Genomic DNA, 72,089 nt, shown 5'->3' on the forward strand with positions numbered 1-72,089 from the left:
TCAAGAAATCTAAGTGGGGTCTTGGAGACTAATTCAAGATCTTAGGCCGATATACCAGATAGTAGAAGCCGAGTTCCCTCTAGTTCCTAAACCCTATACAATCTTATGTAATATACCTGTTCAAGCACGATGCTTCACGATGATTGACTTAAAAAAATCGTTTTTCTCAATACCATTGCACAAAGACTTGCAGGATCTGACGTCATTCACCTTTAGGCAAACACGTCTGAAAAGTATTGTTTACCACAAGGGTATTGCGAGTCCCCATCGATTTTCAATAGAGTCCTTCAGATGGACTTTAGCAATATTGCTTTAGAAAGTTTTGTGTTGAAATACGTAGATGACATTTTAGTTTGCAGCACCTCAGATGAAGAGTGCAGAAGCGATTCTGTTCAGCTAATAATTATACTGGCTGACAAAGGATATAAAGTTGACAAAGAAAAGTTACAATATTGTCAACAAGAAGTGCTATACATAGGCCAATTGATTTCACACGAAGGAAAGAACATTACTCCTGAGAATGCTGAGGCTATTCTGAAAACTGCAAAGCCACACACGATAAAACACATGCAGAGATTTTTGGGATTATGTAATTACGTCAGAGCATTGGTCTTTGACTACAGCTCGTATATAAGATCTTTATTGCAGCCACTGCGTTCGCCATAGAGAAGGCTGCAAGCATAGTGATGGGATGTTCCATGACATTATTTGTTGAGCATGCATTATTTGCTATTTTAGAGAAATCAAAGGGCACATTGACACCTCAAGGGACTTCTGCCTATGAGGTAGTCATATCGAATCCAGAGATTAAAATAGTCTGATGTAAAATAGTGAATCCTGCCATGTTTATAGCTGAGCCAATGATAGAAGGAGAGCCTGAACACGATTGCACAAACTATGAAGAGTTCTATGATGAAATCCCTAAAATAAAGGAGAACGCATTAGCAGGGGGAGAGATTGTTTTCAATGACGGTTCTTCAAGGATCGATCAAAATAATGCACAGGGATATTGTGGAGTCATGCCTCGGGTGGTGCCGCGGCGTGCACTCAACCCGCACAAGCCCGAAGACGCTGGACACCCTGGCGGCATGCCCGCCCTTCCCGGTGTAGCAAGGAAGGGGGAAACCGCCGCAGACAGCCGCGTTGCTGGCGGCCGCGGCGACGCTGCAGAAAGAGCCGCTATAGACAGCCGCGGTGAAGCCGCGAGAGAAGCCTCTGCGGACAGCCGCAGCGGGCCCGCGGAACACTCACCTGGGTTCCACTCCGGTCCGGGGAACGGGGAACCGTGCTCGCGGTGGTGCCGGGACGCAGGAGAGCAGCGCCCGGATCGCCGCCTCTGTGCTCCTTCTGATGGAGCCAGGACTTCATGTGGCTGGAGAAGGACGCCCATCGTCCGGATGCGTCCTTACACCACGCGGCCACGGCTGCATGGCCAACGTGAACCCTCACCACCTCAAGGGAAACGGGAAGGGCGACAGCCCGGGGCGGCAACCTTTAAGGGAGGCGGGACAATGTCCCAGGAACCAATGAGAAGGGGGTTAGCCCAGGCTCCCAGTGATTGGAGGGGGTTTGAAACCTCCTGTTATGATAAAAGGGCGCCAAACCAAACTAATGGGTTGCTCTCATTCCACAGGACACGGAGAAAGGAGAGAGGGGAGAACGAGAGTGGTGGGCCTATCCGGACACCTCAAGATAAGACCAGACCAGGACTAACGTCGTTATATTTTGGAAGACCAAGACACCGGTGAAGTTAACCGGAAGGACTTGATAGTAATTCCCTTAAACATAACGCTATCCTTCAACCAGTGATTAAATTATTGTTTCAGCATCCACCTGTCTCCGAGCTTATCTCCACAGATATACAGGTGCCGCTGTGATAAAACACACGGCTAATGGGGAATTCCAGGTGCTTAAAAGTACTCGATTGCCATCTCATTATTCAGCACAGGCTGCAGAATTATTGGCGTTGATACTCGCACTCGAGGATCACGCAGACCAGGAAGTAACAGTGTACAGTGACACCACCTATGTGACGTCAACGGTGCATGCAGGGTTAGCACGTTGGAAAAGGTGGGGCTACCTCCGAGCGGACGGCACGCCAGTACAGCATGGCGCCTTATTGGACAGGCTTATTAAAGCATTACAAATCCCAGTAAGCATCGCAGTCATCAAGTGCGCAGCTCACACTAAAAGGGCAGATTTTATCTCACGTGGAAATCAAGCAGCAGACGATGAGGCCAAGCGCATAGCAAATACAGATAAAGAAAAGATGAATGTTGAAACTCCTAATGTAAATGAAAAAATTGTTGTTATGATGACTGTGTCTGAAAGTTATAATAACCTGTCAAAAATGTAGTTGGTAGAGGTCCAAGGGGAAGCACCTCAAGAGGAAAAGAATTTGTGGAGACGAAGAGGGTGTTCTTTAAACCCATCTGAAGCATTGTGGCGACAAGAAAGCACTGGTAAACTGGTGATGCCTGCAGCCTTATTAAGGGTGGCGCTGGAACAGCTATACCACCCCGCATACACAACGAGGGAGAATCTCAGTGCAACTATTGCTGAGGATTGGTTTGTACCAAATCTATTAGAGCATGTTGCATTCTATGTAGTGAATTGTATAGTGTGCCAAAAATTCACGGTTGGCATACACTGCGCACAGTTAGGGGATTTTTTCTGAGACCTAATGGCCCTTTTCAGCGTTTACATATCGACTATGTCGACATGATACAAGTATGTAATGGATATAGATACCTGATCGTAGTAGTGTGTCCCTTCTCAAGGTGGATTGAAGCAGGTCCCTGTACACACCCAGATTCCACCTGTACAGCAAAATTCTTAGTACGTGACGTATTTCCTAGATGGGGAGTATGTGAGGTAATGAGGTCAGACAATGGCCCACATTTTGTGAATCAAACATTTGAACAGATCAGCTTGTTGCTTGGTATAAAGCACGGTGCCGGTAGGCTTACCGGCACCATTGTTTCCGGACCGGCACGCTCATAATGAGTTTGAAAATCTAAAGGCTGAAACACTGAAGTTTGAAAATTAAATCTCGAATATTAAAGTTTGAAAATATTTTTGTATTGCATTTCTGTACCATGAAAATGCAACTTTGAAAATATTGTTTTCTTGTTAGGTGATTTGTTAGAGCAAAGAACAACTTTCTATAATGATAGTGCACTTATTACATTGTTTTTCATCATGCTTAGTATAGTAGATCCGACAGATTGCTGTTTTGTCTCCAATCAATTGTACAGAATACTGTAGTGCATTAATATATTTCTTTATTTACTTTATTAATAAGATACATATGCAAATGCAAACAAATTCTACATAGCACTTAATACAAAAGATTCAACCGATACATTCGTAATTAAAAACATAACTTTCTCTGATATCTTACATACATATTAAAAAAACAATACTTATAGATACAGATGCCTCATAACTTATTTCCTATTAAAGCAGCAGAACCCGAGGTGGGCGGCATTACCGGTCGGGAATGCCACCGGGGTGATAGTTACAAGCCCAAGCGAGGGCTTTAACACAGCCCTGGGGGCATTACCAGATTGGTAATACCCCCCTCCGAGGGCTCTATTTCTATTATTACCCTGCCATGTTGTACGGGGTACTCGAGTAGAGAAACCGCGTCACAACCATTTCTCGACTCAAGCAAAATAAAATGGCTGCCATGAATTGGAGAGAAGGGACTCCCCTTTTCTATGGTGGCCATCAAAAATATATAAAAAAAAGAAAACAAAGAAAATGGCTGCCATGGAATGGGGCAAAGGGACTACATCTAGTCCCCTCTCCCTTTCCATGGCGGTTGGTGAAGAAAGGAAAGGAACTCCGCGGGACTTAGCACTCTGATCAGAGCACAGCAGCTGAGTCTTTGTCAGTCGGGTAACGACCCGGCAAGGGCCAATGAGATCGTTTGTAACAATCTGTCCCTCTCTGGGTACTAATTACCAACAATGACATACTCTTTTTTTTAAATTGTCTTACAATAGATTAATTACATTCTAGGGATCCATGTGTATGAATCAACTATATGGGTTTAATCAAGTGTATAAAGTGCTATGGAGTAATGGTTTGTATTTCCATATGTACACAGTAAATAAGGACATGTTGATTCATACACAATAGTCTTCTGTATAATTGGCTTTAGAAATAAGCAGAACACAGGTTCCCCCTTATTTTGTAAAGTGGGGCTATTCAAAAAGCACTAGAATGTGTGCATCAAGATTGTACAATGCAATGGGTGGAAGGTACACTTGTCATATTTCAAAGCACATCCCAAATTCAGAAAGTCTATACAGTTTGAAATGCACAGAAAACAAAGGCATTCCCTGCACCTGTTTGGAAAAGGAGCAGTGCAAAGCCTGAGGCGGTCCTTTCTGATCCGCGGCGAGAACCACTGCTGTCCCACTTGCATATCTGTTCCTCTTTCTTCAACATGTCACCAAGACATGACCGATGGGGCACATTACTGTGAAACTGGGTTCAAGCACCTGTGTGCATGAATTATACATTAGTGTCAAGAGTGTGCAGTTCACACAGTCTCCTTAGAAGATGCCTAAAGGTCAGGTAGGTTCTATCGGCATTCCACCTCTTACAAGCCTACCTGAGCTAAGGTCAGAAGCAGCAATGACCTACCGTTAGATTTGAATGGTTGAGTTGCGGATTGTCACAATCATCAGGGCTACTAAGCGTACCTACCTATAGTGTGCAAACCTTGACCAACCCTAGACCACCCCCCTGCCAACCTCCTGTTTGCCTGCTGCATGCTACACAATCACAAATATATGAATGCAAAGAGAAAGGTTGAGGTATATGCACATTGCTGTGGATCACATGGCTTCCCCTTCCAAATCGGTTCACCCAACATGTGTCCACCCAGTAACCCAGAGAACCTTTCTGCAGAGCAAAATCCTGCCACTCCCCACCCAACATAGCCACAAACTGAGGAACGAAAGGAGGCCCCTAAAAGTAAGTTATAGAAATGTGATCTATAGAAGAATCAGTGACTGTGAAGGATTGCCATCTGGTGAGGATGAGATGGCCCCATGCTTTTTTTGATTTTGAATAAATAAAATGCTGTGGGTAATCAATTTCTGAAAGGGTGGTTTGCTGATCAGACACAACTTTCACAAAAAGTTCCATGCTTAAAGTATAGTGCGCATATGTGCCATGATGCATCCGTCGCGCTACACATGCAACACCTACCCTTCAGTGGCACGGGTATTTAACATCTGATTTGATTTAATAGATTTATACCGCACACTTGATGGACTAAACCACATCTAGGCATAGGTTGTGTGAATTACAGACTTTAATCAAAGTTAATGAGACACAAGACCAGATAACCCCTATTAAATGAAAAAGGATCGTTTTCAGGACTTTCCTTAAAGCCAGATAAGAGGTAAACTTGCTCAGAGATAGCAGTAGAGAATTCCATCTGCACATCTGATCTAAAATATCGCAATTGTGGTCCTATCAGTCTGGTAGCAGGGTAAACTCTAAGAATACGCCATTCCTGGTTTTGGTATGTCGACTGAGAAGATCCCACAATTATTAAAGCCACACACTATTTGATATGATACAAATATCCACCTTGTGAGCTAGGTCAGATATTGAAAGATATGTTTATTGATGGCTAGCCTGCCGGTTGTTATGGATCCCCTCAATTTCGGGGACCACCCTTCATGTAGTGCTCACCCGTGCCACCTGGACCACCAGGGTCATTGAATGGCGCAGCCATGCATTTTCAGGTTATCCCAAATGCATGTATGCACAGGGAGGGTCAACGGGACAAACCACACCCAAGAAAGGGAGCTCAGCTGAAATCTCACGAGACTTGGGGAAACTATACAAAGCTCTGTCCACTGGAAGCACATGCCACATGTTCCGGGATGCTTACCTGGAGGTTTCCTATGCTTCTTGAGCTCCTGGATGCCTACGATGAGAAAGAACAAGAAGAAGGAGGAATACATCAAAGGACAGCAGAACCTTTCTTAGAGAGGAATTTACCTGTTTATCTGAACCACGCCTCTACCCGCTTCGGTGACTCTAGAGTCGTTCCATGCAGCGGTCCCTTCGGTGACTCCACATCCTCTTCCGCATTCCTGCTGTAGAAAAAACATACAAGAAGAGACAAGGGGTTAATTTGTGTCTTGAATACCAAGCTAGACTTTTGCCTACTGGTCGTCTCCTCTGCTGATTTGACCCAGACTTTGCTTTGGCCTGTAAAGAAAGTATACAGAAAACAAGGTTAGAACTGTTGTGACTTCCAACCTCTCAAGTTTCAAAACAACACGGGATGAAGCTCAACTGCCGGGCAACATGCCTAATCCAATGGACTGTAGAGTGAAGGTCAATTACTACCGGGGCTCAAGTCGAGGGTACACGCTGGTGGACGGAGTCCCCCAACTTTTTTCACAAGTCCCCCACTTTTTTCAGAGGGCACCTTAATATGCAAATTTCTGGTGACACCACTTTCAATTGGTATGTTAATGAGTCTCCCCCACTTTTCATTTTTGGACTTGACCCCTGATACGCTTTGTTGGCAGGGACACCATGAAGTCATTGCCGTTCATGACTTTGGTGGTGTGGTTCATATCTTGTGGGCCGTGAGGATAGCACATGGGCAACACGTTTTATCTTGGAAGCAAGACAATGCAGAGCAACACAAGTTATAATCCCAGTCCCATGCTTAGAGGCTGGTCTCTGGTATTAAGCACGTTATAAAAGATTCATTCATTAATTCATCCTTGGTCATCCTTACGAGAACACAGGTCTGAAGGGAAATGTAAGGGGGGAAACATTAGAAAGGGAAGAAGGGGGTTGGCGCCAATGTAGAAGTCATTCATTGCAACCGTCTCTGTCTTGTATTTATCGAATCGTTAGAAGACTTGACACAAGGCACCACACTATCCTGAGTGCCAATCATATCCCTGAGGCCGTTCATCAAAACCAACCCTCGACCTTCACCGGACAGCCGCGTGACCCTCTCATTTTCAGTCTACCGGGGTTCTGGTGATGGTGGAGGGGTTCAATCGTCCCACTATAAACTGAGGTCTACTCCATGGAAGCCAGTATCTAGGTAAAACCTTACACCTGTCTCCTGGCCTTTGAAAATGCAGGCTTGGGAAGGGGTAGGGTTAGAGTGTGGGGTATTGCTAGGTCTAGAAAAGATCCGGGGCTACACTAAGGTCAGGACCGTTTGGGTGTGGCCCTGAGCTTCTATCCGGGGCTACAACTAAAAGACCCGGGGCTATAGCCTCCTCAGCGCGCACCATCGCCCAGCGACGCCTCTGTTCAGAGTAGCCAGAGTGGACAAGGGGGAACTTGGAACCGTTTTGCCATCTTATATTTTCTGTGGGGCTCTCTTTCTTTCCTGTCCCTTCTACGTCCTGCAGAACAAAGCACTCTGGGTAAGATACAAGAAGACAAAGGTCATAGCAGCAGGGATCAGAACTCCTTACAGCAGGCTTGCTTCTAACCAGTCCCCTGTGACCTTTCACCTTTATAAAGAAAGGGTCTCCTACCCTTTCCTTGATTCTTTCCTAGACACCAATGGCGGGGACTCAGGGGTGAAAACCCCCAATTCTTAAGAAATCTGGCCAGCATGGGAGTAGGTAGAGGAGGGGGCCGCATCGCCTTCCTGGTGGGTTGGGGGGGAATGTACTCCTCCCTGCCCCCAAATAATGTAATTATTCTGCATTTTGAAGGCTGCACAAAATCTGCTGAAATAAATCAGTCTTTTTTGGGTGCGGCCTTCAAAACACAGAAATATCACACAGAGCACATTATTTGTGAGATGTACCCCAAATTTCTCCTATATGTCAAATATTGGCAGGACATTTAATCTCATATTTAATCCCACTATGGATAGGCAACCTCAGGTACAAACTAAGACAAACTAAAGGGGTGATGGCTGGAAGGTTTAGAATTAATCTAACCTCTGGCATTGCTCTGGGCAACCCTCCAGACCATCGCTCTTCACCTGCCAAGCCATTACAGAAGGGGAAAGACCATATGCAAATCAGGCTTGGTTCTACCCCAAAAGGGGCAGTCCAGCCTGGACTGCTTGGTCACATCCCTTCTGCACAAGCCCACCGGCATCCATGGCCATGTTTGGGCCTCATTTGGTGTCATCAGTCAGGAGTAGCTTGGGTCTCTAGGCCGAGCAGGCATGGGACCCACGTCTGGGCAAACCCGTCCTACTCGGATTGATTAAAGCAAAACAAAAGAGGAGGTGGCTGGAAGGTTCAGAGGCCGAAACATGTCTGGGGTTGCTTGTCTTTCTGTGAAGAGGGAACCTGGCCTAGCAGTTCGGGCTGGGCTGCTCCTAATGGTGGCAGTACCTGGCTGATTTGCCTATGGCTGGACCCTTTTTGCTATGGCGCAGACTGGCTAAAAAATGGTGGTGTGCAAGGTTGCCCAACATAGTGGCACTGGTGCATGTTTATTCACAACCTTCCACACATCACTTTTTTGGTTACAAACTAAGCAGACCTGTTCCGCTAACACAAACATTGACCGTTAAGGACTCTGCAAAGTGCTTGTGAACCGAAGCAAAGCTAAGGAGCAGGATAATCCGGAGTGGAGTGGTTTCTGTCATTGCCAAAAGGCTGGATAAGCTCTCGTGAAGTGCTTGTGAATCCTGAAAAAGACAGAGGCAGGAGAAGCATCTGTAAAGTGCTGGCACATTCTACAAAGCAAGAGGCAGGAGAAGCATCTGTAAAGTGCTGGCTCTTTCTGCAAAGCCAGGAGACAGGAGAAGCATCTGTAAAGTGCTGGCACATTCTGCAAAGCAAGAGGCAGGAGAAGCATCTGTAAAGTGCTGGCTATTTCTGCAAAGTCAAGAGGCGGGAGAGGCATCTGTAAAGTGCTGGCTCTTTCTGCAAAGCCAAGAGACAGGAGAAGCATCTGTAAAGTGCTGGCTCTTTCTGCAAAGCCAAGAGACAGGAGAAGCATTTGTAAAGTGCTGGCTCTTTCTGCAAAGCCAGGAGACAGGAGAAGCATCTGTAAAGTGCTGACTCTTTCTGCAAAGCCAGGAGACAGGAGAAGCATCTGTAAAGTGCTGGCTCTTTCTGCAAAGCCAGGAGACAGGAGAAGCATCTGTAAAGTGCTGGCTCTTTCTGCAAAGCCAAGAGGCAGGAGGAGTCTCTATACAGTGATTGAGAAGCCTCTGTGGGCTGCTGCTTATAAGTTGTACAAAGCTCAGAAAATGACAAAGCTATTGTGGAGTGTACACCAATTTGGTCGAATCCCACTTTACTGCAATTTGCAAACCTCTTTTTTTTTTACCGTAAAAGGATTGATGATGGGTTGGAGTTAGGCATATATGTTATGTTATTTTATGTGGCATTTCTAAAGCTCCCAATGCCACTGGTTTGGCCTCCAAGCGCTGTGGGCTGAACATCCATTGAGGACTGATGTCCAAGGTATGAGAATTGAAAGGAGGATTTTTAGGATGCGTGTGTTTCTTTTAGCCAGCATGAAGGTAGGGAGGGGTGGCTAAGCCCGTCTAGCGACCCATGGAGATCTGGTTAGTGGATGGGTGCTGTGATGGACTGTCAGAGGAGTAGGCGAGTCAAGGAGACTGATTATGTACCCAGCTGGACCAAATATTTTGTCGTGGGACTCAGTTGCATTCTACTGGCAGAGGTGTTGTGCGTTATGAAGCAGAGTAGGGATATGATATGATATGGCATTTGTGACGCGCCTACACACAAGTGTTTCAAGTGAATTGCTGCAGATGTACGCGGGTGAGGGAACGTGCCCCAGGCGGGATACGGCTATGTTCCATTCAGATGGAGCACCATACCTACCAGAGAGTCCCAGCGAGCTTCGAAATGCAAGCCTACAACACTATCCCTTGGAATTCTGTTAGACTTTTTGAAGAGCTCCAAAATGTTCCAAGCGTCCTCTGTTCTGCCCGCCCTTATCAGTCTTGTGGCAGCAATGGCCAAACTGTTGCCTGTCCATTCTATGCATGAAGGGAATGAGTGTATAGGTGAAGAGGCGTGGGGGGATCTCCCCCCACATTTTGCAGTAAAAGTAAAATCAGAAAAATTATTTGCCAAAATGGGATACCGCCAGGTTAAATCGGCAAATATCATGAATCCACACAGATCACTTAAGAGACTGGGCCTCATTACGAGGTTGGAGGTAGCCTTGCATGCAAGGCTACCTCCAAACTGGCTTCCGGGTCCGGCACCCACGAATGGCCAATTACCGGGCTATTCTGGCCCAGCCGGACCCGGTTATTGCCCTTTTGCGGGCGCTGGGCCCGGTACATCCCCATTCCCATTTGAGCCCCATGGGGCTTATTGGGAATGGGGAAGGTGGTAGCACTGGTACCGTTAATAATGGTACCGATGCTACAGTCCTGTTCTGCTTGCGGGTGCGGGTATGGCCACCAGGTCAGACCTGGTGGCTGCAAGGGCACCCGCGAGCAGAACTCATAGTATGGCAGTACGGTAGCAACGTTGCTGGTAGCGCTACCGGCACCATTGTTGCCTTATTCAGAATATGAAATGTTTTTTGTTCATACCACTGTGAGTCTTAGTAGAAGGTAGTGATTCCAGAAGGTACCTCCCCTAGCCCTCCTTTAGTGCCTTTTTTTCCTACTACCGCCTATGTCCGCGCCACGTGCCTTCCCGGATGCCTTTGTTTACCCTTGCTATTTTGATATAGGCTCAGGAATCCTAAAAACTGTAGTCATCCAAACTGCTTAAAGGTAAAATGGCTGGGATTCCAGAGCTTGGAGGCTGCCAGGGAAATGGCTGCATCTGTGAATCATTTGTATTGAAAAGCAACAGGTAATTAGATAAACCCTCGCTTCCTCGCCCCATCCCTCATCCTGCTTCCTGTTTACAAGAATACAGGACCGGAAATACGTGTTATTCAAGTTGTTTGACAGACAGAAGGGCTCGGATGCATCTCGCCCCATGCTTGGTTGCACATGTGTGTGGAATGTGGCACAATTACTGACAATCATGCCCAGGAGCTCTTTGATAGTGGCTCTAACTGTCAGAGATGTTGGTCCAATCACAGAGTCTCAGGGACTCAAGTGTTATGAAGGTCACCCACATGTCTTCCAAATACAACACGAAACTATTGGATGTGTGTCTTTAGTGTAACTATGCAGCTTTGTAAACCCACTGTTAGAGCCTTTTGTGGGTTCCACATATGTTAACATGTCATATACACTGTGCATTTCTGCATATATTCTGTTGCTGGTTACAATTATTCATAGCGTCCAAGGGTGTAAAGCACATTGGACTCATTGGGGATCATTGTGAGTTCCCTGGTCTGGAAAAAATGCTGGAAAAGATTCGGGTAATTCCGGCACATGCATTCTTTCTGGGCCGGTGAAACACAAGTTTGCCGGTGGGGGCAGTGATCTATCAGCAGGCCTGACCGGCCAGTAGTCCGGACCCCTTCCAACAAATAAATGCCGGAATCACTGGCACCAGTACTACCGGTAGAACTCCATGGAATGGGAATTTACCAGCGTCTCTGTTGCCCATAATATCCCGGTAATATCAGGATATCGGATGGCAGAAACGGTAAGGCAGTTTTGCCGGTATCCCGCTAGAATTACTGGTGGGATACCAGCAGAACTGTAATGAGGGCCAAATTGTCTTCAAGAATGGCCTTGCCGTCTTACAGAGTTTACAGACTTTACAGAGCATCATGAGGCTCTGTAACCATTACAGATGCTTTGTGACGAAGTTTGCCAAATTCAAGTGGCCTTTGGTGGAGCTAACCAAAGAATATCCCGCCATCTAGAAGAATCGCTGTTACCAGACCCTTAGGACGGAGCCATTCCTCAGATTATGGTGGCCGGTGGACAGGCATATCCCAACAAGCCTTCGACTCCCTGATTAAGACTTTGACTGAGGCCCCATGCTGGTATATGCAGACACGTAGAAGCCATATACCCTTCCTGTGGACACCAGTATGGATGGCATCGGGGCAAAGGCGACATAGCTGGTCATCTATGTCAGTCGAGGACGGCCTCATTCTGAGAGGAATGCCCCAGTCTGCAGCCTGGAATTCCTCACACTGAAGTGGGCAGTAACTGAGACATGTCAAGAGTATCTGTATGGGCCGCAGTTTTCCATAATGATGAAAAATAACCCACTGACCTATGTCCTGAAATCAAAGAAACTGGATGTCACTGGCTACCGTTGGCTAGCAGCTCTCTCCTCACACGAGTTACAGCTCTGATATTGGCAAGGCAGCACCAACACTGATGCTGATGCCTTGCCCCCATCCAACACGTTTGAAATCATCTGGGTGGGAAGAGGTTCCTGATGCTGGAGTCAGGGCAATCTGCCATGATGCTGACAACACGTTCCATAGCCTTTACTGTTTGGGAACCACAACTGAAAAACATCTGTAGCTCCCAGCTCCCTCCACATCACAGCTCCCTTTTACATCATCGCTCCCTTTCACATCGCAGCTTCCTCTACATCACAGCTCCCTTCTACAACATGGCTCCCCTCTACATCATCGCTCCCTTTCACATCACGGCTTCCTCTATATCACAGCTCCCTTCTACAATATGGCTCCCCTCTACATCATCGCTCCCTTTCACATCACAGCTTCCTCTACATCACAGCTCCCTTCTACATCACGGCTCCCCTCTACATCATCGCTCCCTTTTACATCACAGCTTCCTCTACATCACAGCTCCCTTCTACAACATGGCTCCCCTATACATCATCGCTCCCTTTCACATCACAGCTTCCTCTACATCACAGCTCCCTTCTACAACATGGCTCCCCTTTACATCACGGTTCCTTCTACATCACGGTTCTTTCTACATCACGGTTCCTTCTACATCACGGTTCTTTCTACATCACGGTTCCTTTCTATATCTCGGTTCCTTTCTACATCAGAGCTCCCTTCTACATCAGAGCTCCCTTCTACATCAAGGCCCTTTCTACATTACGGCTCTCTCTACATCACAGCTTCCTTCTACATCCCAGCTCCATTCTACATCACGTATTCCTCTATATCATGGCTTGCCTCTACATCATGGTTCCTTTCTACATCAGGGCTCCCTCTACATCAGGGCTCCCTCTGCACCAGGGCTCCCTTCTGCATCACGGCTCTCTTCTACATCACGGCTCTCTTCTACATCACGGTTCTCTTCTACATCATGGCTCCCTTCTACATCATGGCTTCCTTCCACATCATGGATCCCTTCTGCATCACGGCTGTCTTCTACATCACGGCTCTCTACTACATCACCGCTCCCTTCTACATCACGGCTCCCTTCTACATCACAGCTCCCTTCTACATTACGGCTCTCTTCTACATCACGGCTCCCTCTGTACATATTCCTCAGTGACCCTCTGACCCAGGTTAATCTGGGCTCTTTCTCCTCCTCCACCTCAATCTTCACCTGTGGTGTCCCCCAGGGCTCCAACCTCTCTCCCTGGCTCTTTAACACCAATTTTGCTCCACTGGCACACCTCATTTCCACCTTCTACCCTAACCTCCAGTGTTAAGCAGATGACACACAAACCTTCTTCAAACTTCCCTTTGACCCTCACCTTACTTCTTCCACCATCCTTGACTGCCTATCTGCCATCCTGCCTGCTGCACTTCCAATGATCTCTGCCTCAATGCCAGCAAGACTGAGATCCTTCTCATTGGGTCTCCTGCTCCCTCTTTCTACCCTTCACTTTGGCCACCCTATATCGGCTCTCCCCCTTCTCCTGTGGGTGCATTGAAACACAATCTACTTGATGTATAAGCACCTCACAAATGCACAATAAAATGAAAAATAAAAATATATCATGGCACCTTTCTACATCAAAGCTCCTGTCTGCATCAGGGCTCCCTTCTGCAACACGGCTCCCCTCTGCATCACGGCTGCCTCTACATCATGGCATGGTTCTACTTCATGGCTCGGTTCCACATCATGGCTCAGTTCCCTTCTACATCACTGCTTTCTCTACATCACAGCTCCCTTCTACAGCATGACTCCTTTCTACGGCACAGCTCCCTTCTACAGCATGACTCCTTTCAACGGCACAGCTCCCTTCTACAGCATGACTCCTTTCTACGGCACAGCTCCCTTCTACAGCATGACTCCTTTCTATGGCACAGCTCCCTTCTATAGCATGACTCCTTTCTACATCACAGCTTCCTTCTACAGCATGACTCCTTTCTACGGCACAGCTCCCTTCTACAGCCTGACTCCTTTCTACGGCACAGCTCCCTTCTACAGCATGACTCCTTTCTACGGCACAGCTCCCTTCTACAGCATGACTCCTTTCTATGGCACAGCTCCCTTCTACAGCATGACTCCTTTCTACATCACAGCTCCCTTCTACAGCATGACTCCTTTCTACGGCACAGCTCCCTTCTACAGCATGACTCCTTTCTACGGCACAGCTCTCTTCCACATCAGGGATCCCTCTACATCATGGCACCTTGTACATCTCGGCTCCCTCTAGATCACAGATGTTGCTACATTACATCTCCCTCTACACTACGACTCCTTTTACATCATGGCACCTTTCAACATCATGGCTCCCTTCTACATCATGGTTCCCTCTACATCACAGCTCCCTCTACATCGCAGCTCCCTCAACATCACAGCTCCCACAACATCACGGCTCCATTCTACATCATACTTTATCTACATCACAACTCTCACAGCTCCCTTCTATATCATGGCACTGCAACAATGAAACAAATGAAGTGGGAGAATGGAAGACCAGGCTCCCGTCCTTCACCTCTCGCGCTTGGCCTAAAGGGTCACGACCCAGACACCCGCCACGAGAAGAGTTTGTCCATTTACCAGACAACCAGATAGCCTGGTACAGGAACATACGGATGTGTCCATCTGCCTGCCCAGCAGCCCGCACTGGCCATGCCGACACCTGCGGCACGGACCAACTAGACTAAAATCTACACGTCGTTAGAGATGCCATGACGACCTAGACAACGGGAAGCACATCTGTGCAAATATACACACTGGACATTCCCGCACCAATCTACACGAAGAATATACTCAGTGCTATGACGTAGGCGACAGGCATACTCACGGACGTGCATCTTTATTATTTTTACATAGGCTTTCAGAACGCAGAAACGCAAGACGCGTCATGAACTCATCTACAAAGCTTGCTCACGCTTCTCTTGAAACCAGTTACCACCATGAGAAGTATAATGAAGACACGATACTGGTCATAACCTAAAGCACCTGTGCACCAAACGGACCACTTATGCACCAGGCCCAAGTAGGCCTCAAACAAGAGCTCCCGTGGACATTAACAAAGCAAGAGTCAGGTTGCTGATCCTGCAGAATGAGCCCGGCGAAACAACCAGCCAAGGTCGCAATGTTGCAAACCCACATTCCAAGAACAAATCATCAAGGGCACGATGTTGCAACCTCGCACGCCGCACACCAACTTTAAAGTCACACCTGCAAATTAAACCAGACATACAGTGGAAAAACAATATTAATTGTGCAGAATTCTGCCTCAAACACGCTCCCTCCCCACGTGACCAAGCCGAACCTGACGAGATGCCAAACCCAGGAGAGAAGAGGCGTCTGGATCCCTCGCTACGAGACACAGGCAGATACACTTGAAAGGCTCAATGGACATTTGCGACCGTGGGAGCGGTCAGCCTTCCAGCTATGAATAAATCCTCACATTGTCTGCACGTACCCATAGTGAAACATTGTTGCAAATTGCAGGTACACCGAGAGCTGGGAACAGCGGTGGTCCCAGGCTGGGAAGCTCACGGGCGCACCAATCAGAACATGGGGCTCTTATCACTGACGCCAGTAATATTAACCAATCCTCAGGAATCTTCATGTAACAATTCTCATGTATCTAATTGTAGGGACAACCCAGATATATCACCTGACTACCCTTTGTCCACTAACATTGTTCTCTATATGTGTGCTATACTAACCCTATCACTCGAGCAACCAATTAAGAGTGGCGATAGGTTTTTTAACTTTCTGAAGTGACGCAAGTAGCGCGTCATAATACAGTAAAAAGGGCCTGCGAGCCCCACGATTGTGTGTGTGTCAGGACGGACGCGTACGCTCCTTGACCCATCCCTGCCGTTTTGTCTAATAAACAGCAGAGTCACCTTGCTTCTTGCGTGTGTCTCATACTCTATCTCATCTGGGATATACAGGAGGAGTTGGGGCCTCCCTGCCTGGAGGTCTGCGGACGGCCCGGCCGACCCCGGCAGAATTTCCCCCCGACAAGTTGGAGGCACTGCTGAGATCTGTTTAAGATCGACTTTTTATTTTTCTACTTTTTCCAGGCACTCCCATTGCGAGGAGGCCCGGCGGCGCGGCCCCCTCTGCCGTGCCCCCTTCTGAGGACTACAGGACCATCGCGGAGCTGCGAGAAGACCGGACAGCGCAATCCGGATATTGGCCCTCGGGAGCCGGTTGAGAAGTATCCCGCCCGCGGTTGGTGAGTGTCCAGACGTGGTCCAGACGAGGGGAGGTGGCGAGCCGCTTGGAGGGGTGCACGCAGTCGAGCGGCCCTGCATCGAGAGAACTTGGTGAGCATGACACGCACAACAAGCAATGCGAAATTGTGAGGGAGGGGGGAGGAAGTAAATAAGGGAGGAGGGAGGTGTTGTACAGGTGCGCGGCGAAGGTTTAACAACTTAGTGTTGCCAATGGAATGAATGGTAGCGAAACGAGTGCGAGAGCAGTCGGCTACGTCACGCGAAAGAGGGGGGCGGAGCACGAAAACATCACGTGCGGCCCCTCGTAGACACTGATTGGCCTAAGTAGCGACTACGTGTAAGGGTGGGTGTGTGTGGTTTCCTACGATTTGGCATTTATTGATCAATGAGTAGACGAGGATCCCTATTGTTCGAGCAAGAAACTCGATAGGTAGATGACGTTTCCCTGTAGGCGGTAGCTAGTTGCCTAGTTGCCCAATACGGAAGATAATTGGCTGGTTAAGCCCTCCTGTTGAGGGGCGTATCACACGCGAGGCGACGCAGTGTGCGCAGTCCGATTATATTATTGATTTGATTACCTTGTTCCAGGAGTGACAGGAAGACAGCTGTGGGGTTAGCGGGGGTAGATTGCAAGTGTATTTTGAACTTAAAGAACATATGAAGAACGTATCAGTAGCTCGAAGAGATCGGTGACGTCACCAGTAGGGCTTTAATAGGATATTGCGAGCACAAGGAACTTTGGTTTTGAGAGTGGTGGGGAAGAGAAATATGATAAGGGAGCGGACACGGAGATAAACGGTAAACGAGTGGATTGGGGGAAAGGAGAAGGGGAGAGGGGCGTGGCTGCGCACGGAGAACGCCGGCCACGGCAAGTGTAAAAGGGGGAGGAGAACGGGGAAACAGGACGACTGTATAAGAGCGTCGTAAGGGGTACGCAGCCGCAGGGGGCTGCGTGTGCTTCAGCCGCAGGGGGCCGTAAGGGTGTCGTATAAAGAAAGAAAGACAGAAGGGAATATACAAATGTAAAACCCCATATATATATATTTTTTTTTTTTTTAAATTTTTATTGCATAATTTGTCAAAGGATTGTAGTAAGTCCCCAAACTTACGGGGCCAGGTAAACAATATAAGGTTGTATATTGTAAACGGCTAGTGAGATACACTGCTACCAGATAGGGGAAGGGTAGCAAGGGGGGCGCTAGTATGTCATACGGGACAGGGTCGGGAGGGTGGGGGAACACCCTCACTACCCCACTACAACACATATGCACCACACTGCCACCCCATAGGGAGAAACTAATTAAGTACAGCATAGAATGGACCCAGGGGACGGATAACAAAATGTTAACACCATGGCCGCCTAATGGTAGCTTCGATCCATATGCCCAACATTCACTGCTAAACCATCTGCACAATACATACAAGGGGAAGAAGTTGGCAAGCCATGTGGAGGTGTTTAACTTATGGAGGATGTTCCAGGGGTCCCGACCAGGACCAAATGGAATGTTCACTATGGCGGAAACACCGGAAGAAAAGGAGATTAAGAAAGAAGGAGAGGATGGGAAAAAGGGGAGTGAAAGCACAAAGAATACGGGGAACGGAGGAGAGGGAGGAGAAAAGATTGATAAATCAGACGACATAAAAAAGGAACCAAGCAACGAGATACCAATAACACCGGGAGTGAAAACAGAGGGAAGAGGGTTGTACCCTTTAAGAGAATTAGGAGAAATAGAAGGAGGACAGTTAAGGGCGGCTGAAGGATACTCGAACCCGGCATACAGCCCTCCACCATATGTGGCTCATAGGAAGATGCCAGTGGGGGAGGGGAGGATTGGAGAAGAGCAGACTGTAGAGATAGGAAATGATGAGTGGGTAGCTGCACAGATATTATTAAAATTACGAGGTTCACTAACTGGAGAAGAGAGGGAGGTAGTAAAGAGAACAGACGAGGATAGTGCCAGAGAGAGTGAAATGAGGGGGGAGAAGCTATTACGGCAAAAGGAAGAGATTTTGGAGGAAAGATTAGCAAAGCTAAGGGATGAGCAGAATGAATTGATCAAACAGCTCGAGAGGGAGGAAAGAGAGAGAGTGAGGAAAAGGAAAGAAGGTAAGAACGAATTGGAAAAATTAAGGGAACGAAATGAGGAGCAAAGGAGAGAAGCTGAAAGGGTAAAAGCAGCAGCAGACAGGGTATCAAGAGTAGTGCTGAGAGAGAAGAAGAAGGAAGAAGAAGAAAAAGAAAAGGAAATGGCAATATGGAAGAGGAGGTTACTATCAGAGACAGCTAAGAAATATGAAGAGGGGAAAGTAATAGAGAGTATAGTAGAAAGAGAAAGGGTGAAATGGGAAAGGAAGAAAGAGGATGAAAGAATATTGGAACAGATGAGCAACGAAGTGATGGAGGAATTGAAAAGGAAAAGGGAGGAAAATAGTAGGGAGATGGAGGAGAGAAGTGAAGGGGGAAGAGAAGAGAGGAGTAGGGAGAGTGAAAAATGGGGGGATGTATATAGAAGTAGAGAAGTAGCAACAACATCAGCACTAGGGGGAGCAGTTGGTAACGAAGAAAAAGGAGAAATAGACCTAATAGACTTACAAACAGTAACAATAAAAGGGAAAAAGACAGAGTGGGGGATGCCATTTATGAATGATTTTTGCAGTGAGGAGGAAGAAGGAGTGGAAAGGGAAGGAAGAAAAAGTGAAAGGGAAAGCTTAGATAAGCTATACCTCACTCGATCGAACATGGACTCGCCATGGATCAGTAGGAGAAAGGAGGAGCTGGAGAGAAGTGAGGAGGAAGTGCAAGGACTAGTGGAAAGACAAACCCATGAAACCACACCATCCCCATCTCCATCACGCCCTCGCCCATCGCACCCTACATGCTCAACCACCTCACGCTCGCTGCGCAGAATAAAGCTTGCGCCCTTCATGGACGAACTGACACCCTATGCATGTCGGCTTAGAGACCTCCCTAGCCGCAGGCAGGACAGACAAATAAACATGCCCACATTAAATACAGGAAATGACGGAAGGAGGGGAAAGGATGGAGAAGAAGGAGCTAGGAGCAGGGGTAATAAGGACGAAATTGAAGAGGTAAAAGAAACGGTAGAAGAGGAGGGGTGTGAGGACTCGATATTATGGAACGTAAAGGGTGACACAAGACACAACTTAATGCCACTGTTGGAGAGAGGAGGGGTTAGACCACAGTACGTCCCTTGGAAGCATATGGATAAAGAAAATATAAAATGTAGGCTCCCATCACTAAGTGGAGGTGCGGGTAAGTGGATATATGAAATGGAAAAACACACCGCAGGACAGAAACTAGCAGTAGGAGATGTAAAGGGCCTGTTAATATCAATATTAGGGGATAGAGCGGATGACATTTGGAAGAGAGCGGGATTCCATGGGGTAACAATAACAAACACATCGCATGATGGGGCACCATTTGCAAACTGCAGACATGCGCTATGGCAGGCACTGAGAGTACAGTACCCAGACACATCAGACATAGGAGCAATTACTTCCCATAAGATGCGTGAGAATGAGGATCCTGTTGATTATATCCAGGATATCCAAGAGAAGTGGCGCATGGAAACTAGAGAACAATGGGATAAAACACCAGCAATATTTTATCATATACTAGTACAAGGGCTCCCAGAAGGAGTTCAGAAACAACTAAAGAAAGTAGTGGTAATGGAAGCAAAACCATGGCCAGAAATACAACTGACTATAGTACATCACTGCAGGACATGGCAAGGAAAAATGAAACAAAAGGAAGAGGACAGGAAAACAGAAGAGGCTAAACTAGTACAGAAAAAACTTACTAAATACACAATGGAAGGGGCACTAATAACTACGCCCACACCAATGGCCCAAAGCCCCACACAAGTAGTGGCTGCACAAGATCTCGCTCAAATAGCACCTCCACAGACTATAACACAACAAGTGCCGCCACTGCAATTACACGCACCAAACATGGGAGGAGGGTACCCAATGCAAGGAGCTGGGTATTATAGTTATAACAGGGGGAGAGGAGGATTTATGAGAGGGAGAGGATACGGATATAATACCCAACAGCAGGTGGGAGGACTTAGAAATTCCTACCCCACAGGGCAACCAGTATACCAGGACAACACAGGGAGCTTCCCATGGCAAAGCAGGGAACCACCCGTGTGTTGGAGTTGTGGATTATTAGGACACATGTCACGCACGTGTAGGGTCAGGCCAGGAACACCAGCATGGAATGAACAGGTACAACCTAGGACCTCACAAGAACAGCAGGGCATGCAACAACAGCAGACGTTACAACAAGGAAGTGAACCACAACAACAAATAACACAACAACAGCCACAAACATATTCACTGCCACAACAACAAATAACACAACAACAGCCACTGCCACAACAACAAGTAGCGATAACACAACAACCCCAAACGCAACAAACGCAATTGGGTAGGGTGACGGTCTTGGGACACAACCCTTACACAGGGAATGGCCAATCATTGTACCCCCAATAGGACAGCCCACAGACGGCCTTGGTGTGTCCCATCCTGTCAGTAACACCTAATAGTGCGGAGGAGCCACGCATAGAGGTAACGATAGGTGACAAAAAATTATCATTCCTTGTTGACACTGGGGCAACCCGGTCTTGCATAAGGGAAGGTAAATTTAAGATGTCAGGCGAAGCCATGAACACCCAAGGATTTTCTGGGGCTGAAGGGTTGGTTCCCTTTACTGATAACGTTCCCTTATCTATTGGAGATTATGATCTGTCAGTTCCACTTTTATATTATAGTGCCTCACCAGTAAATATACTGGGGAAGGACATAATGAACAGGTTGAATATGACGATCTCCTTTACAGAGGATGGCATAATTTGCTCTACTCCAGGGATTAACATGCTCGCAGCACGACAGATTATGCAAGCATACTGTGGACAGACAGCGATTAGGGCGGAGCCAGTAGATGGCGAGCTATTCCAGTATGGAACAGACATGGCATTTGCATGGATGCCAGGGATAGAAGGAAAAATATGGAGGAGGCCAGCAGCCTATCTGTTCCGACCAGAAACACCTGTTAATGAACCAGAAGGAAAGGTGTTTGTAATGGACATTGAGAGCATTATTGCAACAGCTGATTATATTGCTGTGCACGCCCAAGATAAAGAAGGGAGAGCATGGAGGGCAGTGATAGCACTAGCAGAAGGATGTAGGCTGACCCAGGTGTCAGATGAGGAGCTGTTCTCAGAAGAAAAAGAGGAAGGTGAAATGGTGTTCATGATGAGTGTAGAAATATGGCTAAGAGTGGCTCACAAACAAGTAGCACAGAAAATTGCAATGGCACTTGAGGCACCCGCATGCACCCCAGTCCCCTTCTTTAAGGAGGATATGTCAAAGGTGCCCAAATCATTGTGGACTATTAGCCCTTATGACGTGGGATGCATAAAAAGCATAGGGGGTGTAAGGATAAAATTGAAAAAAGGTGCCATACTACCAAGAGTGAAACAGTACCCACTGTCAAAAGAGGCAGATGAGGGCATATATGAAACCATAACGGCCCTTATAAACAATGGCATATTGGTCCTCTCAGAATCACCATGTAACACGGCTGTGTACCCAGGGCGCAAGGGGGGTCTTGGTGCTTCATACAGGACCTCAGGCCCTTGAACAACATAGTAGAAGCAGGGTATCCAGTAACAGCAAACCCGGCCACAATATTGTGTGGCATTCCAGCAGAAGCATCACGATTTACAGTGATCGACCTTAAAAATGCTTTTTTCTCAATACCATTACACCCAGACTCACAAGATTTGACAAGCTTCACTTACCGAAATACAAAGTGGAAACATACCAGATTGCCACAGGGGTATTGTGAATCACCCTCAATTTTCAATAGAGTAATACAGATGGATTTGGGTAACGTTGAAGTGGAAAGCACAGTGTTACAATATGTGGATGACATAATAATTTGCAGTACAAACGAAAGTAAATGCAGAGAGGACTCCTTAAAGATGTTGACGATATTGGCTGAAAAAGGGTACAAGGTAGACATGGAAAAGATACAATACTGTCAGGAACAGGTACTTTACATTAGCCAACTGATATCCCAACATGGAAGAAAGATTGCACCACAAAGAGCACAGGCCATTTCAAGCACTCCAATGCCACAGACTGTGAGAGAACTGCAGCAATTTCTGTGGCTGTGCAACTACTGTAGAGCATGGGTATTTGATTACAGTTCATACATAGGACCCCTGCTTGAGGGTTTGAGGGAAGCTAATAAAGGGGAGAAAAAGTTGGGGTGGACTATAGAAATGAGGGAGGCCTTTGATGAATTGAAAGATGCGATATCAACTGCTCCAGTACTGGCATCCCCAGACTATGAGCGACGATTTTTTATATTTTCACATTGCGACTCAGCAGTGATGAAAGCAGTATTGGCCCAAAAAACGAGCATGGGCTATAAACCAGTAGCATTTTACAGCGGTCACTTAGACCCTGTGATGTTAGGTCACTTCCCTTGCGAACAAGGTCTCGCTGCAGCTGCTTTTGCAGTGGAAAAAGCATCAGCAATAACCATGGGGTGTCCAACTACACTGTTTGTGGAACATGCACTATTTGCAATATTGAATAAACCTAAGTCCACACTAACAACGCAGAGGGCATCAGGTTATGAGATCATTTTGTCTAGAGCTGAACTAGCAATCGTTAGATGTAGCACGGTTAACCCTGCAAGGTTCCTAGCAGAAGTAATTGAGGAGGGAGATTACGCCCATGACTGTACCCAAATAACTGAAATGTACTCATGTACTAGAAAAGTTGAAGAAAACGCACTAGAGGGAGGTGAGCTTTTGTTTATTGATGGGTCATCAACTATTGATCAAGGAGATGGGATACGGAGGACTGGGGCAGCAGTGGTAAAAATGATGGAGGCGCCGGTGTGTGTGGCTATGAAATGTGTACAATTACCACAGCATTATTCTGCTCAAGCCGCGGAATTGGTTGCACTAATATTGGCATTGAAGGAAAGTTTTGTCAAACGAGTAACCATATATTCCGACAGTGCATATGTTACATCCACTGTCCACTCAGGGCTATCAAAATGGAGAAGAAGAGGGTTTAGGAGAGCTGATGGCACTCCAGTGCAACATGCCCTCTTATTGGCTGAACTAATTGAAGTAATAAACGACCCCCAAGAACTAGCCCTAGTAAAATGCACCGCACACACCAATGGTGAAGACCACGTCTCAAAAGGGAATGCAGCAGCAGACGCACATGCGAAATATGCTGCATACTTTGGTGAGATATGGAACCCCACAGAATCACAGAGAGGGAGAGGGAGGGCAATGGCTAGGGAGATGTTGATAAGAGAAGGGTACACCCATCTCCCAGCCACGCAGATTATGGAGCTACAAGCGGCTGCACCAATGGCCGAAAAAGAAATATGGGTAAAAAGAGGATGTACAATGTCACCAACCGACGCACTATGGCGCCAGGGTGGCACTGGAAAAGTTGTAATACCATTGGCACTTTTAAACACCGCCCTGAGCCAATTACATCACCCAGCCCATACAGGCAAGGAAATAATTGCAGCACGAATTAGAGAAGATTGGTTCTGCCCCGAGTTAAATTCTCATGTGTCGAATTTTATCAGCAATTGTCTCACATGTCAACCGTTTACGGCCGGTCATACCCTAAAAGTGATAAGAGGTACCATACCCCGGCCAGAGGGACCTTTTCGGCACCTTCACATTGACTATGTTGATATGATCAACATATGTCAAGGTAATAGGTATGTGATTGTAGTAGTATGCCCATTCTCTAGGTGGATTGAAGCAGGGCCCTGTTCACACCCAGATGCATTTAGAGCAGCCAAATTCATAGTAAGGGAGGTCTTCCCCAGGTGGGGAGTGTGCGAGGTGTTAAGGTCAGACAATGGCCCGCATTTCGCAAACGAAATGTTCCAGCATATCACATCCTTGCTGAGCATAAAACACAAATTCGCATGTGCATACCACCCACAGGCTAACGGTGTATGTGAACGCCTGAATGGCCTATTGAAGGAGGCAATTGCAAAAATACAACAAACAACAAAGAAAAGCTGGTTGTATTGCCTTCCATTAGCCCTATTTGAATTGAGGAATAGGCCAGGGTCCGACCACCACCTCACCCCTCACGAGGTGGTTACTGGACGTCAAATGCGCCTTCCCCTAACGCCAACGTCAAGGGCATTCACTGATCACGAAAGTTCAGCGAGTGTGTTAGGTGATGAAATGTATCAATATGTGTCTTCTTTGATTACTAGTGTTGTGTTTGTGTCTCAACAGCTCGAGCGCACACTGGGCGGGTCTACCAGCAATCAAGAAGAAGGCGCCAATACAGAATTGGAAAAGGAGAACTTGTGCAAACTTGCCAAAGGTGACCACGTGATACTTCGCAATTTCAATAGGAAGTGGAACGATAAGAGGTTTACTGGCCCCCATCTGGTAGAGGACGTATCAACAAGAGCAGTAAAACTAAAGGACAAGCGTGCCTGGAACCACCTACATGATGTAAAGATCTACAAACTGCAGACCCATCCCAGCGCCAACGACAGGTCCATTGGAAGAACAGCAACAACATCCCCAACAGCGGAAGGAAGTTCTACCACAGACAACGACCCAATTGTTCCCTTACCGTGTCACTACCCAGCTTCCCCGGAGATAATAACTGACGAAGAAAGGGGTGATCCCCATACTGCCCACCCCATGGTCACACGCTCAAAGAGTAAAAATACTCCCGCCAACTGAGCCCAAACCCCCCGCCCATTGACCCCCAAGTATAGTTATAACTGAACTGAAGGACATTGCCTGCACAAATACACATGTAAACACGTGAATGTTCTCTTTTTCTCTTCTCTCGCACATACAGGAACTGCGTATTATTGTATTGTTAAGAAAATAGCTAACTAACAAGTTCACTGCCCAGGCGTAGATGGTACTCCCAGACGATAACTACCCAGAAGAATTGTCACACCAATTTGTATACGAAATAAAAAGGCCAACGTACCTAAAAAGGAGAAGGGTACGTGTCTACTACACAGCATTCCTCTTGGCCATAGAATATTCCATGCCCCACCTCCGCCCATACTTGCCGGTCCTAAGAGATAGATCACTTAGAGTAGCGTGGGAACAGCTCTTCGCCTGGGCACTGAATGACTATTTGATAGGGAGAGCTTAAAGGAAACCAACAACTAACATTTAATAACAAGCATTTTGAGAATTTTTAGGCGGGCAACTTTAACGTCGCAAGAATACGCTGCCAGGACTGCAGCAAGGTAAGAGCAAAATGCCGGTGAGATTAGCATATGTAATAAAAATAATAGGGATTTTGATGATCACCGGGTTCTTGGCTGCCTCTGTATGGCAGTACAGCTATGCTATTAATTTTATTGCTGCACCCAAACCTAATATACCCCCGTCCCCTGCTGCAACAGGTGTTACGTCAGGTGATAGTAGTAACATTGCACCCAAGCAAAATAGAGTTAAACGCAGCACATACTCAGACAATAAAGGTATTGATAATTATATACAAGATTCAGCACACGTCACAAACAACATATGGTACCAACACATGACCCGCATTGGTAAGCAGACAACTGAGGACAGCTGCTACGTTTGCTCATTAATACCATACGCCATGAGTGCTTCACGAACATTTGTTGCCACAGAAATAGATGAAAAGACAGCACAGTGCATAATATACTTGGCACTGTTCCAAACGAAAGGAAGATTTCAAGGGACAGTGGTGCATATGACATGGAAAACACGAGACTCATACCCATATGAAAACAACTTCCTCAAGACCTATTTGAGTTACCACAAGAGCAGTTTACATGCTGAAGCATTCAGATACATAACAAGTGGTCCTGCAAAAGGAGAAACAAAGAAAGTAACACTGCAGTATCTACCATGTGATTGGTACGCCACTGAAGTTCCGGGTAAACAAGGATGTTGGGAGAGGCCGCTGGTGACGATAACAGGGAAGGTGTATCTGGACAAGAAGCTGGGAGATAGGAGTGATTGGCAGCAACATGGTAACAAAAGAAACTATCTCAACTATCGAGGCACACAATCACCGATGTTGGACGACGTGGATCAAGTATGTACCAATGCTCACGTGGGTAGAAACGGATGAAGACCCAATAACAATACTACCGCTGACTGCGCCCAAGGTATGCTACCAGCATAAAGGAGAGGTGGACGTAGGATATAACACCAATTGTGCAAGTGTGATGGAGTTACCTGAGGGGGGAGCAGGAACAGCAGTAATAATGGACCATTATTGGGCCTGTGGAGAAAAGGCATACCATACACTGCCTCCCCTGTGGAATGGTGTGTGCACAATGGTGCACGTCAATGTACCATCACTAGTGGTACCCAAGAAGCATGTCAATGTGGCGAACTTTCCCAAAATGGATGAAGGGGACAAGAGAAAAAGGAGATCTGCACCACTTCAGGAGGAGCAAGGGAACAGGACCAACAGCAATGATACTGTCCTAAATAGAAGGAAAAGACAAGGAGAACCACTGACAGGAAATTACCTGTGGGGAAGGTCGGAAACGGCACTAACTTCAATACCGCCAGAACACAGACTATTCAGCAGAGCAGCAATGTTCTTCTCCTCAATAATACACCCGGGACTGCAGGCTTACGCAAACGCAAAATGGCTCCAAATAACTAGATGGGAACTAATGATGACCATCAATTCTACAGTAAATGGGTTTAACGCAATAAAAGAGGAGCTGCGAGCTATAAGGATGGTAGCACTCCAGAACAGATATGTATTGGACCTTCTCACAGCAATGGAAGGAGGAGTTTGTGCAAAGATAGGACAATCATGCTGCACGTTCATACCTGCCAACGATGCTGACAATGGTACACTGACAGAAGCAGTTTCACAATTGGCCCAGATGCACTCCAAAATGATGGATGAAAGTAACGGTGTAAACAAGTATAAGAGCTGGTTTTCACTATTATGGTCATGGATGCCATCCTGGCTGTCAGATGGACTGAAAATCATAGTGGGTTGTACTATTTTGGCTGGAGCTACGCTGATCATAATTAGATTTTGGAAGGCCCGGAAGGCACGTACCACTGACGAGTTGCTCGAAATGGTGGGAATGCACCCCTTGATGCCAGCAGATGACGGCCAACATACAGGTGTGATAATACAGGAGAGGGAGAAGTTGCGCACCCAAATCATCACCAACCATCTAGACCCACCATCAGTGAAGATCGAGAACCCAAGAAACCCCAGGAGCTACATAGGGAAATGGGTATACTGTACTCCTGGAGGAACCTGTGAATATATGTATTGGTCATTTGAAGATCATGTAAACCATTATGGACATTTAGGAGGAATAACTAAGATATGGCGAGTAAGAGGAGATAACGAGAAGGATATGTTTGTGGTCGACAAGTCGACCAGAGGGGGGACTGAAGTGGGAGAATGGAAGACCAGGCTCCTGTCCTTCACCTCTCGCGCTTGGCCTAAAGGGTCACGACCCAGACACCCGCCACGAGAAGAGTTTGTCCATTTACCAGACGACCAGATACCCTGGTACAGGAACATACGGATGTGTCCATCTGCCTGCCCAGCAGCCCGCACTGGCCATGCCGACACCTGCGGCACGGACCAACTAGACTAAAATCTACACGTCGTTAGAGATGCCATGACGACCTAGACAACGGGAAGCACATCTGTGCAAATATACACACTGGACATTCCCGCACCAATCTACACGAAGAATATACTCAGTGCTATGACGTAGGCGACAGGCATACTCACAGACGTGCATCTTTATTATTTTTACATAGGCTTTCAGAATGCAGAAACGCAAGACGCGTCATGAACTCATCTACAAAGCTTGCTCACGCTTCTCTTGAAACCAGTTACCACCATGAGAAGTATAATGAAGACACGATACTGGTCATGGAACTATATGCTACTATAACCTAAAGCACCTGTGCACCAAACGGACCACTTATGCACCAGGCCCAAGTAGGCCTCAAACAAGAGCTCCCGTGGACATTAACAAAGCAAGAGTCAGGTTGCTGATCCTGCAGAATGAGCCCGGCGAAACAACCAGCCAAGGTCGCAATGTTGCAAACCCACATTCCAAGAACAAATCATCAAGGGCACGATGTTGCAACCTCGCACGCCGCACACCAACTTTAAAGTCACACCTGCAAATTAAACCAGACATACAGTGGAAAAACAATATTAATTGTGCAGAATTCTGCCTCAAACACGGTCCCTCCCCACGTGACCAAGCCGAACCTGACGAGATGCCAAACCCAGGAGAGAAGAGGCGTCTGGATCCCTCGCTACGAGACACAGGCAGATACACTTGAAAGGCTCAATGGACATTTGCGACCGTGGGAGCGGTCAGCCTTCCAGCTATGAATAAATCCTCACATTGGGCCTCATTACGACCCTGGCGGAGAACCATGGTACAATTTGCACCATGGTCCATGGCGCAAAGCTGCCAACTCCGCCATGGGGGTTGGCGGACTTACCGCCCCATTCCGACCTTGGCGAGGCGGTAAGTCCCCAATCCCCATTTACCCTTCCCCATTCCCATTTTTGCCCCATAGGGTATAATGGGAGTGGGGAAGGCGTTAATTACGCCACCGTAAATTACGGTGGCGTAATTAACGACAAGTCCCGTAGCGCCATGGATTTTTCCGCCTGCAAAAAGCAGGCGTAAAAATCACCATGGCGCTACGGGAACTCGTAGTCAGGCGGAAAGGTACGCCATGGGTTACGCCGGCGTAAACCCCTTTCCGCCAGGGTCGTAATGAGGGCCATTGTCTGCACGTACCCATAGTGAAACATTGTTGCAAATTGCAGGTACACCGAGAGCTGGGAACAGCGGTGGTCCCAGACTGGGAAGCTCACGGGCGCACCAATCAGAACATGGGGCTCTTATCACTGACGCCAGTAATATTAACCAATCCTCAGGAGTCTTCATGTAACAATTCTCATGTATCTAATTGTAGGGACAACCCAGATATATCACCTGACTACCCTTTGTCCACTAACATTGTTCTCTATATGTGTGCTATACTAACCCTACCACTCGAGCAACCAATTAAGAGTGGCGATAGGTTTTTTGTTAACTTTCTGAAGTGACGCAAGTAGCGCGTCATAATACAGTAAAAAGGGCCTGCGAGCCCCACGATTGTGTGTGTGTCAGGACGGACGCGTACGCTCATTGACCCATCCCTGCCGTTTTGTCTAATAAACAGCAGAGTCACCTTGCTTCTTGCGTGTGTCTCATACTCTATCTCATCTGGGATATACGGGAGGAGTTGGGGCCTCCCTGCCTGGAGGTCTGCGGACGGCCCGGCCGACCCCAGCAGAATTTCCCCCCGACACAAACCACACATAGCCTTGCACAGCAGTACATGACAACTACAGACGGAAATTTCTCACCTACATTCAGTGAACGGTGTAAACCGAACTGAAGCTGCCAACAGCACATCACAGCTCTCTTGCATGTTTTTCCTGCTCAGTCCTACGATCTTACCTTACCTTCTTGCTTTTCAGATCTGCCAGAGCATCAGAGGGCCTCACAGGTGGTGATAGTGTGCGGTATAAATATCCTTTAACGTAACATCTCCCTCTACATCACAACTCAATTCTACATCACAGATCCCTCCACATCACGGCTCCTTCTACATCACAGCTCCCTTCTGCATCACAGCTTCCTTTCTACATCATGGCTCCCTATATGTCACAGCACCTTCTACATCACGGCTCCCTCTACATTACGGCCCCTTCTATATCACGGCTCCTTCTACATCACAGCTCCATTCTACATCGTGCCTCCCTTCTACAACATGGCTCCCTTCTACATCATGGCTGCTTCTACCTGAAGGCACGGTTCAACATCATAGCTCTATTCCTTTCTACATCACGACTCCTTCTACATCACGGCTCCTTTTTACATCACAGCTCCCTTCGACATCACGGCTCCTTTTTACATCACAGCTCCCTTCGACATCACGGCTCCTTTTTACATCACAGCTCCCTTCGACATCACGGCTCCTTTTTACATCACAGCTCCCTTCGATATCACGGCTCCCTTCTGAAAAACGGCTCCCTTCTACAACACAGCTACCTTCCACATCACGGCTCCCTTCTGTATCACTGCTGCTACCTCATGGTTCCCTTCTATATCACGGCTCCCTTCTAGATCACATCTTCCTCTTCATCAGGGCTCCTTCTACATCCTTCTACATCTCGGCTGCCTTTTACATCACGGGCCCCTTCTACATCACATCTCTCTTCTACATCACATCTTCCTCTTCATCAGGGCTCCTTCTACATCCTTCTACATCATGGCTGCCTTCTACATCACGGCTCCCTTCTACATCACGGCTCCCTTCTACATCACGGCTCCCTTCTACATCACGGCTCCCTTCTACATCACGGCTCCGCTACATCATGGCTCCCTCTACATCACAGCTCCTTCTACATCACAGCTCCCTCTACATCAGGGCTCCCTTCTACATCACGGCTCCCTTCTACATCACATCTTTCTCTTCATCATGGCTCCCTTCTACATCACAGCTCCTTCTACATCAGGGCTCCCTTCTACATCATGGCTCCTTTCAACTTCACAGCTCTCACAGCATCATGGTTGCTTCTACATCACATATATTTCTAAATCACAGCTCCCGTCTGCATGACAGTTCCCTTCTGCAAAACGGCTCCCTTCTACATCACAGCTCCCTTCTACATCATGGCTGCTTCTACATCATGGCACATTTCTACATCACGGCTCCCTTCTACATCACGGCTCCTTTCTACAACACGGCTACCTTCCCCATCAGGGCTCCCTTCTGTATCACGGCTGCTTCTACATGACAGCTGTTTCTAAACCACATCTCCCTTCTACATCACAACTCCCTTCTACATCATGGCTGCTTCTACATCAGATCTCCCTCTACATCACAACTCCCTTCTACATCATGGCTGCTTCTACATCAGATCTCCCTCTACATCACGGCTCCCTTCTACATCATGGCTGCTTCTACATCAGATCTCCCTCTACATCACGGCTCCTTTCTACAACACGGCTACCTTCTCCATCAGGGCTCCCTTCTGTATCACGGCTGCTTCTACATGACAGCTGTTTCTAAACCACATCTCCCTTCTACATCACAACTCCCTTCTACATCATGGCTGCTTCTACATCAGATCTCCCTCTACATCACAGCTCCCTTCTACATCATGGCTGCTTCTACATCATGGCACATTTCTACATCACAGCTCCTTCTACATCATGGCTCCCTCTACATCACAGCTCCTTCTACATCACAGCTCCCTCTACATCAGGGCTCCCTTCTACATCACGGCTCCCTTCTACATCACATCTTCCTCTTCATCATGGCTCCCTTCTACATCATGGCTCCCTCTACATCACAGCTCCTTCTACATCAGGGCTCCCTTCTACACCATGGCTCCTTTCAACTTCACAGCTCTCACAGCATCATGGTTGCTTCTACATCACATATATTTCTAAATCACAGCTCCCGTCTGCATGACAGTTCCCTTCTGCAAAACGGCTCCCTTCTACATCACAGCTCCCTCTACATCAGGGCTCCCTTCTACATCACGGCTCCCTTCTACATCACAGCTCCCTCTACATCAGGGCTCCCTTCTACATCACAGCTCCCTTCTACATCATGGCTGCTTCTACATCATGGCACATTTCTACATCACGGCTCCCTTCTACATCACGGCTACCTTCTCCATCAGGGCTCCCTTCTGTATCACGGCTGCTTCTACATGACAGCTGTTTCTAAACCACATCTCCCTTCTACATCACAACTCCCTTCTACATCATGGCTGCTTCTACATCAGATCTCCCTCTACATCAGGGCTCCTTTTACATCATGGCACCTTTCTACATTATGGCTGCCTTTTATATCATGGAACGGGTTTAAAGGGTCCGCCTCCATTAGCGGAGCCCGTTAACCCGTTCCGCGATGGTCGTAATGAGGCCACGGGTTTGAAGGCAGCCATGGCGCTAATAGCACCATGGCTACCTCCAAACCCGTAATGAGGCTCCTGCGTATGAAACTTGCATTTCTCAGCCAAGACGGTAATTCTAGTCTGTGGACATAAAAACTGTCACTTTGCCAATTTATCCAAAGGTTGATTTTGAATGCTTGCTTCAATAATTTGGTGCCAGAGCAAAATTATAAAACTTAACTGCTTTGGAAACAAGCAGCAAACAGCTTCACGATGCCTGTAACCTGAGACAGTGGGCCTCATTACACGGTAGGCGGTAGCCATGGTGCTATTAGCACCAGGGCTACTCCTTACCGCCTTCTGGGTCCGGGTTGGCGGTATGGGGATTTACCGGGTCATTCCGACCTTTGGGGACCCGGTAAGTCCCCATGCCAAATACCATTCCCATTTGAGCCCCCATAGGGCTCAATGGGAATAGGGAAAGAGCTAATAAGGGTTCGCAATTTGTGGTACCGTTATTTGCTCTGAAGTCCTTCAGTGGGTCCCCACCTTAACGTGTGGTCTGACCACACGTTAAGGACGGGACCCGCTGAGGGACCTCGTAGTAGGGCGGTAGGGGATTACCTTCACCGGTGCCCTTACTGGTGCCGGTAATCCCTTACCGCCATCCGTGTAATGATGCCCAGTAAATTACTCATGGGGCTTAAAATTGGCACTTGCCAATTTTTGTGAATTCTAACTTTAGACTGTTGCAATATTTTGGGGTTGAAATATACCATATTTACCCATTTTCTTTCAACAAACATTTTTCTTTTTGTTAGATTAGACTTTCAATCTTCCGTGTACTGGCTACGCACTGAATTTATGGGGGTACTCAGTTTTGACACAGTAGGCCTCATTACAATAGTGGTGGTAAGGCAACAATGGCGCCGGTAGTGCTACCGGCGCCATTGTTATCATGCTGCCACATTACGAGTTCTGCTCGCAGGTGCCGCTCTGCACGCCTGGTCAGGCCAGGCGTGCAGAGCAGCACCCGCGAGCAGAACTGGATGGTAGCAATGGTACCGTTATGAAGGGTACCGCTGCTACCATCCTCCCCATTCCCATTGAGCCCTATGGGGGCTCAAATGGGAATGGGGACGTACTGGCTCTGGGTCCCGCGCAAGGGGAATTACCGGGCCCGCCAAGGTCGGAATGGGCCGGTAATTCCCCTTTCTTCGGACCCGAGTTTGGGGGTAGCCATGCCAGTATAAACAGCATGGCTCCCTCCAACCTCGTAATGAGGCCCATTGTCCTTTGCAGGGGTATTTAAAATGTTTTTCCTGCAATAATTTTGACTCATGGCTATAGACCACTTTTAGGTTATTTTTAGTAATTGCCCATAGAAGCCATGCATTTTTACAGAGATTTTAACCCCTTCCACATATCCAGAGGTTGAGGTCTGTTCCGTGGCTGGCTATTCCAAAGCACCAACACTGTGAGTTCTTTTTATTGGGCCACATTGGCTACATACACATTGGTGATTGATTGTTGGTCGTTTAACACTTTAGAAGAATAGAATTCTAGGTAACGACTCAGCTACTGCTAATATTAAGAAGTGTATATTGTTTAACAATTCTATGTTTAATGCTCACATACTATCTTTACAAGAAAATAAATATATATAAATATAAACAATAGATTGGGAGCATTATTAACATGTTTCTATTTATGAGTGTAAAAGACACTGGCCGTCATTCCAAGTTGGGCGGTAAGGTAATCCCTTCCTGCCCTACTACAAGGCCCCTTAGCGGGTCCCACCAGGAACGGCAGGTCTGATCAGCCGTTCTGGACGGGACACGTTAAGGGCAAATTGCGAGCCCATTATTAGCGCCCTCCCCATTCCCATTGAGCCCTATGGGGCCTCAAATGGGAATGGGGAATGGCATTTTCAATGGGGATTTACCGGTCCCGCAAAGGTCGGACTACACCGGTAAGTCCCCTTTGAACTATACCGGTGCCGGACCCGTTATTGGTGGCAGTCATGGCGCAAATAGCGCCATGACACCACCAGCCTCGGAATGAGGGCCACTATAATGCAAGTGCAAACACTTGTTGATTTACTGCTAAAACTGTGTAGGGAGGATATTGATAACATCTAATGTTTATCATACACGGAAGGTTAAAAAGTATTGATACATAGGGCCTCAGTATAACCCTGGCGCTCCCGTAATGAAGGGAGCCGGTACGGGACTGGCCCCCTTCATTACGGGAGCGCCGATTACTAGGTTCCCTATGCGGGACCTGGGTCAGACGTCTGGTGAAACCAGACGTCTTTTCCGGGTCCCGCGAGGGGAAAAGGGAGGTAATAACGGGCCACTTATAATGTGCCCATTATTACCTGGGGGCTCAAATGGGAATGGGGAATGGTTCCTTCAAGGAGGAATTACCGGGTCCTCCTATGTCGGAATGACCTGGTAAGTCCCCATTGCAGGAACCCGGTATTGGAGCCTGGTATGGAGGCTAATAGCACCATGGCTACCTTCAAGCTTGTAATGAGGCCCATAAACTCTCTTAGAGCCTTGCTTTTGTTACAATACTGTTCTCTGCCACAAACCCTGCTACAGCCCCAGGTGGGCATTTAGACAGCTTTTAGTGTGGAGGCTAATCTATGGCGTGCAGAGTTTGATGTAAATCATGACAAAACCACCAAGTTTTGGCTTTAAAGCAAAGGATTTACTTACTGCATTATGCCGGAGGTAAATCCCCACTTTAAGATCGAAATTGAACTTGAATTTAGTGGAACGGCAAAACCGGTGGTAATTTTGTTACTGCCCAAAAAAAGCTATAAAAGAATGACTGACACTTCCAAACTCATAATGAGGCCCTATATTTTTATAGGATCTTGATTGGGCAATCTTTTATTTTGGACTGTACTTGAGTTGTTTGGGCTGCTGCTGTCAGCTCACACCCCTGCCGAAGAGTATAGCTTGCCCTTGGCCTGTGCCACCATAAAAGGCGAAGAGGGGATACCTGTTGGCATGTGTCTGTTTCACCTTTATGCTGGGGATAGCTACTGACTCGATAGTAGTGTGTGGCTGAGTAGGTGGCCAGCTCTACTCCTGCAGAAAAGTAGTCAGAGACAGGGATAGAGAAGAGTCTGTCCCTAACCTTTCTCAATACTTTCCTACTTCTAAAATACCCTTTTTGGAAGTTTAGAATTATTTATTGCTTCTTTATAGAGTACATTTTAAAAACCAAAGTTCACATGTGTGTCAACTTATTCTTAAAGTGGTGTTGATCCGCTGTTTATAAAACAACAACAAATGCTTTAACACAAGCTCTCCACTGGTCATGAGGGTCTTAGGGGTTCAGGATTCTAACCTGAACCTCTAAAATTATGGTTGACCGGTTTCGGCAGGTTTGGCCTAAGTCTAACCGCCTTCTTCATGACAATATCCCAGCTTTCAGACTGGGAACACAAATGTATTCTTTTACAGGGACTCCATCAATTTCTTTGGGGCTGCTCTCTTATTCTTTGTGAATCCCTTGATGTCACGGGGTTATGGTCTCTGCAGTTAATCCAATTTTCATAGTTTGGATCAGTGGTGTTCTGTATCTCTCTTCAAGGGTTTCCCAGCTTGTTCTGTTTTTCTGTTTGACTCTGGACCGTGTGACTTGTGAACCCTACTGAGTCACTCCCATTATGCTGCGCTGTACCAATCGTGCATTCGTTTGCATTCTAAACAAATGTGTCAAATGAGAGCATGGGAATTGAAGGAGATTACATTTCTTTGTATAGGTTTGGCCAAACATGAGTGGGGGAATGATTTGTAATACAATATGTGGGAGTGTTTTAGCTGTTGCAAAATGTATAAAATGTGCAAACTTGAATGGTATGAGGAGACTCTGGTTAGATTGACTCTGTGGCGTCATTGAGCTCCTCCCGGCCGTTTGTACAATAAACTTGCTTTATGGACAAAGGTGCACTCGCTTCCTAAGAGGTGGGCCTACTTGGCGTTGAGATGATCAGAGGTCCATCCGCACACATCCCTCTCTCTCTCTGGGCCTCATTACGCGGTAGGAGGTAGCCATGGTGCTATTAGCACCATGGCTACCCCCTTACCGTATACCGGGTCCGGGTTCTCAGAATGGGTACTTACTGGGTCATTCCAACCTTGGAGGACCCGGTAAGTCCCCATTCTGAGAACCATTCCCCAGTCCCATTTGAGCCCCCATAGGGCTCAATGGGAATGCGGAAGTAGCTAATAACGGTACCGCAATTTGCGGTACCGTTATTAGCTCTGAAGTCTCTTAGCGGGTCCCGTCCTTAACACCTGGTCAGACCAGGCGTTAAGGAAGGGACCCGCTAAGGGACCTCGGAATATGGATGTAAGGGATTACCGGCACCGGCACCCTTACCGGTGCCGGTAATCCCTTACCTCCTACCTCGTAATGAGGCCCTCTGTCTCCTCCTGCCCTAGGTCTTTCTCTCTCTCTCTCTCTGTCTCCCAAAGGGGTGTACTCTTCTAAAGCTGCCATGGGTTTTCACTCATTCAATCCAGTTTCCACACAGACATCTCACCAAAAATGAGTGCTGTCATTTTGTTAGGGATGCACATTTTCTGGAACCTTGCAGCTATATAACGTCACTCAGGCTGTCTGTCACTCACTTCTCTCATCTTTAGGTTTCACTAAACATTTAATCAGAGCATTATCACACTCCAAAGTCAGGAACCCCTGAATAACCCTTCTTTTATGTGGATTACAGGCTCTCCCACTGCTGTTCTGGATTCTCATCCCCCCCGCCATTTAACCTACCGTCCAACCTATCACTTTACAGCCGAATGAGAATTTAATTGCAAAATATAAATTTTAATGATTATCCAAAAGATCTGGCACCACAACGATCAATAAATCCCTTGACTATCTTTCATGGTAGAGTTGCTCCGGCTGTTTTAATGAAGGGACTGTTATACAGCTCCTGATATAACGTACTCTAGGATCCACAGTTATTGCTCGGTTTTAATACCATCAGAATATCTGCATCTTTCTCAAGCTCTTGAAAATGTTTCTGGTCAATCATCATCAGGTCCCTCTTGGCAAGTTAGTGGGCCTCATTACGACCCTGGCGGTACGGGGTTAACGGCGCCGTAAAAGGTGCCGGCGCCGTTTACCCCGTACCACCTCATTACGAGGTCCCCTCGCGGGACCCAGGAAGTAACGCCTGGTCAAACCAGGCATGCTTACCAGGTCCCGCGAGGGGAAGAGGGAGCAAACAACGGGCCAACTCGTAATGGCCCGTTGTTTGCTCCCTCTCCCATTCCCATTCAGCCCTATGGGGGCTGAAATGGGAATGGGGAAGGACCGGGTCCGGGTCCTTGGAAGGAGGAATTACCGGGCCTTCCGAACTCAGAATGGCCCGGTAATTCCTCATTCTGAGGACCCAGACCCGGACGCGATTTCGGCGGCAGGCATGCCGCCAATAGTGGCATGGCTACCGCCGAGGTTGTAATGAGGGCCAGTGAGTCTTAAGAAGCACACCTATAAACATGTCAGTGATCTTGCAGTATGGGACTATCCCTGCAGATGCTTCATGATGGGGGTGGAGTATAACTGGTCCTCCTTGAACTCGTCACTGCATCAGATACTGTGGAGCAACTTGGTTGGTTTGCATGAAGCATTGGTGCCATCCTCTGCTCAAACGCCAACCACTGCTGTTTTAAGAAGCACCTAAAGGCCTTGTTGTGTCTTTCGTCTCTCGAGCGGATATAATGGATTCAAGGTGTGTAGGAGTATTTGGGATAGTATATTTCTTTTATTGCATAGGAACCTTCTTTTATCATGCTTTTACATTTATTGGTGTTTATGCTTCAAGTCCCCAATAGCTTTTAAATGTGTATCGAATGTATTGATGCTTTTGTAGGAATTCTGTTAATGCCTGCATTTTCATGCCCGGTTTCTGATTATGCCGGTGCTCACACACACTTTAGCTCTTGCCTATCCAATCTTAATTTCAATCCCTGTTCTTACCTTAGTTTTTAATGACTATTTTTACTGATGAGACATGGGAATTGCTCAAACAGGAAATCACTTCGCTATAAGGCAATGTTACCTGTACAGAAGTCTACTGTTTTGAAACATCTCCCCAATTTACAACAGCTCAATTGCCAAATATGGACCCAGGATACATTTGTCCTCACATTAGTTTCTTCAATTGATCACAGTGTATCATTATAGGCAAAATGCTTCCTCTCCCTGTGCCTTAATTCTATTATATGTCTAAATTTGAACTACCGAAAAGCTGACCAATCACAAAAAATGAGCCCTAGATCAAAAACTGGATATTTACATTTTACAAACATTTCTTGTGAGTCAATTTAGGATTTGTTCAGGATGTTCTTGGTAATCACATTATCCCACTACATGTCAATGGATGGTGAAGAATGCACCATGATTTCCCCAACTCTCCTTTATTGAGAAGTTTGACTTACATCACTAAAAGCATTTATATAACAGTGATTCATACTAACAAAAGCCATTTTTCAATTAACTGCTTTTTTCAAGTTCTGAATTTTTTAATTGAACTTGATTTTTAAACAAGCAATCGGATATCTAGCATGCGCCCTTGTGTTGGTATTTATTTATGGTGATCATATTTTACTAAATTAGTCTTCCAATATACAGACAAGTTAATAATTGCTTTTACAGCTGATAAAAGTGTTGGCTTTTTGCTGGATTCCGAGATGTGAAGGGGTCTGAGGCTTTCGCTCAGTCGTGTTAATCGTGGTCTCTGTTGCTTTGTGGCTGCATCCAGGGTTTGATAAAGAACTATCACTTCACAGTCTAAGGAACCAGACTCTCACAAGCCTCACATATATTGCAATGCAATACCATGCCATCCAGTAGCGCTAAAGCCACAACTGGAAGCCAGATTTAAAAAAGAAATAATCGCATGTGCTGCCAGGATGTGCTGTGTCTATGTTTCATAGTTTCACAAGAGCCTCGGTTTTGCAAGATGTGCACTGATTCCAGGACTGTGACAAGCATGTTTTTATGAAATCCAGACCTTGACATTGCAAATCACAACCCAATGTACATCTTGACACACTTGCATGATATCAGTGTGTTTAATTTCCAGAGTTATCATATATGCAATTGGGGCTTATGTCCATGTTCGTTGGCCCACTAACATTTTTATTGACTCATGATTGCTGACACAGTAACTGTCAGATGGGCCATGATCGCTGGCACAGTATCTGTCTAGTGGCTCATTATTTCTGGCACACTAATTGTTTAGGGGGTCATTACCATTGGTAGGTCATGCTCATTTGCACAAGGACTATCTGGTGGGTCATAATTGCTGACACACTAACTCTGTGGTGGGCCATCATTTATGGAAAAATAACTGGTGGCTCGTGATTGCTGACACAATAATCACTGGCTCGGGATTCCTGTTACAATAACTGGTGGTTTATGATTGCTGACACAATAATCACTGGTTCGTGATTGCTGGCACAATAACTGTCTTGTGGCTCACGATAAAAAACTGGTGGGTCATGCTCATTTGCACGAAAACGATCTGGTGGGTCATAATTGCTGACACAATAACTGTGGTGGGCCATCATTTCTGTTACAATACCTGGTGGCTCATGACTGCTGACCCAACAATCACTGGCTCATGATTTCTGTTGCAATAACTGGTGATTCATGATTACTGTCACAATAATTATGGGTCATGATTTCTGGCACAATAACTGTCTGGTGGGTCAGAAATGCTGATAAAATAATCAGTAGGTTACAGATACAATAGCCAGTAAGACATGACCTGTTTACTTACTGGTAATCTTCATTACTCTGAGGCCGGATCTTCCTCGTCAAAGTCCTCATTCCCTCCCACCCCTTTAGGAGTGTTTTTGGGATACCAGTCCATGGGCAGTGCTGGGGGGAGTCTTGTAGGCTGATTAGAGGAAAGTTAAAAAAAATACAGAAACATAGAGGTAGGATTTATCCAGTCCACTACGTCCTACTGTTGTGGGAATAGGTGGTTTGGAAGATCTTTGAAGTAAGGGATGTGAGAGGAAGTCGGACGAAGGGGTAATTGTCACATTAGCCTTCTGGCCCACAGGGGCGGGATTCTCGCTGTTTTCAGGTGACCGGAAGCCATAATTGAGGGTCCCTATGGAAGCAAGGGCCATTATGGAGTGGTTATGACACCTAATCAGTGTGAACACTGCACCTGGAAGGGGCTAATGCTATTAACATCAGCTAGTGGGGGGCGACAGGCTACGGGAGACTTTTTCTTTTATTGAAGTGTTGTGTCCGTTGACACGTTGTCCAAGGAGGGAACGTGAAGAGTGAGGGAAGAAAGAAATGTGCACTGGAGGTTGTCTGGCAGAGGGGAGCGATGGTGAGGTGCAGCTTAGGAGAGGTAATGGCAAAGGTGTAGACAGGGAAGGGCCGGAGCGGGCAAGGCCCACCGAAAGTCTGTCATTGCCCACTCAGCAGCACTATGTGGGCATTTACAGATGTGAATGACCCTTTGGTGGGCCCAACTACATTAGCTTTGGGCCCCACTTTTTATACAATCCTGGCTACGGCGCTGGGTAACGGTCGCAGAAGAGGTGGACGAGCTGGCCCCCTGTTTGCGACCAGCGCACTGGTGGAGCCTTCTGGTTCGCCCTACCCCTTCAGAAGGACAACTCTGCGCAAGCACTTGATAGGGGTCTGACTTCTTCTTGATTGGCTGGGCCAATCTGAACGTTCTGAAAGGTGTGCTAATTGATCAATAAAGACTGGGACGGTCTTGATTGCTGATAGAATAACTGTCAGGTGTATCATGGTCATAGACCAGACATCATCCTTTTGAGTCATGATTAAGGCAACTTGTAAAAGTTCATTTTTCTCTGTCCCTCACGTACAGATTTTATTGTAGTTTAAAAAAACAGAAAAGGCGTTTTATTTTAAAGATTGCAATAATGGCTATACACTTTTTTCGTTAGCCTCTTTTCTTCAACAAGAACAAAACTATACGTGGAAAAATATGAGCTGTTTTTGTTCTTTTTTTTTTTTACAGGCTAAGAACTAAACGTGGAAAATCCCAATAATATGATATAAAGCATATATTCCATACAAGCAGGAAGCTCGAGCGTGATTCCAAGTTTCCCTTATGCGGTGGTTGAAAGGGAATGAGGAGACGGAAATTGCGCAGACGCACGCACAGAGCGAGCTATCCTCTGGGCGTGGGGAGGGATAGCATCGGAGCTGACTTTAACAGATGCTGCAAGGTGACCCTTACGAAGTCGCTTCTCTCTCCCAGACGCTGAAATAAGGCCTGGGTAATCATTTTAATATCACGCAGTCTCTGAAAGTTCGCCAGTTATCTTTGTAATTGGTTATTAATACCCAGAGGTTTCTAAGCGCAGACCCGCGGTCTTGCTTCCGAGCACGTTTCCTCTGAGCTATCCTCCCAAGACATGCTCTTTTGTTTTACAGTTTCCCATTCCTCTAAATTGCGAGTGGCTTGTCAAAATGTACTTAATTGATACTTGTCTAACTTGTTAATTACTTTAATGACATTTCTCCAAATGTAGAGTAACCTTCACGCATTTTATTCCTTTGATTTGGAGGATGACCTTCTGATGGACAATACCCAGGATGGCACTGGCGTCTGCTGGCTCCCATGTACCACACAGCTTCCTCCAAGGAGTTCTGAGGCCGCTGTTATCTCCTTGCAGCGTTTTACAAAATCTCATAGGTAAATAAATGAAAACATTTTTTAAAATTCAGATTTCATCGACTTATTTGTAAAATGTTTCGTTTCACTTTGAAATGGCCTCAGACCGGTACAAAGTGCCATGCAAAAAACAAGCAGCAAACATTGCACTCTGTGTATGTCGCGGCCGCGCCATGCTTATTGTGAGCTGCGTGCACACAGCGCACACACGCACGCCATCGTGTGGTAACGCCAAGAACCATCACGTTAAATAAAAGCCATAGTCAGGCACACGTGCCGGTAAAGATAGCGAAGCTGATAAAGAACTTCTGGCAAGGACTGGATCAGAACCCGAACCCTCAGATCAGAAGACTCACTGCCACCACTGCAAACCCTTTTGACCGCTACCCGCGGCCCATCACGGCACCAGCCCTACTGTGACAAGTCCACACAGACCAAGAAGAATCCTAACCCACAACTACATACTCAACCTGAGAAGATGGAGTAATGAGGCTCAAGCCTCGGTATCCAAAAAGCACTGCTTATGGATAAAACCTATCAGCAAGAAGAAGACAGACAATGTGCCGTTAGAGCTCCCGAACACCACTCAGATCCATGTGTGCATCGTTAGTCACGGCCCAGCCATGCTGATTGTTTAGTCTGTGCCTGTTTCCCCATTCAGCTGTTCAGTGGACAACTATTACAGGGCTGTGTGCCGTGATCTTCTGGTGGGCTCCATGTTTCTGGACAGACCATTACCACTCGGCAGAGGCCATCATCTCCAGACGTAGGACCTAACTGGTGATGAAGGCGTCGTCCCACTGGCAGTGCTCCTCATGGCGCATGTGCCATACAAACTGTTGTCATCAACCATACTCATCCAGGAGTTGGACACCCAAGGGGTGCCAGAAGCTCTGGACACAAATGGGACTTATGGATGGAGAGACTTGAACTATATTTTGAAGCTACTCAAGATTTTTTTTAGTTTAATAATTTTACTAAAATTAGTAACAAATTTAACGATACAAAAGAGATATGTCAACCAGCAAAACAAGTGACCAACGCCTCAAGTTTGGGAGACATATAGATGGAAAAGTGATTAAAGAATTCGATAGACAAGCCATTTGGACCAGCAGCTCTGCCTGTTTGTAAATCAATGATTGCGCGGGTAATTTATTGAATAGCGATATGACCATCTAAACTACTAAGATCTACTTTGGAAAGAATCCCTATTAATATTCACAAAAAAAGAATCAAGATTTGCTAAAGTAATATCAGTAGCTGGAGAGTATAATTTAGAATCGAATGTTTAAAAACATGTAAAATGTCATTTGGATGGGTACTAGTGGTACCAGGAGCATTTCTAATATGTGAAAGAAATGTTTTCTCTTTTCCTGCCTTGAGGTAGGAGGCAAGAGCTTTGCCCGCTTTATTAGAGGTTTGATAGATCTTAGATTTGTATTTCAAAATGGTACCGGATACTTGCTCAGTTAATTTATTGCTGATTTGAACGTGCAAGGATATGATATTACGATGTCCCAATAATGAGGGGATGAATAGTATTGTTTCTCAGCATTATTAAGCATAAGAAATAAAGCCTGTACGTCTTTTTTTATATTTTTTCTTTCTTTTACTCATATACGCAATAACATGACCTCTCAAAGCAGCCTTAAAATCATCCCAGTTAGGTATTGATGTATCTTCATCTTTATTATCATGGAAAAACTGCTGTAGGAAGGTGGGAAAAGAGTGAGTAAATTACTTTTTGTGTAATAATAGATTATTAAATCGCCATTTTGCAGTCTGTTTGTGAATATCCCTAAAATCAAATGTGGTGATAACCGGGGTGTGGTCTGCGATAATATCAGCAATTCGAGATTCAGTTATTATATACAATAATGGTTTCGTTACGCTGAAAATATGATCAAGTCGCAAGAGTGTCATGAGCCGGAGTATGAAAGGTATATTCAGCACTAGAAGGGTGAGAAAGCCTCAAAGTGTCTATAAGACCTATTCCAGAAATACAGTGAATAAATGAGTCATGGGATTTGAGCGTTTAAAGATACGCTTGGATTTTCTATCCAACAAGGGGTCTAGAACGTTATTACAGTCACCACAAACAATGAGGTCAGTGAGGACTGTCATATTTTTTGTTGCATTGCATCCCAAATGCCTGGTCTGGCGTTGTTGGACCGCAAATGTTCATAATAGACATGATATGATGTCCAATTTGTAATTTTATCGAAACCCATCTACAAACATAATCATTACCTTGGGCTAGTATTTTATATGATACATTTTTGTTACTATAGCAACACCATTTTTCTTCCCTATGGCAGGACTGGGGATAACCTCTTTAATCCAAAAAGCTTTAAGTTGCAAGGATTCATTTAGGGAGAGAATGCAGGCTACAGACAGATTGAATTTCTTGAGATGTGAAATAATCTTGTGTCTCTTGATTGGATTATTAATGCCTTTAACGTTCCATGACACACAGCAAACTGCCATTATTACAGTTTAAGAGTCATTATGAAGTTCATATAAATACATCCATGAGGAAATAATGTAATGTGAATGATAAAGCATTGAGATTAGTACCGAACAAGTGTGGAAGACGCACCGAAATAGGGTGGGCAGGACACATAAGGAGAAAACATAAAGGGATATGGGGAAATGTAAACACGTGACATTACTACATTGGAACATGAAGGAAAATAGAGTATTGCAGATCTAAGTAAAGTAGAGAGATAAGTAAAGAAATGATGTCAATCAGAGAGAGAAGCAAAGACATAACTGAGGACTAGGTGACACCAAGAAGGACCTAAAATAGGTCCTGTGGGAAGAAGGGCGTCTGAACAGTACCCCCTCACGTAAATATCGATCAAGCAAGAGATAATAAAAAGATATTTGAAAACTCATGTGCCAGAGGCAGAAGAGGAGAGAGGCAACGAAGTAGCCACATTGTCCGTTTTCAGGGATCTAATAAAAGCCCTTTGGTCAGCAGGATCATTGAAGACAGGCGTTCTTCCATTGATGGTAACCTGGAATGTGCATGGATAGAAAAGGCCATATCTTGTGTTGAGTTATTTTAAGGCGGGACGGTAGGTCAGAAACTCCTTCCATCGCTGAACAGTTTTCTTCACCACATCTTGGGAAATGTAAATCCTGCTGCCATGCCAGACAAGAGAATCATTTTTTTTACCTTGGATTTGATGAGCTGAAGTTGAGTATATTCTAACAATAAAAACATCAAAGTACGTGGTAATGGTTGAGATGCTTCAGAGTTTTTCATAGGCCGAATACAGTGCGCTCGTTGAATATTAAGGGCACTATCAGGCGGTATATGAAGCAGAGCCAGAAGCATTTTTTGGAGAAACAAAATGGCGTAATTTCCTTCACATCCTTCAGGTAGGCCTGAAATTCGAAGATTGTTACTCCTTCTTCTATTTTCCAATTCCTTGTTGTGTTTCTGTAGGTCTTTAACATATTTTTCCAACAGAAGAACTCTTGGTGAAATATCTTCCACAATACTGATTCTGTTCTCAACTTCGTTCATTCTGCTTTCAAATGCCCTCCATCTGTCATCCGATTGCTGTACATTTTCATTTATGGCCTCTATAAAGAGCTTAAGAGACCTTATTTCTTGTAATAAAACATCTATGTTAGAGTCAGCCGAAAGTGGAGGAGGAGAGTCACTTTGGGCCTTTTATGAGTGGCCGGTGGGGCTACAGCCTGTAACTCCTTATTAACTGTAGGAGTCTTTTGCCCACTTCTTGCTGAGGAAATAGTAGAGAAATATATATATATATATAGGAATATATTTCAATGTATATGATGCAGGTGAGGTCTGAGCAAGAGAGGGTGATTTCCAAGGTAGAACCCCTTTCACACAGACATCAGATGACAGGATAATATAAAAAATTATAAAATGTCCATGGAACACAAAAGAGAAATAAAGTAAAGTTACCTCCCAATAGAAAACAAATCCTGTTAACATGTATGCTATTATTTGTCCATTGGGTGGCGTCCAGAGGAAAGGAGAGGCCTAGCTGTATCTGACGAACGTTGGTCACCGAAGACAGTCGGAGCCGGGAAAGAGCACAGGGGCCTCAAAAGCACAGCAGTAGGGCAGAAAGAAACGTCACTACTCGCCACAAACCAAGTAGGCAGTGTCACAAAATAAAAACAATAAGAACGCATTACAGAAGCAGCCAAACAAAGATACGGGCAGGAGATGCAAACTCAGGTGGCCAACCTCGTCAGCACCAGACCACACACCCAATACTCAGGACTTTAAAGTTGATGCAAGAAGAGAATCAGATCTTCTCTTCTATGATATAACATGACATGCACAGCTCCACCTCACTTATGAGGCCCAACAAGGCTGAAACATGTGTATGGGGTTGCTGTTGGTACTCTTGTTCAGAAGGGAATTGCCATAGCATTTTGGTGCTGGACTGCCCATGTGGGCGGGACAAAGACTGATATGCAAATAGATGTTTCCCATCTGTGAAAGGTACAGTGAGCAAAAAGCGATGGCTGCAGACTCTCAAAATGGTAAAAAAACACAGAACAGGTTATCACGCCATGTTCTTTCTGCAGAGGGGCGCCTGCTACCTTTTATGATATGATATGATATGATATGGCATTTATAATGCGCCTATACACAAGTGTTTCAAGGCGCAACGAGGCAAGTGAAGGGAAACAGAGGGAAGAAAGAGACAACGATCTTACTAGGCCTGGTGACTTTGAGATTGTGCAAGTGCAGGGTAAGGGGGAACGGAAGAAGTGTGGGGGAATGGGGAGGGGACAGTGCAAAACATGGGATAATAGAATAAATAAAGCAATAAGTAAAAATATGGCCAGATGGAGGGAAGTGACCTCCGGTGTCAAGTGCTGGTAGGGGTATTGTAGGGATACAGAAACAGTCCCCAATTGCGGGGGTTGCCAGAGAGGCAGTGCAGGTGTGCAACTGGCGGGGGAGGGGACTTGGGCCCGAGATCAGAGGGTGGCCAGGTAACCAGTGCAGTTTCAGTTTCAGCCAGGAGTTCAGCAGGGGAGAGGAGGAGAGAAAGCAGAAGCACAGAGGAAGGTTTTGAAGTGCATCCGGAACCGGAGATGGTTCTCCCCAGGTTTCAGGGAGGCTGTTCCAGAGGGAGGCCCCAGCCGAAGAAAGAGATCTACCACCAACTTGTTGCTTGGAGAATCGACTGACCCTGAGGGAGTTTGAGGCGGATGAGCGAAGAGCTCGAGAAGGAAGATATTTAGGAAGAGAGAGTTGAAGGTATTTAGGCCCCAGAAGCCCTTGTGTACAATGCAGAGGGTTTTGAACTTAATTCTCACAGTCACTGGGAGCCAGTGCAAAGATTTCAGGGCTGGAGAGATACGATCCCTGGGCTTGAGGCCAAGGACAAGTCTCGCAGTCCTGTTCTGGATGAGTTGCAGAGGGCGGAGAGTAGAAGCAGGCAGATTAAGAAAGAGGCTGTTGCAATAGTCCAGCCTAGAGAGAACCAGAGTTCTGGAGACAGTGAGCTTCTGGGGGAAAGAGAGGAAAGGAAGAATACCTCCGAGGAGGTGCAGCTGGTAGTGTGACTTCTTAGAGACTTCAGATGTGAGGAGAGAAGGAAAGTGTGGAGTCAAAGATGACCCTGAGGTTTTTATCCTCGCAGGTGGGAGCAGAAAGAGGGCCAAGAGAGTGACAGGAAAGGAGGGAGCGGGTATACCGATGAGGAGAATCTCAGTCTTATTGGCATTAAGGCAGAGATCATTGGCTGCACACCACTCCTGGATAGCAGACAGACAGTCAAAGAGAAGGAGAGGAGGTGGCTGAAGATAGCCTGAAAATGAGCTGAGTGTCCTCCGCATAGCACTGAAAGTTGGGGCAGAGAGCGGCAATGCAGTGAGCAAGAAGTGCCAGGTATTGGTTGAACAGCCAGGGAGAGAGGTTAGACCCCTGGGGAACACCACAAGCAGAGATAGAGATAGAGGAGAGGAAAGACCCAAGTTGGACCTGGGAGGGTTGATCAGAGAGGAAAGAAGTCAGCCATGCCAGGACCTGACCGGTGATACCCAGGTTATCACGGAGACGGTTGAGCAGGATGGCATGGTTGACCGGGTCAAAGGCAAGATCAAGTAAGATGAGGACACAGGGGGTATTGGAATCAAGTTTGTAGAGCAAGTCTTCACAGATGTTCAGGAGAGCCGTTTCTGTGCTGGGCCAGGAGTAGACAAGATATTCAAAATGGTAACACCCATTGATGCATCCTATGGCAAAGTAAAGAGATCCCTAGCTGAATACATCAGTCCTCAGGCCAATGCAAAGATCGAAACATTCCAATTAAGGCAAGCCCGTCAAGCTGCACTCTAGCAAATTGGTGCCTTGCACTCCAGATTCCACCAGCTGGCATCAACTTGAACCCTTGTAGAAGAAATGGATGAGGTAACGGGCCAAATAATTCAAGGCTGTCACTCCAACAAACTCCATCGACAAATATTTAGAGAGCTTGGCTTGGCTCTTCAGTGAATCCTGGAACTTGGCCGCTCACACAAGCTCGCAGAGGTTAGAGAGGGGAAGATGGAGGTGGCATTTCAATGGCATCCAAGACGTTCAGGAAATCACTAAGAGACAGACCATTAAACTCTCCAATCACAGCCAATTTTCATCCCAAAGGCTCAAGGAACTGCCTCAGGCCCAAACAATGTGAAAACTGTGACTACTGCAGAGGACCAATGCCTCAAGAATGCCTCGACAACCACAAGAAAATCAATGCCACATAAAAACAACCCCAAACCAAGATCCTGACAAATCGGATGTTGAGCATGACGTCTTTATGATTTCAACACTGGGACGCAAGACAGGCAAAAGAAATCAACCAAGGTGCAGGTTCCTGATCAAAGGTAAGCCCATGCCAGCTTTCATTGACACTGGGGTGTCTGTAAATGTAATGAGCGTGTCCTCTACAAGGGGTGGCCCGAATAGATTTTCAGCATGATGAAAAGGGAAAGGTATATTTTAGACCATCTGGCATGGCATGCTGGTGACATGGCCAAGGAACTGGAGCTGGTTAAGTTTACCTTTGGGGAACATGCCGAAGATATTGAAGACCCCCTTCAGGAATTTAAATCTATTTTTGATGGCATTGGATGCCTGCGCAGTCATGAGGTTAGATTGCACATTGATCAACTATTCAGCCTGCTGCTTTAAAACACAGGCACATTCCATTTCACCTCTGCCGAAGGTGGAAAAAGAATTGAGGAGACAGGAGGAAGCAGGGATCATTGAAAAAGCACAAGGACTTACACCATGAATATCGCCCATTGCCGTAGCAAGAAAGCCAGATCAAGTCTGCATATGTGTGGATATGTGGCTCCCGAACAAAGCGGTGAGGAGAGGAAGAGATCATACTCCCATGCTTTTTGATCTGCTGGCAGATATTCAAGGTTCTTTATTCTTTTTGAAAATGGACCTGAGAGTGGGGTACCACCAGATCCCAATGCATAAAGTTAGAGTATTGGTTTATCCTCAGAAAGTGAAAGAGATAAAGTCGGCAGCAGCACCAAAAATTCTTCCGAGATGTACAGCTTTTGGGGAATGAATCCCAGGAGGATAGCTCAGAGGCAACATGCTCGCCTTGGAAGCAAGACGACACGAAGCAACAAGGTTCGATCCCCGGGCCCTCGCTTAGAAACCTGTGGGTATTAAGCGCGTCATAAATACACAACTAAGACAAAAACAATTACACAACAAAAAAAAAATAATAATAATATTCTTGGTGCCCGTGGGCTGTGTGAGCGCTTTAAAACTGCAAAAAATAAATAAATGACAAACTGATCAGTAGGTTTGGACGGATCAGTTATTGAAGCAGATTGCTATTTCTACAGACCAAGGGGACACTTCTGGACTTTTGTTCATAGTTGTAAGCCATCCAGGTGAATGACTATTATATGTTATGTGAGATGATTATTTAGTCTCAAATTATTGTGTGATTAAGATATTAATTGTACTATTACTTTCCATTTACTCTGCAGATGATTACATTAAGAATCTGAAGAAGAATTCAAATGATATTTGCTCCTGAGGAAGGGTTATACCCGAAACGTGTTGAGCAGAATTTATTTTGTTGTGGCACTCTTGCACATTATTCAATATTTCCTTTGTGACCCTGTTGTTTTCTCATACTTATGCTGTATTAATGTATTTAGATTGATCTAGTTTTTAACTGTCATACAGTAAAGTAGTGTGCAGGGGACGTGAGTGTCCTTACCTCTTAACTGTAGTCAGCGCCAGCCCTTATGCTCTAGGAGTTGTTTTCACCCAACCAACATCTGATGACGGAGTTCTGCCCATCGCTTATGTGAGTCCAGCCCTGACACCGCTAGAGTCTCAATACTCATATATTGAGAAAGAGGTGACTGCCGTCCTCTGGGGCTGTCGCTATTTTCATCTCTACCTGTATGGAAGGCAATTCAAAGTACACACAGATCACAAGCCGCTGATCCCAATCTTCAAGCGATCCTCACTGCATCCACCCACTCACATCGTTAAATGGATTCTACAACTGCACGAGTGAACCCAGCGGATTTCCTTTCATGCCACTCCAGAGTTGCCACGGCGGGTGAATCAAGTGCAGCAGCGAGTCTGGAAATGCAAATCAATTTGGTGGCAGAAGATCAAGTCCCCAAGGCACTGACCCCCCGGGAGACACAAACGGCCAGTGGGAGGATGAATGCTTAACTATCATCAAGTCAGAGTGTATGACGGGTCACTGGAAAACCTTTGTAAAAAACAACCAGGATAGGACTTAACCTGTCCAACACCGTCTTCTCAGCCTTTTCCACAGGAAACAGGAGCTTTCAAAAGCAGATATCGGACTCCTTCTGAGGACCGTGCAAAGCAATCCCAGTATCACTCACTAGTCGAGTTGCTCATCTTCCTGCCGCAGGACACCAATGCATTTGCAAAACTAAGTCACGCATATAGGAGAAGATCTGGGCTCCTGGCCTAGACCCTGCTGTGGAAGAAATTATCACAAGAAGCATCCCGTGCCTATCGCCTGGACTTGCCATACCTTCCATGCCGCAGGAGGTAACCCATTGGAATGCGTCAGTGCAGAGTTTGGTTCTCTGCCTGCTGGCCATCATACTCTGGTGCTGATAGATGAATACTGACACTATCCCGAAGTGGAGATGACTCTACGATGGCCTCGCCAGTGATCCCAAAGCTGGAGAAAATATTTGTAACACATGGCTCACGAAAAGTATTTACGACAGATAACAGACCGCCATTTCAGGGATCAGACATGAGTGTGTTTCTGGACGGCTTAGGCATAAAACATCACAGAATCAAGCCTTGTTGGCCTCTTGCAAACGGAGTAAAAATAAGGGTGCCTGGTGGAGTCCTGATCTACCCAGGAGGATACGTATATTATAATCTAAAATAATCAGGATGTGAGATCCTACAAAAAGCAAGCTATGGTTCTGAACAAAAGAGTTTATTTCAGAAAACCACAAGTGTTATTGTTCAATTAGTTTACATAGCTTTCGATAAGCACAAAAGACTCAAAAAGAACAGACAAGAGTGATTGAGTTTGGTGGAAATACAGAATGAGTATTAACCTCTTTTGTGTTGAGGTACAGAGTTCCACCTAAGGGCACAGTGGTATATAACAGTTAGAAGAACATATATTTATACAGTAGTGCACCCAGGACATAGGGTGGTCCAGGGCATCGTAAACACAGGGTGTACACAACATAATCTACAAGACATACATGAAAAAGGGTATTTGCAGTTGTGTTACTAGGGATCGACAAGGTGTGTTTCGGCCAGGAAGGCAGAATTGTTGCCTGGATGGTGTTGGCCTTCTTTAGGATGAGCACCAAATGTGGTGTAGTCCATTTTGTCTGCGAATAGAGAAGGATTTGTGAGAATCTCAGGGTCTAATTGTGTTATTTATTGTTTCATAATTGAGGCCTAGTATTGCCATGTCAAAGGACAGCTTACCTGCTGCTGAGGTAGCAGTGGTGATGCTGTACAGAACCATCCAAGGATTAGTGCTGGATGGTTGGTGCGAAACTGGACTTGGGGGAGCCGTTGGTTCCTGAGGTATCGATTTGGTCAGGATCCTATTGGCTAGAGGAGGGCCTAAAAAGGTTCCTCGTCTGTAAAAAACAATGATGGAAGTGAGTTTGAGGCATCGATTCAAACGTCTAGAACTAGGGTGAGGGTGTCCCTGGTCTAGTTAACACTGTTGGACGTTTGTGTACTTTTGTTCCAGTTTTGTGAGGGCCAGGTCTATGTTGCCTCCGCGTTTCTGTGGCTGTAGTTGTTGCAGCACAGTCCAGGTGAATTGTTCATGCGTATGGCCATTTTTGTTGAAGTGCTCGACCAGGGGTTTATCCTGTACTTTATTCTTAATGCAGGATCTATGCTCGTTGATCCTCTGTTTAACTGGACTGATGGTCTTTCCGATGTATATCATGTCGCATGGGCATTTTATGACGTTGATGACATATCTACTTTCGCAGTTTGTGTGGTTTGTCATGTTCCATGTGAAATCTTTGTAGGTGAAAGTCTTGCTGTTGGTTGTGTGGCGGCAGGCCACACAGTGTCCGCAGCTGTAGTGTCCCACGACTGGTGGCAGATTCCATAATGTCGCTGGTGTTTTAGAGGGTTCCAAAAAGGTATGGACCAAAGTGTCCCTTAGATTTTTGTTCTTTCTGAACGCGAATAGTGGTTTCTTTGCCAGACTCACACAATGGGGCGGTAATACCCCTCACGCCCTAGATCACTTAAGGCAACAGTTGACACCACGTTGCCCACACGCCCTGGAGCGTTTATGCACGTATGGTATTCACCAATACACAAACATCCAACAGTGTTAACTAGACCAGGGACACCCTCACCCTAGTTCTAGACGTTTGAATCCATGCCTCAAACTCACTTTTTTTTACAGACGAGGAACCTTTTTAGGCCCTCCTCTAGCCAATAGGATCCTGACCAAATCGATACCTCAGGAACCCACGGCTCCCCCAAGTGCAGTTTCGCACCAACGATCCAGCACTAATCCTTGGATGGTTCTGTACAGCATCACCACTGCTACCTCAGCAGCAGGTAAGCTGTCCTTTGACAAGGCAATACTAGACCTCAATTCTGAACCAATAAATAACACAATTAGACCCTGAGATCCTCACAAATCCTTCTCTATTCGCAGACAAAACGGACTACACCACATTTGGTGCTCATCCTGAAGAAGGCCAACACCATCCAGGCAACAATTCTGCCTTCCTGGCCGAAACACACCTGTGTCGATCCCCAGTGACACAACTGCAAATACCCTTTTTCGTTTATGTCTTGTAGATTATGTTGTGTACACCCCGTGTTTACGATGTCTTGGACCACTCTATGTCCCGGGTGCACTACTGTATAAATATATGTTCTTCTAACTGTTATATACCACTGTGCCCTTAGGTGGAACTCTGTACCTCAACACAAAAGAGGTTAATACCCATTCTGTATTTCCACCAAACTCAATCACTCTTGTCCGTTCTTTTTGAGTCTTTCGTGCTTATCGAAAGCTATGTAACACTTGTGGTTTTCTGAAATAAACTCTTTTGTTCAGAACCGTAGCTTGCTTTTTGTAGGATCTCACATCCTGATTATTTTTGATTATTATATACTCTTGCAAACGGAGACACAGAGAATTTTATGCAAAAACTCAACAAGACACTGAGGATTGCCTCCGAAGACCAAGTGGATGCTGAAAGGGCAATTCCTAATTTTCTGAGAAAATATTGTTTGACACCCCACTCTGCCACTGTGGTGACCCCCACCACTATTATTCTAGGGAGAGCACCAATGACAACAATCCTAACAATTCCTGAATAGAGGCCTTATATCAATGATGCCAGTACCTACTCGCCGAGAAGAGTTAGGGCGAATAAGGAGAGTAGAAGGAGGGGAGTGAAAACATCCTCAATAGGGGTCAGGGATACGGTACTGGTGCACTACTCAAGACCCCGATACAAGTTCTCACTCCCTTTCACCTCTTCACCTCTCGCAGTCAATGCTAAGGCAAGAGAGCATGAAAACTGCCCAGAGAGTCAAGAAAGGTAGCAGGCGCTCCTCTCCAGAAAGAACATGGCATGATAACCTGTTCTGAGATGAGAGTTTGCAGCCATTGCTTTTTGCTCACTGTACCTTTCACAGATGGGAAATATCCATTCGCATATCAGTCTTTGTCCCGCCCACAAGGGCAGTCCAGCACTGAAATGCTATGGCAATTCCTCTCTGAACAAGAGTACCACCAGCAACCCCATACACGTGTTTCAGCCTTGTTGGTCCTCATCAGTGAGGTGAAGCTGTGCCTCTCTGAGCACAGTGAGCAGGGAGTCCACGCCTGCCCAGAGAGGCTCGGCATCAATTCCCTAGAACTTGTCTCACTTTAAACCATTCCAGGGAGCCCTGGCCAAGGAGATGCATCAGAGAACTACAACAGGATCCGGACAACAACACCTCTCCCTCTGGACCAACGGGACGTGAAGATGAGACTACTCCTGAAGTAGAAGGCTGAGGTATGAGATGGTGGCTTACTGCATAGGCCTGCTCTATCACCTGGGCCCTGCAGATACCCCACGAGGAGAATACTGAGGCTTCCTAGAAGACCCAAAGCCCTTGTGTGGGGTATGTAACTGCACCTACAGGGGTATGCTCAGTCTCTGTTTCTTGTAAAGGGAAGGGATGTGAGAGCTCAAGGTGCTCTGGGCACGCCATGGCAACGCTATGCTTAATGCATGCCATACACACACAGCGTACCCGTGCACGCCATCACGTGGTGACACAGAGAAGCATCACCATCTCATATAAAAGCCAGAGCCTGCTGTGGCCCATCACGGCGAAGACCCTGTGAAACAAGTCCACACAGACCAAGAAGACACCCAACCCAGGACTACACACTCAACCCGAGAAGATGGAGTATTGAGGCTCAAGCTTCGGTATATAAAAATCACTGCTGAGGGATAAAATCTATCAGTAAGAGGAAGACAAGCCGGCAGAGCTCTGGAACATCACTCGGCCCTGTGTGTGCATCCACAGTGATTGTTTGGGGGTGTGACTGTCCTCACATTCAGCTTTTCAGGGACAACTATTCTAGGGCTGGGTGCCATCCTCTTCTAGTGGGCTCCATTGGTGTTTCTGGACATATCAGTACCACTAGTCAGAGACCATTACCTCCAGAGGGAGGACATAACACACAGCATGATGTTAGACCTTTTTCAGCTCAAATGGATTCAACAGTGATTCAAACAAACAGGAGGTGAATCAGCGCTTTAAAGGATACGTTTCAAATCGGAGCTGTTGGGGGTTGCTTGCGACCCCGGCACCTCCCGTAAGCCCCAGGCCCCGAAGGACTCACTCCGACACGTCCTCTCAGTTCAGGCTTCCCAGTCGCTCTGACGCGCTGGGAAACGCCCCATTTATTTATGTTGCATGCGGTGGCATGCAACGTCACGCTGCCGCGTGCACGCTCTGTCATCGGGCAGCACCACACTCCTCCTTTTTCCGGGAGAACAATAAACAATACTAATACTAGACACTGCAAACCAAACCAAAATATATGCATAGCATCTCACCAGGCCCCATGTTCGAAACACCCCTTTATTAACATCCACCTGGGTCCCCTTACTTAACAGTTCTCATCATTAGGACAATCAGCCAGATGACCCAACACGTAGTCGCTGAGGTGAGCAGGTTTCCCTCGCCCAGCACTCTGGGGGTACCTCCTGCTCGCCTCCGGCACGGGTGATCTGTCCATAGGCATGCCCCAGGCCGGGGACTCAGGCAGACAAGGTGTTTCCCCTTCATCCTCAGGGACCTCCCCTGGGTCTGGATCAGGAGGTGGATCAGTTCTTGGATCCCGCAGCTTCTTGAAGAAACTCACGTTGCGAGTTACTGCAGACCGGCCGTCCGATGCAGTCACCATGGATCCCCGGACTGTGACGACATCCAGCGGTTCTGGCTCATAAGGTAGGGAAAGCTTTCCATGGGGATGCATATTTCGAATGAGGACCTCATCGCCTGGCTCCAGCCGCTGCGGGCGAAGCCCTCTCCGAACATTCTCTTGCTCGATTCTTATTCGCCGGTCCATCTCGACTTGTTGGTCATTGATCACCCCAGGTTCTTTCACTCCTACCTACGGCAGCAAACCTCGAGGGCACCGCTTGAAAAATGCCTCTGCCGGGGCCACTCAAGTGGATGCATGTGGCGTGGTGCGGTACACCCTCAGAAACTGGTACAGGGCTCTCTGGAGGGACTGCCCCTGCCCCTGAGCAATTCTAAAGGTCTTATTTAGAGTCCTCATCAGCCGTTCTGCTTCACCATTGGCCCGGGGCCAGAGGGGCATGATCTTCCTGTGCACCACCCCATAGCTCTCTATCAGCTCCGAGAAGTGTTCGCTCTGGAAGGGCGCCCCGTTGTCCGAGCACAGTGTGCGTGGGTACCCATGGGCCGCAAACACCTTCTCCACTGCCACAACTACGTGCTCAAACGCCACAGACTCCACGAACTCCACCTCGGGATACCTAGAGTACTCGTCGACCAGAACCAGGAAGTGGGTGCCCATCGTGGTGGACCCAAAGTCTGCATGAACAATTTCCCAAGGGCGCGTCCCCCTAGGCATCGTCTCTATGGCAGGCTCACGCTGCAGGGGAGATGCCGCCTGGCACCAAACACAGGCCGCCAAAAAGTCATCCACCTTGCGTTCCAGTTCAGGGAACCACACCTTCAGCTATAGGCGTGCCTTGGTCTTGGCGGCGCCCTGGTGACCACGGTGTGCCAGGGCGATCATCTCGTCCACCTTCGATTGGGGCACTACAATCCGATCTCCGCGGAGTAGAAGGCCGGATGCTGAAAACGATAACTCCTCCCGGACCTTCCATAGCTGCTCAAGTCCGGTCCTGGCCTCCTGAGTGCGCCCCGCCAGAGCCTCCAGCACTGACTTCCAGGAACCCTGTTGCATAGAGTGTCTCAGGATTTTGAAGCACTCATCATCGGCTGCAGCTGCCTCCAGCTCCTGAAGAGGCATGGCATTCGGCGTTTGTCGACTCCACCACCACCCGGACGTGCTCCTCTGCCTCCTCTGCACAGGCGTCATGGTCTTCTCCTCCAGACGCCCCAGGGCGTCTGGAGAGATAGTCTGCCGCGTTGTTCGCCCCTGCCGGTATACCAAGGTGACTCCATATTCCAAAAGGGCGAGCATCCACCTCTCAATGCGTGCCGGTGGCTTGGATGACGACCCTGCTAGGATGGGAAGCAGTGGCTTGTGGTCTGTCACCACCGTCACCGGACATCCAAGGACATAGAGCTGGAAGTGCCGGCATCCCCAAAGTACTGCCAGCGTCTCGCGTTCGATCGGCGAGTACCGCTGCTCTGCCTCGGACAGGGCTTTGCTGGCAGGGCAGACACCCCCATCACAGTCAATCTGCATTAGCACGGTGCCCAGGCTGAATGGGCTGGCGTCGACGATGATTTCTGATGGTAACGCAGGATCGAAAAATGACATGGTATCCTCAGCTGCCAGGGCATCCTTGATGTCATCGAAAGCTGTCTGTTCAAGCGGGCCCCAGTTCCAGATGGCATCCTTCCTGGTCAGTGCCCTGAGCGGTTCCGACCTGGAGGCAAGATTTTTTATGAATCATCCACAGTATGTAACCATGCCCAGGAAACTTTGCACCTCAGACACGGACTCCGGAGGCTGTGCCTTCTTTATGTCCTGCACCTTCCTGGGATCAGGAGACACCCCCCCTCCTTGAATACAAAGCCAAAGAATTCTATCGATGGTCGCAGAAATTCACACTTCTCTTTGTGGAGGGTGAGGCCCAAGGATTGTAGTCTTCCGAACGTCTTCGCCAACCGCCTCAGATGGTCTACCTCCGTTCTTGCAAACACCAGGATGTCGTCGCTTATGTTCAAAACGCCCTGTAGATCAGCCAGGGTGCGCCCCGAATAATGTTCTGGAACACCTCTGCTGCCGAGGACACACCAAAACTCAGTCTCTTATAGCGGTATAGCCCTCGGTGTGTAGTAAAGGTGGTAATATACCGCGACTCGGGGTGGAGGACAACCTGGTGATAGCCCGCCAGGAGGTCCAGTTTCGAAAAGAAGCAAGCACCCTGTACCTCCGCAATGATGTCATCAATTGTCGGGGTGAGGTGTCTCTCTCTCTTAATGGCCTTGTTCGGGAGCCTCATGTCGACGCAGATTCTAACAGCATCAGGTTGTTTAGGCTTCCATGCCACCACTATCGGGGACACCCAGGGAGTTGGGCCCTCAACCTTTTCTATAATGTCAAGATTGACCAAATTGTCCATCTCCTTGTCGACATGTTCATGGAGGTGAAACGGTACCCTTCGATGTTTCAGGGCAATAGGCTGCACCGATTCATCAATGTGCAGCCTCACTGGGTCACCGGCCATCTGCCCAATCCCCTTGAACAGTGCGGCATACTTCTCGAGCAAGTCATTAATGTCCTCTAAATAGACAGAGTATGCGAAGTTGACAATGCTGAGGGCCTCTGCTGCAGCACAACTTAACAAAGTATTGGTGCTCACCGGTGTCACGTAGAATCGTGCTGTGATTTGGGAGCCCTCGTGTTCTACCTTGCCACGAACACACCGTCCAGAGGGATAGGGTCAACACCACCAAAGACAAAGATGCGGGCCTTGGGTGCAGCCAGCTTGGGGGGCTGGTCCATAGCATCATAGTGTCCACGGGCCATTACATTCACCGACGCCCCCGTATCCACGAGGACCGGGACTGGAGATCGATTCACCTCGACCACACATCCTTGGCTGTCTCCTGTTCTTACTTTTCAGGATCCCCACACTCGAGACAAAGAAGATGTTCTCTTCCTCCTCTTCTTCCGCTTCCTCCACCTGGGCATCCTCCTCAGTCTGATCCACCTGAGCGATGTTGGATGGTCGACCCTGGCGAGTGAAACTGGACCGCCCCGGGCCCCTCGGCACCAACACCGGCATTGCCGCCTTGCATACCCTCAGGAAATGATCCGGTAGCTCACACCGTCCACAGGTCTTTCCAGCCGCAGGGCATTCTGCTGGGTGGGGCAGGTCATACCCACATTTTTGGCAGATTTCTCCTGCCCTCCCGGCTCGATCCCGGGGACCGCCGCCAGGTCTTCTAGTGCCCCTGCCACCTCGCCACATTGCACATACCTCTTCGGTTTGATGGGGCGTGACACGGCCTCCATTCTAGCTGCTCTCGCCTCCGACACTTCATGGCACCTCCCCGGTTCAAGGATGTGCTGAAGCGTGATTCCGGGCTCCCTTAATGCCTGGCGCCTTAGCTTGCCTGATGAACACGCCTGGATAAGCATAGTCCTGATCATGTCCTCTGCATCGCCCCAAGCACAGGCCAGCGAGAGATGCCTCAGGCGCCCATAGAAAGTGTCCAGAGTCTCATCGTCTTTCTGTTTGGCAGAGGGCAATACAAAACGCTCATAATCGGCATTGGCGAGAGGCAGAAAGTAAGCCTGCAGAGCGGCCTTCGTCTGATCATAGGATCCATCCCCCGGCGGAAGCGATTCAAAAGTCTCTTGGACAGAGGGACCTGCCGAGTACAGCATGGTTGCCAGCCTGGTGTCATCATCAACCACCTGGGCAGCCCGAAAGTACATGTCCAAGTGGTCCACCCACCTCCTCCATCTGGGCCCCAAACTGGGAGGCGGGCCGGATACATCAAACTCCTGGATGGGCTGCAGAGCCGCCTGTGCACGTACCTGAGCCATGGCGGGGATATCTGCTAAACAACAGGTGCTGCCGAGGGCTGTGCTGGAAGTAGAGGACCCGGAAGACCTGCCCGACCAACTGGAGGCTGCTGTGTCGGCTGTATTGGAGACAGCAAACCTTGAAGTGCTGCTGACACACGTGGAGGCTGCTACACCGCCGCTCCATCCTGGTCCTCAGTATCACTCATCAGTTCCAGCGCACAGGCACCCCCAGCATGGAAGACAGGGGCAGCAACTCAAACACCAAATCCAAATGACTCCAGCATGCACCATTGAAGAAACAGCTGCTGCAACACACCTCTGTGACGATTAAGAGGATGAAGATTAGTGGGGCCACCAGTCTGATGATGAAGATGATGAAGAGAAGCCTCAGCTTCTAACTGCTCCAAAAATTAGGACAAGAAAGAAATGTGGGCTATGCAGGCCCAGCCATTGTAGCCCTCCTCCTTGCTTGCACTCGATGTAGGAGACCCAGGAAAATTAAAAATCACAAACTGGGCATAATCACGTGCAGGTATAACTGCCTGCTGACAGGATTGCCAAAAATTAGGCCTGGATTCACCTCTCTGCTCAAAACGGAGCTCAGAGAAGTTTCATGGCCTGATCCGCAAAATGGCCGCCAGCCGCGTGGGTAACGCACGGCCTGCGGGCCGGAGCGAAGTCTCAAGACGACCTCGCTGCATCAAGAAAATAATTGCCGGACAATTCACCGCTGGGCGCAGGCATCGTTTCCCCCCACTCGTCGCCACTGTTGGGGGTTACTTGCGACCCCCGGCGCCTCCCGTAAGCCCCAGACCCCGAAGGACTCACTCCGACACGTCCTCTCAGTTCGGGCTTCCCGGTCGCTCTGACGCAGCTGGGAAACGCCCCGTTTATTTATGTTGCATGCGGCGACGTGCAACGTCACGCTGCCATGTGCAGGCCCTGTCATCGGGCAGCGCCACAACAGCGCTCACCTGACCCCCTCAGGAAGAATACATTAGTAAGGCCACGCTGAAGCTGCCTCACTTGCTTTGCTGGCCTAATAAACTATTACCCAGTTGGCTTTAATCTCGCGAGGATACTGAAACCTCGGCAGACCTTTTAGATATTTAAGTCCGAGTCTCACCAGCACAAGGCTTCACGAAGGTAAACTCGAGACCAGGAAAGGTGCAGCATGTGCATTCTTTATGTTATGTTTTCATGATTTTGTATTGCCCAAAATCTCCTCCACAGTAGTTTCAGAGTGCGGCTCCATGTCCATTAATGGTGTATTGCGCCCCTGACCGGGGAGACCAGATTTTAGTCTTCTGAAAGAAAGAACATGAAAAGGGTATGGTAAGAGGGTAGGAACGCGGGGAAAAGTGGTTGCAAACAGAGGGAGGAAATGAAGAGTGGGAGAATGTTTGGTGTTGGTATGGATGCCTGATTGTCCAAAGTATGTGGACGCGGTTCTGGAGAGAAACGCGATGCATTGGTATATGTGTCATGGTGACTTACGGTGTGTTTCCAAGGCAACTTTGCAGTAGATTAAGTTGGTTTGGTATTATAGTATGTGTGAGGGACACGGGAGTGAGCGTGGGCAATCCTAAAACATATGGATTCTTAATTACCTGTAGCTATTTATACAGAGCACGGCAGGCACATTTCAGAATAATAATGCGGGACTGCCAAGGCAGAGCCAGGAGAGGCTTAGTCCAAGTGTAGAACATGTAAAAAGGTGAAGGCGGCTGGTAGCACAAGGCAGAGGAATGGGATGGACACAAGCATAACATGTGTGTAGCCCCTAGAAGTAAGGTCAATGAGTAAGTAAGCAGTAAGTAAGTAGCCAGCGCTATCACCGGTTCAAAGCTAGACTACTGCAACGTACTCTCCTTAGGGACATCCACAAAGAACCTGGTTAAATTGCAAGTCATCCAGAACAGAGCGCTTCGTGCAGCCCGAGGCATCTCCAAAAGAGAGCACATCATGGCTGCCAGAAAATCAGCCCACTGGCTCCCCGTAAAGGAAAGAGTTATATTCAAAGCACTGACACTTACTCATAAGTGCATCCACCTCTCTGCACCTGCCTACCTATCGCAGAGAATCCACCCCTCTACCTCCACAAGGCCAACAAGAACACCCTACGCAAACATGCTCACCGTGCCCATGGTAAACAGAGCTAGAGCAGGAGGCACTAGTTTCCCCTACATAGCATCTCTACACTGGAATGCCCTACCACCAACCCTGCGAGCTGAGAAATCACTCATGGCGTTCCGTAAGGCCCTGGAAACCACACACTTCGCCTGATGAACACCACAATCACCTCATGTGAATGCTAACTGCATCTCCTGGTTTATCATGCAAAATGTATTTATACTCTGTGCACAAGCGTATCAACGTACACACATGTAAATGCATAACCCACTTGTACTATCCTTGAAACCAAGCTTCCCCACAAGTAACAGCGCCACGATGCCCAAGGGCTGTTTGCGTGCTATACAAATGTAAAAAATAAGTAAAAATAAATAAATAATGCATGAAAGTTCCTTGTTCCTGTAAAGATGGCTTATGATTGATTCCCTTAATGAAGTGGGCCAATGCCAGTGGGGAAGTGGGAAGATTGTGGGTCCATGGCTGGGGTGTTGCTTATGCTCAAATAATGTGAATGGATAATGAATCGCTTGTAGAGTCAAAGGCTCGGTAGGAGTCCACTTTATTATGGGGTTTAAAGCGGGGACAGAATTTACAAGAGGTTTTGCTGGGTGTAACTTTCCAATTGCATTGCTAGCCAAGAAAAGCACAATCAGGCCATCATCAGCACTAATAAATATGTTAAGATAAACTATCCATAAAACTCGTAATACGATTGTCATTTCCAAATGAATGCAATGAGTATACAATCCATGGAAAAACAACTGTGCGCCCTGCGGCCCACCGGCATGTGGAGCGTAACAGTAAATAAATAAATAAATGAGTCCACGGAATATATGCACAATTTATCAAAGCAGAGGATAAAACCAATTGGTTTCATGTCATTTCAACGAATTAAGTGACTTTGTGGGTATTATTTCGAAATCTGACTTCAATTTCTTTTGTTGGGGGGGGGGTCTCCACCCCCAGATGCCCCTATTCCACTTCACTACCACCCGACCCCAAACTCCTCCACACACCCTTTTACCCCTTACCCTACAAATAGATATAGAAATTAGAAGTATTTCGAAGTTATACCCTCAAAGTAAATCACAACGTAGTCATTTACTTTGTGGAAACAAAGGGATTCCAACCAATCAGCGTACAGTCACATTTGCAGAGGAGGTAAGAGCAAGGCAGTAGCCCCTTCCCACTGCAATAGAACTGTTCTGCCCAAATATTCCAAAAATCGTCCAATTAGGCAATTAAACGTTTCAATGTGCGAAATGCAAATTTTGCAAATTAATAGTTATAAAGTAATTCATGCGTTATTTCAAAGTACCTTCATTCACTGTCTGTAATTGTGAGCAATTTTATATTTCACCATTTCTATTCCAGGTTTACTGATGAAAAATAGACCGTCTCTTCTCCAGACCCCTCTTTTCATTAATTGGAATATTTCTCTTTTCTTCCGACCCTCTCTTCTCCACACCATTTTTCCATGACTTGGGCCATTTCTCTTTTCTTCTGACCTTCTCTTCTCCCGACGCTCTTTTCATGAATTGGGTAATTTCTCTTTTCTTCTCACCCTCTCTTCTCCCGACGCTCTTTTCATGAAATTTCTCTTTTCTTCTCACCCTCTCTTCTCCCGACGCTCTTTTCATGAATTGGGTAATTTCTCTTTTCTTCTCACCCTCTCTTCTCCCGACGCTCTTTTCATGAATTGGGTAATTTCTCTTTTCTTCTCACCCTCTCTTCTCCCGACGCTCTTTTCATGAATTGGGTAATTTCTCTTTTCTTCTCACCCTCTCTTCTCCCGACGCTCTTTTCATGAAATTTCTCTTTTCTTCTGACCCTCTCTTCTCCCGACGCTCTTTTCATGAATTGGGTAATTTCTCTTTTCTTCTCACCCTCTCTTCTCCCGACGCTCTTTTCATGAATTGGGTAATTTCTCTTTTCTTCTGACCTTCTCTTCTCCCGACGCTCTTTTCATGAATTGGGTAATTTCTCTTTTCTTCTGACCTTCTCTTCTCCCGACGCTCTTTTCATGAATTGGGTAATTTCTCTTTTCTTCTCACCCTCTCTACTCCCGACGCTCTTTTCATGAATTGGGTAATTTCTCTTTTCTTCTCACCCTCTCTTCTCCAGGACCTCTTTTATTTAATTGGATTGTTTCTCTTTTCTTCGGACGCTGTCTTCTAGATACCCTCTTTTCCTGAATTGGGTAATTTCTCTTTCTTTCTGACCCTCTTTACTCCAAGCCCTCCTTTCATGAATTGGGTTTTTCTCTTTTCTTGTGACCCTCTCTTCTCCAGTCCATCTTCACATCAATTGGATAATTTCCCCTTTCTTCTCCCCGCTCCTCTTTCATCCTCATTCTCCCACATACCCTATTTTGATCTCCTCCCCCAAACAATAACTCTTATCTGCCCACCCCCACCACACCCTGGCCCCCATCCACATACCCACATGTCCTGGGGGAATTCAGATTTTTTTAATCCCAACCTCTTTTAGGATTTTCTTTTTTTTTTTCTTTTTGGGAAGATATTCCCATTAATACAGCCCTATTCGCTATTCCATTGATGTCAGTTGCTTTGATCAGAGCCTTATGTGGTTTCCAGTATAAGTTCCTTATAGAGACCAGATAGGCTGGCCTAAAATGTGGTAGAGCAATAATTGATTGCCCAAAATAATAGCAATCTTATGCAGCCATTTCTGTTAGTACTGATCTATCGGTAGAGCACTTCCTTAAACGGCATCGGTCTGTGCCTATTTGCTAGTATGGCTGTATGGTACATGTGACTTGTCCTTGAGGCGGCTCTATCTGGGACTGAAAGAAAGTAAATAAAAGTAGGTTTTCTTTGTCTGTAGTACATTGACGCTAATAGCAGTAAAGTCACCATAGATCTGCAAATCAGATATGCAGCACGTAACAAAAAATGTGGAGGTCGGTTCCACTGTTCCTGGACTAGCGTTCACTCCTGTCAGTTCCATCTCTTTAACATAAGGAACATTCGCTATCTTTTGACCTTCACATCTGCCAGGACAATTTTACAAACCATTGTGCTGTCACGCCTCAACTATTGTTGTTCTCTTTACGGTGGCCTCCCCAACTATGCTTTTCTACCATTACACTAAATTCTTCATTCTGCCGCTGGTGCTCTTTTCTCCCTTCCCCCGGCCTCAAATATTTCTCCCTTCCTGTCACATCTTCACTGGCTCTCCATGAAAGAACGAGGGGAATTCCCGTTTTTATGTCCTGTCTTCAACGACATTTACACTCTGGCTCCTCCCTATATTTGCTCCTTGATCTCCTTATATCAGCCCTCTCTGGACCTTCGTTCTGCCTCTCAAATCCCTCTGTCTGTCCCTCGTCCTCCGTGTGCCCTCTGTAGGTTTCGTTCGTTTGAACTTTTAGCTCCCAAACTTTGGAATTCTCGTCCTATGAAAATTATAACTTGCTCTACTCTCCACCTCTTTAAAATTACTTAACTACTCATCTGCTCCAATCGGTATCTTCTCTGAATTTCACTTTTCGTATTCTGAGCATACCTATAAGGTTACCCCTCAACCATTTTCATTTGTGATTTGTACCATTGCCCTTTTGTACAGGGCTTTGGATAAAAGCGCTGTATAAGCTTTGTAAATAAATAAATAAATAGCATCCTAATGTACTTCTACCCCGCCGTCTGCCTGTCAGAGTTTTCAACAAGAGGAGAGGCACTGAACAAAGACCCAGGGCTGGACTAGGAATTGAAAGTGGCCCTGGAAACCTTTTTTTAAAAAACGGGGCTCCTTATTACACTGTGCAAATGAAAGGTGCCAACAAGCAGTAAGAATGGTTTGGTGAGTTCTCTTCCCAAATTGTGAACTGCAAAGCACATTTGTCTCTATATAAGTATTAAAAGTAGATAGACGGACATAAAACAGTTTTAAGAGTGTGGAATAACATGTTAGCTTTATAACAAATAGCTGAGGTACCCGGCGTTGCCCGTGCCCTGATCGAATGGTGTCTCATGTGCCCTGGAAGATGTTGCGCTGGTCCTCTTGTCGGCAAGTCTTGCTTCAGTTTCCTCTGGTGTCTCAGGTGCCCTAGAGGACGTTGCTCTTATACTCACGTTAGCAAGTCTTGCTTCAGTTTGCTCTGGCATCTCATTTGCCCTAGAGGACGTTGCTCGTGTCCTTTGGTCGGCAAGTCGTGCTGCTGTTTGTTATTGTGTTTCAGAAGCTCTTTATATTGATTTTCGCTTTGCATCAGATGGAGCTTTTCCAAGTGATGTTCGTTTTTCTGTGAAGCATGTTTCAGTCACTCAATGGCTTCAGCACATTGGAGAAAATGTCCAAGAAAGATTGATTGATTGTGCTCTCTTCTTGTGAATGAACTTAAGTAAACTGTAACCTTGCCATTTCCCTTATTTAGTGTGGTGTGATAAAAATAAATTGAACTTTCTTTTTTCATTCCCTTCAAAAATGCTTTAGTAAACACTTTTGAACTGTGCACAGTAGTAATACATTTCAAAGGAAATCCAACACATCGAACATTTTGCTTCAGACACTTTTTCAAAATGTTGCCTCCTTCTAGTACCTACTGTAGTGAATCGGGGTGAGCATCAGTAAATGACGGTGTCTACAGAGTGAATTCTTTGCATCCAAACATAGACTGCAATCTTGCCCCAGACAAATGAGGAATCCATGCAAAACTTGGTAGCAATGGGTTCAACACTGTGGATTTGTATAGCCGGACAAACCTACACACGCACACATACATACATTCAGCTTTATATATAAACATGATATGCTTCAAAGCGATGTGGGGCTGGGGTGAGATGGAAGGAAGGTGGTGAGGTGATTAGGGAGGTGAGAGAAGCAGATCGCTATCAGGGTACCCACACTTAATTATTAATTTATTTGTTAATTTTTAAAGCACACTAAGCCCTGAGGCATCAAAGCGCTGTTACAATTCCAATTACACACACACAGAGATAAGTCAGGCCAGTGGATCAACAGTACCAGTTACCTACAAGTAGTGTTCAGGGTCACAACAGAGGAAAAATCACCACCCCATTACCCCAATCGCAATTATGCTCACAGACAAGTATTCACTAAAGAGGTCCATGGTGTAGAGTCCCATCGGGAAACATCCCGAGTTCCCTGTAGGCTAGTTCACCATTGCAAAGAACAAAGTAATCAAAGGAACATGAGAGAAGGAAAAAAAGGTAAGAAAAGAGCAGGAAGGGTGCAAGGACCAGAGATAGAAGACCAACACACTCCAAAAGAGAATGGGCCTCATTACGACCCTGGCGCTGTGAAAAACAATGGCGGTAAATGGTTACCGCCATCGTTTTCCGCCAGGTCCGATCATGACCCGTGACCGTTAACTACGATGCCATTAGCGGCATCGTAGTTAACGTTGCCGCTAACTGCGCCAAGGGCGCGCGCACGCGACCTCCCACACCGTACTTAGCGCCATGGCGGAAAGGTACGCGAATGCCGACCCAAGGCAGCCCCCAATCCCACGCATCAGAGCCAATCCATTCAACCTCACTGCTGAGCAGATCCACACCCTGTACCGTTTGGACCGGGACACCATCACCGCCATCGTAGACATGACACACAACGACATCGTCAGCATGATAGAAACTCCAACCGCCATCCCACCCCTACTGAAGGTAGTGTCTGTACTACACTTCCTGGCCACAGGCACCTACCAGCACACAGTGGGGCACTTGCATGGCATTTCACAACCATTATTCTCACGAACACTCATCCAAGTGCTCGATGCCCTCCTCAAGCACACAGACGACCACATCTCATTACCACGGACTGCCCAGGAGATTGCAAACACCAAAGTGGGTTTCCATGCACTAGCCGGCATACCCGGTTGCATCGGTGCCATCGACTGCACCCATGTGGAATTGGTGGTTCCACGTGCAATGGAGGTACCGTACCGCAACCGGAAACAGTTCCACTCAATCAACGTGCAAATGGTCTGTGACTCCAACAAGATCATCACACATTGTTGTGCCCGATTCCCCGGATCAACCCATGATTCCATGGTCCTGAGGAACTCCACAATACCACGCTACATGGAGCGACATGCAGGCCCAAGATCCTGGCTACTCGCTGAGTCCAATGTCATGGAAGTGGGCAGGTGAATGACGTACCGATGCATACTCCACCTGGCTGAGGGGGGGGGGGGAATGATGCATACTCCACCTGGCTGAAAGGGGGGGGGAATGATGCATACTCCACCTGGCTGAAAGGGGGGGGGAATGATGCATACTCCACCTGGCTGAAAGGGGGGGGAATGATGCATACTCCACCTGGCTGAAAGGGGGGGAATGATGCATACTCCACCTGGCTGTGAGTAGCAGAGAGAACGGAGACAGAGGATACCCTGAAGCAACCCATACTCCACCCAACACCAGTAAAGCCAATAGCCAATGCATGCAGCCCTACCATGTGAATGAGGTTGTGTCCCAACCATGACACAACCATCTGCAAGTGCATTCTACCAAGTCAGACCACTTTGTCAACAATGAAAAGCACCTACATGCACGTCACCAAACACCATCAACCGATAGGCCTGTCCCCCATAACTGCCCACGAAGGAGGCACATGACGGACAGAAACATCAACACACCATTACACAGACAGCAGGGCCCCCACAATGTCCCTGTCTACATCAGCATTGCTCACTGGGGTCATGATGAGGCTCACAGCAATGTTGCAATGATGTGCGCATTGCCATCACAGGACATGTGCCAGGCCAACTAACCAAACGGCATAAACGGACACAGTGGATGGGTACTCACAATGCACTCAACCCCTCTGCATACATTGGGTGATGGCATGCAAAACAGGCCATGGGAGCCATGAGCATATACTGGTTGCATTGCGTGAATCAATTAGTGCATGTAGAAGTGAGCCAAAGTAACAGTTGGATGCAAGCCATGGTGGCAAATCATGTTCTTGATCAGACGACATGACTGACACATACATTCTCGCCTACATACAGGTGATGCAGGCTATCCCCTGAAGAGGTGGCTCCTTACACCAGTCCGGAACCCGCAGAACCAGCACGAGGAGGACTTCAACCGTGCACATACACGTACTCGTGTGGTCATAGAGCAGACATTCGGCCTATTGAAGGCACGGTTCCGAAGCCTCAGCAGGTCTGGTGGGGCACTCCTGTACCGCCATGAGAAGGTGGCAAAGATCGTCATGGCATGTGTCATGCTACACAATATGTGTGTCAGACGGAATGTGCCCCTGCCCCCTGACGCAGAACTGCAACCACCTGACGATGAGGATGAGGAGGGTGCAGATGGGGCGGCACCCCATGGAGGAGGCGATGCACAGGAGGGGCGTGCAATGCGCCAAAGTATCATCGACCACTGCTTCTAGCACACACGGCTGATGTGTATCACATGGAGACTGCACTTGGGGCACTGTGTGTCTCTGGGACATGCACACTGTGGACTGTACACCAATAAAGCACACATATGCAATGAAAATGTCCACACATTTAATTTCAGGAAAGCAAAAAGTGTATTTCAATCATAAAATGTCGTGACACAACCACGCCCCCCTCCCCCCTCCCCCCTGCACACCCCAACACACCCCCTCCCCCCTCCCCCCTGCACACCCCAACACACCCCCTCCCCCCTGCACACCCCAACACACCCCCTTCCCCCTCCACCTGCACACCCCAACACACCCCCTCCCACCTCCCCCCCTGCACACCCCAACACACCCCCTCCCACCTCCCCCCTGCACACCCCAACACACACCATGTAGGTGTCAACAGATGCCTGTGACAGTGGCCACAGGCTGTTACAAGCCCCCTCTCCCGGCCCCCGGGGCACCCCTGGCTGTGGAGCGCAGGTTACGTCCGCAACATCGGACGGGGCTGCTCTGTGCAGAACTGGCAGCGGAGGATGTCCCTGCCTGCCCCCGTGCATGCACGTCCTGTAGGGTGTGGGTGAGCTCAGTGAGCGCACAACGCAAGCCGGCAAGTTCACCACAGATGTCCCTGGACATGGCCTGCATGGCATCCCTCAGGGTGGCAGTGCTCTGCGCTACTTCGGCCCTTAGGGTCTCCGTGGCCTGTTCAATGGTTGCCCTAGCCCCCACACATTCCGCGGCATGCTCAGTCAGCATCGTGGACAGTTGTTGCTGCCGTTCTATGATGTCCTCGAGGGACTGCTGCCCCTGCTGGGCCATGCCCAGTGCTGGTGGTGTGATGGAGGGGCTGCTCCCCTCCTGTGGACTGAGGACTGGGCATGGGGTAGAAGGCCACTCCTCTACCTCTGTGTGCCCCTGTGTGTGATCCTCATGGGGGCTGGCGTCTGACAAACAGGGGGAATGTAGTAGGTCAGTGGGGCTTCTGACTTCGTGCTCCTCAATGTCAGAGTCTGAACATGCAGCAATTGCAGCTGTTTCTCCCATGTTGCTGCTGGCCGCAGACCCGGCAATGTTGGTACAGGTGGAGCTGCTGCTGCTGGCCTGCTGCCTACAGGGGTGCTTGCCGGTGGCCCGTCCGGTTTTCTTGCAGTGGATTCTGCTTGTTGTGGGGTCTGCCTCACTGCAGCTGAGGTTGAGGGTGCGGGGATGGTATTATTGGCCTTCTTGGCTCTCTTCGTCGCAGGGGTGTCCTGGTCCTCGGGGTGTGAATCTGTGCCTGTGGTGGAGCAAAGGAGGGAGGGCGTTACTGATGGGTCTGCGGACTTTGGAATGACAATGATTGACATGATTCTGGTCAGTAGATGAGGCAGATTTCAGGCAGGGCCATGCAGGTTGTCTCCTTTTTGTGTGGAATGTGGATGCAGGTATGTGGGTGCCAGCAGTGTATACAGGGTGGTGCTCGCATGTGGCTATGGGCAGTGTGGAGCTAATGTGTTGCATTTACACTCTAGGGCAACCTTGTGCTACACATGAATGGACTGCAGTGACTATGGCATGTATTGTTTGAGGCACCTACCTTCATCGCCTGATGTCGGAGCTCCCCTTTCCATCCCTCCGACGCCTTCAATGCCTTCCATGCCAATCGTGGTTGTACAAATCTCCTCCCACGGTTGGAGTTTTAGTGGGGATTCCGAACCTCCACAGGTACCCAGGGCAAGGTTGCGGTTCGCAGAGATGACGGCTCTGACCCGTATGCGAAGGTCATCCCAGCGCTTCCTGCACTGCTGTGGGGTGCGGGGTACGGTCCCCACCGCGCTGACGCGCTCGGCCACCAGGGCCCAGATGGCCTTCTTTTTTGCTATCGCTGTCCTGGTCATTTCCGGGGAGAAAACGACAGCTGCGTTGTCTTGCAGGGTCTCCGCAAGCATGCAGAGTTCCTCCCGGCTAAATCTTTCCTGGCGCTGGCGGTCACATGCCTTCTTAACAACTTCAGGCATTTTTGGGTAGTTGGATGGGTGGGTGATTGGTTGGGACAGGTGTCTGGGTTGGATCTGGTGTTGTTCGGTAGGATGGCAATGGATTATGTTTTTAAAGATGGCCGACGTGCTGTTTCCCGTTCCGCCGCGATGACGCTATTTCCGGTTCTGCTTTTTACGGTGACCGCTAATTGCGGCCACCCCTAATTACGGTGGCCGCTACTTACGGTGGCGGAAGTGCACCTTGCTCGACTTACGATGCCGGTAGGGGCCTTTTCCGCCATGGCGTTAATTGCATTACCGCCATGGCGTAATGCTCGTGCGCGATGGGTCGTAATGTGGCGCTCTTTACGCCATCGGCCCACAGCGTTAACGCTCATTACGCCATGGCGGTAATGACGGCAGATTACCGCCTGGGTCGTAATGAGGCCCAATGTCTGATTTAAGGGTATGGTCTATTTCTTACTCAGACCAGGCTCTAGGACTAAGGACCAACCAAAAGTGGAGTGCACTCTAAGCCTCCAACAATAGAGACTCCTGTTGGGGAGAAGCTGGACCCCCACCAGGTCAGTGGGGGGCCAGCAGCCATACCCTCACCAGCTATGGGAGACCCCAACACCTCCCATA

The sequence above is a fragment of the Ambystoma mexicanum genome, chromosome 12, assembly GCF_040938575.1.
Source record: "Ambystoma mexicanum isolate Mex_15411 chromosome 12, UKY_AmexF1_1, whole genome shotgun sequence".
In the NCBI taxonomy this organism is placed as follows: domain Eukaryota; kingdom Metazoa; phylum Chordata; class Amphibia; order Caudata; family Ambystomatidae; genus Ambystoma; species Ambystoma mexicanum.